Source organism: Papio anubis, chromosome 11, assembly GCF_008728515.1.
Source record: "Papio anubis isolate 15944 chromosome 11, Panubis1.0, whole genome shotgun sequence".
In the NCBI taxonomy this organism is placed as follows: Eukaryota; Metazoa; Chordata; class Mammalia; order Primates; family Cercopithecidae; genus Papio; species Papio anubis.
Genome location: NC_044986.1, coordinates 13,712,382 through 13,783,487, shown reverse-complemented (window position 1 = coordinate 13,783,487; position 71,106 = coordinate 13,712,382). Strand labels below are relative to the sequence as shown.

Here is a 71,106-nt window from a genome sequence, read left to right as displayed (position 1 = left end):
TTTCCATCATCCTTGCCTCCTTTGGACCCATAGAAGGGGGTTCTTGTTGGAAGGGGTGATCTATGAGCCAGGCGGTCTTTCAGATGAGCTACCAAGTTAGTTTGTGTACTTACTTTTTACATCTAAACCCCACATACCACAGAACCAGCACCTGCAATTTTTCCTAACACATCCTTTGAACTTGCTGCAAGTTAAACTGTAGAGGTTTCATTTCTCAGTTGTAATTCAGGCGCCTTCCCTCCGCCATTTGCTTCCAAGAAGCAACCCCTTCCTCTCTTCCTACCCCGACTCCCATCAACAACTGAAAAAAGGAGAAATCAGAACTTCAGCCTCAGCAGCCTTTCTTGGCTCTGTGTGAACACTGTGGAAAGAGTACAGCCCTTGACTCCCTGGTCCTCCTCCCTCTCACGTCTGAGCTGGGAACGCCGTAAACAGCCACAGTGCTGAGGCAGGCGGAGAGGCAGACGGGTACAGCCAGACGGGACAGATGTAATTAGCAGCATCATTTCTTTGTGTGTGCAGAATGGATAGCAGAATGCCGCCACCCACATTATGCTTTGGCAAATGTACTGTCGCTCATTTTCACAAACAATTCAATGGGTCTTTTAAAAGTGCCTACAACAAGCAAAGAAAGTCACAGAAAGAAACCAGAGTGACAACTCAGCCCGAGTTCCAAAGTTACTTGAGAGTTGCTCCGGGAACAGTGAAGCCAAACCAGCTCCAAGTTCAATCTGATCCAAGTTCAGATGGACAGAGCCTGGCATCCATGGGGCAGGCAGTGGCGCCCAATTCACTGTCAGATAAAGCGAGCCCAGATGCCACCGTGTTCCTGACGTAGCTGTCACATGATGCCTCTGAGTCGTACTTTTTCCGTCTGCTTAATGGGCACATTGATACTGGTGTGTCTATTTCTAGACTTGCTGTGAGGCTGGAGGGAGGCCACTTGGAAGGGGAAGTCTTTGTGATCTAAGGAGTGGGGTCATCGTTAAGGAAGAGCCTCAGGAATTGCAGCCACAAAGACAGTGCCATTCCTAAGGTAAATCAAGGGAATAAGAAGCCCCTTAACCCTACTGCAGCGAGCACTAACTCCTCCCTAGTGGCAGTTCCCCAGGCCTCTCTCCTCACGAAGCCCAAGGATCAATGAGGTAACCCTTCTACGCTCCAGCACCCACGTGGTTCAGTCTCAAGCAGTTGTGCAGCTGGAGAAGCACAGTCCAGTGTTTTTTTCTTCTGTTTTCCCAACACTCTGAGGGAGAGCTCAATACCAAGTTCTGATAATGTATTAACTTTTTTTAGTGCGTTTTTATTTTTATTTTATTATTATTTTTTTTTTAGAAGGAGTCACTCTGTTGCCTAGGCTGGAGTGCAGTGGTACAATCTCAGCTCACTACAACCCTGCCTCCTGGGTTCAAGCAATTCTCCTGTCTCAGCCTCCTGAGTAGCTAGGATTACAGGCGTGTGCCACCACGCCCAGCTAATTTTTGTATTTTAGTAGAGATGGGGTTTCACCATGTTGGCCAGGCTGGTTTCGAACTCCTGACCTCAAGTGATCCACCCACCTCAGCCTCCCAAAGTGCTGGGATTACAGGTGCAAGCCACTGGCTCAGCCTTTATTTTTATTTTTGAAAGACAGGCTCTCACTTTGTCACCCAGGCTGGAGTGCAGTGGTGCAATCATGGCTCACTGCAGCCTCAAACTCCCAGGCTCGGACAATCCTCCCACTTTAGCCTCCCAAGTAGCTGGGACCACAGGCATGTGCCTTCATGCCCGGCTAATTTTTTATTTTTTGTAGAGATGGGGGTCTCACATTGTTGCCCAGGCTGGTCTCAAGCTCTTGGGCTCAAACAATCCTCTCACCTCAGCCTCCCAAAGTGCTGGGATTCCAGGCGTGAGACACTGCGCCTGGTTTGGGAGTTTATTAAAATCCTCATTTCTCTCCTATCCATGCCCCTCACCCTGGCAGCCACCCTGGCACCCCCTTCACTTCTCCCTTCCCTCTTCTCCCCCTTCCTGTATCATGTAGTTTTATCTGGCCTTTCTTCTATGGGCGGGGATGATGTAAGCCAGCTGGCAAAGATGGGGTTTTCAAAGGCAGCTGGTAACAGAGGAAGGCTCGCAGCCTAATACTTATTACCCCACTGCCATTGTTTCATTTGATGGTGTCCTCAAAGCTCTCCTGGGTTCAAACTTAAAACCCTGTACAAGCATCAAAACAAATCGTGCCTTTTTGAGTATTTTTAAAAAAATCTCCTGGATCTCCCTTTCAAGCTCGTCTCCTATGTTCCCTCAGGGTGAAAATGAAGATTTGAGTTTCTTTTTTCTTTTTTATCTTTCTTTCTTTCTTTTTTTTTTTTTTTGAGACGGAGTTTTGCTGTCATTGCCCAGGCTGGAGTGCAGAGGTGCAACATTGGCTCACTGCAACCTCCGCCTCCTGGGTTCAAGCGATTCTCCTGCCTTAGCCTCCCGAGTAGCTGAGATTACAGGCGCCTACCACCTACCACCAGCTTGGCTAATTTTTGTATTTTTGGTAGAGACGGGGTTTCACCATGTTGGCTAGTCTGGCCTCGAGCTCCTGACCTCAGGTGATACACCTGCCTCGGCCTCCCAAAGTGCCGAGATTACAGGTGTGAGCCACCGCGCCTGGCCAAGTTCCTATCTTTCTTGAGAAGCATCTTCCAAAATGTAAATGCACAGCCTCTCAGAGCTGGAGGAAGCCTCAGGGTCCAGCTAGTCCAATCCCCGGTGATGTCTGAATTCCGCTTACAACATCCTGGCAGGTGACCACTCAGCCTTTGCTGGAATGCCTCTTGTGAGCGGGAACCCCCTTCCTACCCCCTGAGGCTGAGCAGACCATGTTTGACTTTTTTCCAAGAAAACCTTCCCCGAAGGGCACCTTAGCCTTCCCATCCCACAAACCCAACTCCCAGTGGTCAGTGGTGGTGTTGGGAGGTCAGAGGAGGTGGCACAGAAGTGTCCACACCATCCCTGGTGTACAGCAGGTGCCCAAAATGTTTAAGCGGATGAACTATCTCAAGGAAAATGATTTAAACTTGATCAGCGAGTTACTTTCAAGGGAGCTGGAAAGGCATGAGTATGGAGGCAACTGGGACACATGCTGCTCACCGGGCCTGCCAATAAAAACTGGGTGCAGGGTGTGGCTCTGCCAGCACCTCCCACCCAGAGACCTGAGCAACTCACTCGGCCTGTGACCCCACCTCTTCACCTCAACAGTGGGGCTAACGTTCCCTGCTCTGTGGGCCCACAGGCCATTTTCAGTTTTAGTGGAAACAATGGATGTGTGAACTAGAAAGGACTTGATAAACATAAGGGTTATTCTTATTATTCTTCCTATTATTAAGGAATAAAGATCATAGAATGGTCCCAATGTCTCCATTTATAATCTTATTTATTTATTTATTTATTTTTGGGACAAGGTCTTGCTCTGTTGACCAGGCTGGAGTACAGTGGCGTGCTCATGGCTCGCCGCAGCCTTGACCTCCTGGGCTCAAGCAATTCTCCTGCCTCAGTCTCCCAGGTAGCTGGGACCACAGGAGCATGCCACCACAACCAGCTAATTTTTGTAGAGATGGCGTCTTACTATACTGCCAGGACTGGTCCCAAATTCCTGGGCTCAAGCAATCCTCCTGCCTCGGCCTCCCAAAATGTTGGGATTACGGGTGTGAGCCACTGCACCTGGCCTCAATTTATAATTTTAATAATTATCCAAGAAGATATTGATTTTTCATAGAAAAAGAGCCCCAAACTCCTCCTACCTATCAAGACCTGGGGAAAATGGCCTCATTTGATGTGTGTGGGGTGGAGTAGGGAATACAAATTAGTGTTACCCCACATCCCTGAAAAACTGCAGTAACACCATTAAACTCACCCTGGCAGCAAGTCGTGCCCTGAAGATGTGTTACTTATTCCTCTCCCCTCTCAGCTGCTGGAGGAACTTGAGGGCAGGGCTGGGCTTGCTCCTCTCTGGGTCAGGCACAGCCTGGAGCTCAGTGACTGTCACATGAGATGTCCTCAGCCAGCAAGTATGGGCATTGGTGAGGGGCATTCAGTGGCCACTGAAATGAATCTCTCATTGGCGGTTGAGCCCTTCTTTTCCTGCTTTTTCCCATTGTCCTCCCTGAGAGTGGACTCTGTTGATATGCTTTGGCTCTGTGTGCCCACCCAAATGTCATCCCAAATTGCGGTCTCCACGTCTCAGGGGAGGGACCTGTAATCCTCACGTGTGGAGGGAGGGAGGTGATTGGATCATGGGGGTGGTTTCCCCCATGCTGTTCTCGGCATGGTGAGTCCTCACGAGATCTGATGGTTTTGTTAAGTGTTTGGCAGTTCCTCCTTCACATGCTCTTCTCTCTCCTGCCGCCATGTAAGACGTGCTTGCTTCCCTTATGGCCGTGATTGTACATTTCCTGAGGCCTTCCCAGCCAGGTAGTACTGGGAGTCAATTAAACACCTTTCCTTCATAAATTACCCAGTTTCAGGTATTTCTTTATAGTAGTGTTAAAACGGACTAATACATCTGTCAAAGAGGATTTGTCCTAACACATATGGGGACATTGAGGATGAGACATTTTACGGCTCATTTGTGTTTGCCCTAAAACTGCAATGGCCCCTCATTCCCCAACAAGATTTATCTGGGGTGTGCTTGAGGGAAAGGTACCAGGGCCTGAGGGTGGGGGCTCCTGACCAAGAAAGGGCTTTGAGGAGTACAGAGCACTGGACTGGGAGTCCAAAGACAGTCCTCATTCCATCCTGTTAGCTAGGATGGGCATCCCCATCCCTCCTCAGCCTGCTTCCCATCTATGCCAGGAGGGCTAGCCAGGGCTGCTCCCAAAGATCTCATCCACCTCTGCAGTCATTAAACTGATGGTGAAAATCCCTGAGGTGGCCTGAGGGTTAATAACCTGTAAAGTCAGACGTACATGGGTGGAACAGAGCAGGGATGGCCACGGCACTGGGAGGGTGTGAACAGCTCCAGGCACCCAAGCCAAGTCCGGCACTGGCAGAGAGTTTGGCCTCTATTTTCTAACAGCTAAGCTGGTGGCGGGGCGGGGGAGAGGGGGCGGGGAACAAAAGCAAAAAACTTGCTGAGTTATATATTTCCTGTGGAATGAAACATTCTCAAAGATTTACTTCCTGGATCTGTACTTGCCCACCTCTAACAGAGCCACGAATAAGGTCTCCGACCACTGGAGACATGAAAATGGCGCTTAGTCAGGTGGCCTATCTTTACTCAGACTGTTGGAAGGCTGGCCTCCAGGGCCCTTTATGTTCTTTTTTTTTTTTCGAGATAGAGTCTTGCTCTGTCGCCCAGGCCGGAGTGCAGTGGCGCAACCTTGGTTCACAGCAACCTCCGCCTCCTGGGTTCAAGTGATTCTTCTGTCTCAGCCTCCCAAGTAGCTGGGATTACAGGTGCCCACCACCACGCCTGGCTAATTTTTGTATTTTTAGTAGAGATAGGGTTTTGCCATGTTAGCCAGGCTGGTCTTGAACTCCTGACCTCAAGTGATCCACCTGCCTTGGCCTCCCAAAGTGTTAAGATTACAGGTGTGAACCACCATGCCTGGCCCCCTTTACATTCTGAGGACCTAACTGAATGCAGCCCTAGAGCCTGGGTGTCTATCAGGGTTTCCCAAAACATTGCTGTGCATGGCTTTGAACACAGAAAACATAGAGTGTTCAAACCCTGCACATTCCGTAGACTGGTCTGGCCCTTGACGGGCTCCGGGGAGATGACATCTAGGCCCTCAGAATATCCAGTCTAATCAGACTGTCTTTTCACGCTGAGGCCTGGGCCATGCCAGATAGTTTATGCAGGCAGTGTGGTTTATGGTTAGAGACATGGGCCATATGGTATCAGTTTGACCTCTGGAGGAGCTAGAGACTGAGTCACTAAGATCAGCCACATGGATGTTCCACACCTATGTGCATGATCCTCAATTAAAAAAAAAAAAAAAAAAAGCCGGGTGCAGTGGCTCACGCCTGTAATCCCAGCACTTTGGGACGCTGAGGTGGGTGGATCACTTGAGGTCAAGTTTGAGAACATCATGGCCAACATGGTGAAACCCCGTCTCCACTAAAAATACAAAAATTAGCCAAGGATGGTGGTATGTGCCTGTAGTCCCAGCTACTCAGGAGGCTGAGGCAGGAGAATCGCTTAAACCCGGGAGGCAGAGGTTGCAGTGAGCCAAGATCACGCCATTGCACTCCAACCTGGGTGACAGAGTGAGACTCTATCTCAAAAAAACAAAAACAAACAAAAAAACACTGCACCCCAGGCTGGGTGCGGCAGCTCATGCCTCTAATCCCAGCCTATTGGGAGGCCGAGGCGGCAGATCACTTGAGGTCAGGAGTTACTTGGGAGGCTAAGGCAGGAGAATCACTTGAACCTGGGAGGCGGAGGTTGCAGTGAGCCGATATTGTGCCATTGCACTCTAGTCTGGGCGACAGAATGAGACTCTGTCTCAAAAAAACCAAAAAACAACAACAAAAATACCCTGCAGCCCAGATGCTAGAAATATTCCATAGCTGAATGCAGTGGTAGTTACGAGTGTGTAGACAAATGGAGACATCCATGGAGCTGTCCACTTAAGATTTGTGTACTTTACTGAAATTAGATATGTCTTAGTTTAAAAAAAAAAAAAATTCCTTCCACCACAAAAAAAAAAAAAAAAAAAAAAGGAAGGAAAAAAATGCATCTCAGTGAGCTGGGGAGGAACGAGTGAAATTGTAGCCTCTTATCTGGGAAGCTTCAGAAACAAAACATTTTGGAACGACCACCCCGAGGTAGAAGACAAGGATTTGGAGATACAATTTTAAAATGAAGTGATTGGAGGCTGGGCATAGTGCCTCACGCCTGCAATCCCAGCACTTTGGGAGGCTGAGTTGGGCGGATCACCTAAGGTCAGGAGTTTGAGACCAGCCTAGCCAACATGGTGAAACCCCATCTCTACTAAAAATACAAAAATTAGCCAGGCATTGTGGTGTGCGCCTATAATCCCAGCTAATCGGGAGGCTGAGGCACGAGAACCCGGGAGGTGGAGGTTGCAGTGAGCCAAGATCATGCCACTGCACTCCAGCCTGGGTGACAGAGCAAGACTCTGATTCAAAAATAATAATAAAATAAAGTGGTGGGAAAGAGAGTTTAGTATCTCAGCCATATTAAACCTTTAAGCCTCTGCGCACATCGCCAGTCATTTCTTGATCTCTTTGTTAATACAACTTTAGTACCAGGCAGTTTGTTGCACAAAGCCCTGCAGTTCTTCAAGTAACAAACTCACATCAAAACACTGTTTCTAAGCATTAAAAAATGTATATATAGCATTGATTTAAAAAATGAATGAAATGAACAAAGGTCTCCCACTAATGGCCCTTGTGGGATATTTGAGAGGGTTTGGAGCCAGCAAAGGCCAAAGTAGAGAGTGGGGCGGGGTGGGTGCGGGGGTGGTAGTCGAAAACCAATGAAAGGAGGCAGAAGAAAACGTCAGTGCAAGCCCAGGAAGTACCTCAAAACCTCACCTTCCTGCCTGAACCGTGGGGGCCAGAAAGGATGGGAGCAGCTGCCCCACCTTCCTGCCCAGTCCCAGTCTCTAGGGAAGGGGTCTCCCCAGGGCACCCTTCTGGGAGAGAGAAGGAGAAAAGTTGGTGGGGGGAACGGTCTGACCAGATGGGTGCCCAGGGCCTTGGAGGGTCCTCGCGTGCTGCAGGGACCCGCGAGAAGCCCGGGAGCTCCCTCCCTCCACAGCTCACTAGCTCCCCCGTGAGCTCAAGCCAGGAATTTCAGGCAGGCTTTCGGGGTCCTCAGACTTCTTCTACTCCAAGGAGCCTGGGGAGCCCGGGACCCCGCAGAAAAGCATGTGGGCAGCTCTGCCCTGGGAAACCATGGTTCTTGTCAAGAAAAAGTCACCAAGGTCCAAGAGGCTCCTCCAAAGAGTGTCTACTGAATTCCCTTCCCCTTCCTGCGGACGCAAAATGTCTGGAGAGGCAACAACCTGGCTCCAGGTTGGAAATGGAGCCATATTACACTGCTGGGGCACCCACCACCCAGATCTCCCTCTCACTTCTCTGGCTTCCGCCTGCATGTCCCCTTCTGGGCCCTAACCCTCTCCTGAGAGCCCCCCGCCCACCCCTGGTTTCGAGTCTGCAATCATTTGAATGACAGTCAGGTCCAGCTGGCTGCCCATCCATCAGCGACCCGAACGCAGGGTAACATCGTGTGCATGTGTGTGCGGGGGACTGGGGAGGACAATGAAAGAGTCCCAGGCAAGGAGCCAGGAGTCACACCCAGCCGGGGATCTGCTACCCTTCCCTGCGCACCTTAGGCAGATCACACGACCTCTCCCTGGTTTTGTGGCCTCATAATAATCACCAAGGTTTATTAAGCTGCTGTGTGCAAGGCACTGTGCTGTGCGCATTGCATGTATTATCTCATTGGATTTTATGTAGTACCACCCCCCACCCCTGCCCCAAATTCACATGTTGAAACCTAATCTCCAGTGTGATGATATTAAGAGGCAGGGCTGGCTGGGGCATGGTGGCTTACACCTGTAATCCCAGCACTTTGGGAGGCCAAGGCGGGTGGATCACTTGAGGTCAGGAGTTCGAGACCACCCTGGCCAACATGGCAAAACCTCCTCTTTACCAAAAATACAAAAATTAGCCATGGGTGGTGGTGCATGCCTGTAATCCCAGCTACTCAGGAGGCTGAGGCAGGAGAATCGCTTGAACCCAGGAGGCAGAGGTTGCAGTGAGCGCATATCATGCCACTGCACTCCAGTCTGGGTGACAGAGCAAGACTCCACCAAGCAAGCAAGCAAGAAAGAAGGGAGGGAGGGAGGGAAGGAAGGAAGGAAGGAAGGAAGGGAAAGAAAGGGAAAGAAAGAAAGGGAAAGAAAGAAAGAAAAAGAAAGAAGGAGAGAAAAAGAAAGAAAAAGAAAGAAAGAAGGAAGGAAGGAAAGAAAGAAAGAGAAAGAAGGAAAGAAAGAAAAGAAAGAAAGAAAGAAAGAAAAGAAAAGAAAAGAAAAGAAAGAAAGAAAGAAGGAAGAAAAGAGGCAGGGCCTTTTGCGGGTGATTAGGTCATGAAGGCTCTGGGTCGACACCTGAATGAATGGGAATCGGTGCCCAGAGACCCTAGGGAACTTGCTTGTCCTTTCTAGCTGAGCATGTGCCCAGCATGTGAGGACATAAAAGTCACTACTGATGAGAAACAGGCTCTCACCAAACACCTCATCTGTCCGTGTCTTTAATCTTGGGCTTCCCAGCCTCCAGAACTGTGAGCAGTAAATATCTGTTGTTTATAAGTTACCCAGGTATTTTGTTACAGCAGCTGAAACAGACTAAAGCATAGGGACCAATATTATCCCATCTAATAAATGAGAAAACTTGAGCTTGAAAACATCCATGGTGGCTTATGCAAACTCACAGGGCTAACAAGCGAGGGAGGTGGGATAAAATATAGGCAGTTGAACTTCATGACATGAACATAACCACAATTCTCATGCTAACCAACAGTAAAATAATAATAATAAACAAACAATGAAGCTAGGCACAGTGGCTCATGTCTGTAATCCCAGCACTTTGAAAGGCTGAGGTGGGCGGATCACCTGAAGACCAGCCTGGCCAACATGGTGAAACCCCGTCTCTTCTAAAACTACAGAAATTGTCTGGGCATGGTAGTGCACACCTGTAATCCCAGCTACTCGGGAGGCTGAGGCAGGAGAATTGATTGAACCCAGAAGCAGAGGTTGCGGTGAGCCAAGATCGCACCACTGCACTCCAGTCTGGGTGGAGATAGAGCGTGACTCCGTCTCAAAAATAATGATGATGATAGTTGACAGAGGTTCTTTTAGTGCTAAGTTTCTAGGGAAACCTACAAATTTAGTAAAGGTGGACCCACATTTTCATGTTTTTAAGTCATGATGAGTGACCCCGCTCCCTTAAGAAAAAAGAAATTCTCCCTCTGGGAGGGACAGGGACAGCCTCCTGGGAGTTCAGAGTCTCGCCTCTGCCTCTGCAATCAGCCAGGATCTGTAGACAAAGATATTTATGAGGCAGCCTGCGGCGCTCTATTTCTTCCCCCATTCTTATGGGGGTGAGAGGGGCAGCAGGAGACCGAAAGCCACATACTTGCAAAGTCATCCTTCCTCTGGAGACCAAGAAGCAGCAGATTCTTTTCCTGGGAAAGAAGTCTAGCAGGCAGACATCTGTTACTCTTCGCGATCTGCATGCCATAACAGTTTAAAAAACAGAGTTTAAATGCTTAAAGAAGAAGAAAACAGTTTGCCTGTGTTGCAAAGCAGCGTATAAACGGTGCTGGAATTAGCACAAGGGAAACATTTATCTTTCCTAGATAATCTCAAAACAGGACTTTTTTTTTTTTTTTGGATTGTATATAATTATGTTTATTGGCGTGGAAAGATGCTCATGATATATTCCTAAAGGAAAAAACAAAAACAAAAACAAAAAGCAAAACTGGTTGCAAACACAAACCAGGCTTTTTAAAGAAGCATGGACTCTGTCTCCCTGACTGGGGCCGGGGCCCTCTGTGTATCCCATAGAAGAAAGGCTAGAAGGGGACGAGACTGGCCGGGTAGCAGCCTTCTCCCTGGGAGAACAGAGACACAGTCACATTTTCTAGCTGGAATGACCAAAGATTTTCCTGAGCTGGATGAGCCCAGCCTGGCGTAGTGATGGATAGTGGGCTGTGGGGATCCAAAAGACCTGGGTTCCGGTCCCAGCCCCACTAACTATGGGTCGTGCTGACCTAGTGCAGGTTCAATGCTGCTGGAGCTCAATTCTCCACTGACACAGTGGAAGTCACACCTCCTGCGCACAGGGGAGGTGCTCATGAAAGGGTGGGCTTCTCTCCCTTCAATCTGTTTTTATTTTTGTTTTTGTTTTGAGCCAAAGTCTCACTCTGTCACCCAGGCTGTAGTGCAGTAGCACAATCTTGGCTCACTGCAACCTCTGCCTCCCAGGTTCAAGCAATTCTCCTGCCTCAGCCTCTCGAGTGGCTGGGATGACAGACATCCACCACCACTCCCAGCTAATTTTTATACTTTTAGTAGAGACGGGGTTTCACCATGTTGACCAGGCTGGTCTAGAATTCCTGACCTCAAGTGATCTGCCCATCTCAGCCTCCCAAAGTGCTGGGATAACAGGAATGAGCCACTGCACCTGGCCTCCAATCTGTGTTTTTGTGACAATGACATGGATCAGCCATGACGAATGGGCAACCCTGGGGTGGCAGGCTGTGAATGAGGTTAACCAAAATTTTAGATCCTGACCCATGTGGTATTAATTTGCTCACTCCAGGAATATTTCTGGAGTGCCTGCTCGTGGCTACCCTGGGCCAGGCACCAGGCTGGCTGCTGGGAGCACAGGAAAGAGACCTGGTCCCTGTCCTTGTGGGGAGAGGCCCAAACTGCTAACAGTCAGACTTGGGTTCTGAAGGGGCTGTGCAGGAGCATGAGGGAGGAGGGGCTGCCTCGAGGGATTTGGTCCCCTCCTCAGGAGCTAACACACAGCCTGAGACCTGAAGGATGAGAAGGGGCCGGCCACACCAGGGTCAGGAGGAAGCCACTCTGTGCATTGGCCGTGGCCCAGGCAAAGGCTGCGGGAAGCAGTATCCTGTGTTGCTCCCGGTCGGCTTCAGGCCTGTGAGGCTGCGAAGGGCCAACTGCGGAGGATGGAGGGTGAGGTGGGGCTGAGCTACGTCTCCCAGGCCTTGGTTATGATCTGAATTTTTATGTTGAGAACAAGAAAAGGGCACAAAAGGGGCTTAAGCGGAGTGAGCAGTATGGCCAGGTTTGTTCTTTTAAAAGCTGGATACTATACCAGACGCAATGGCTCACATCTATAATCCCAGCACTTTAGGAGGCCAAGGCTGGAGGATCGCTTAGGGTGAGGAGTTCAAGACCAGCCTGGGCCACATAGGGAGACCCCATTATAAAAAACAAACAAACAAACAAACAAACATATATATATGTGTGTGTGTGTCTGTGTGTGTGTGTGCGCGCGTGTGTGTGTGTATATGTATAAAACAAATTAGCCAGGTGTGGTGGTGTGTGCCTATAGCACCAGCTACTTAGGAGGCTGAGGTGGGAGGATCACTGGAGCCCAGGGGTTTGAGGCTGCAGTGAGCTACGATCACACCACTGCCCTCCCCGCTGGGCAACAGACTGAGACCCTGTCTCTTAAAAAAAAAAAAAAAAAGGATACTAGATGAAGATGAGGAGCAGGGGTGTGGAGCGAGGCGGACAGACCAGCTAGGAGGAGGATCCTCCGGGCAAGAGATAAGGTGACCTGGTCAGGACCTGTGGCCATGGAGACCGGAGGCATGGACACGGTGAAGCTATATTTTGGAGAAGAATCTAGAGGACTTACTGATGATCAGATGTCAAACTGCAGGACAGAGGAGACTATCAGGCCACTTCCTGCTCCCCCTACCCAGTGGCCTTGTGGACATCAGGAAAAGGGCTCCTCTAGACAAGCGTGCGGCACAGGGCACTCGTGCAAGGCCCTCACCCTGAGGCCCTCACCTGCAAGTGCAAAGTTGCTCAAGCTCCTGATCCTCACTCAGAGACTTGGGCAACTTTGGACTTGCAAAGCTTGTAGTGTCTGTGGCAATCCAAGGGGAGCCCTGGGCTCTGCCCAAGGTTTAGGGACCATTTGAACACGGTGGTTCTACCCCTGGCTCCAGCTGTGCGTGAAGCTTCTTCCCTCCCTGCCCAGACACCAGGCTTTTTACAGTACTCACTGCATTGGACGCAACTAACCTTGTGAAGAAAACAGTTTTTAAAACCCTGGAAGCTAATGGTACAAGACCATTTAGCACTTAAATAAATGCAAGTTCTAGAACGTCTGCAGCCAAAATGAAAGTAAATAATGACAGAATGTGAGTCATGAGTAGTTTGCAAAGCTTGTAAACAAAGCATCCTCCCAAATTCAGAGCCATGGCCTGAGAGTTGGGTACCAATTAATCAGCCCTTAGCTCTATCACACACAAAAGGACACGTGTCCTCATTAGCAAGCCATGAGGGGAACTTAGCTAACTGATTGTCACTTTATTATCTGGAGTTCACTTAAAACTGAAATAAAAAGCTTATCCCCTGAAGAACAGAGCACTCATGCTCACATTGTTTGAAAGAATCACTTCACTGCCAGTGTCAACATGAAGCTTAACATCCTGACATTTATGGGAAAGGCAAAACAACCCCACTCGTAAACTGAAGAGATGAGCCCAACCAGCCAGGCATGTCCCATCGGTCCCTCTCCCGGGGGCTGGTCACTTTCTTTCTAATGGCAGTTGTTGATGCAGACCTCATGTCCTCTCCTGGCCAGTTGCTCTCCAAGAGCAGGGTTAATGCCTCATTCTTTCACCCCTACATTCCTGTGTCTAGTATTTGGCCTGGATATAGTAGGTGCACATTAAACATCTGTTGTGTGAGTGGATGAGCATCTTTCCCAAAAGGCCAATGTTCACCCCAGCCCTGGACTTCTCAGGGGCCCTGTCCAGGCAAAGGATGGACCAAAAAGGGAGCTGGGTAGGAGACAAGTTTGGCTCCTGTCACAGACTCTGCCACTCACAAGCATGTGCTCAGGTGAGTCATGTCATCATTTTGGTGCTCCCATCTCTAAAACAGGAGGAATAGCTGTCCCCCCACTTTTTAAGGGTTTGCGATGACATGATGGGAAAGAAGCACTTGGAAAAAGGTTCCACAAGTGTGATATGATTCCCCTCACACCTCAGAGGGGAGTTTTGCAATTGAGAAGGCGGGGCAGTGCAGGACCAAGGTTAGAAACAGTGTGCAACTTACTCTCAGAAAGCCAGCAGGTAAGCAGAGTGGATTTGGAGGTATAATGAATGACTGCAAAGGCCACCCAGGCTGTGCTCTCTGCACATGGGAACTAGAAATCAGAGTACAAACTATGGAGCCAGCAGATAACACAGATATGGGAGTGGTCTAAGGTAAGGCAATAGGGAGTGGTGGGACCTGCAGCCAACTAGAGATTACAATCACACGCTGCCTCAGGCATTTGCAAAAAGGTTTAAAACTTACACCCCATGAAACAGCAAAATGCATCTACGGCCTGCTGGCTGGGAGTCTGAGACCCCTGCAGATGGCTGTATTAAGCATGTCTCTCTTTTTTTTTTTTTCTCAGACGGAGTCTCGCTCTGTGGCCCAGGCTGGGGTGCAGTGCCATGATCTCAGCTCACTGCAACCTCTGCCTCACAGGTTCCAGTGATTCTCCTGCCTGAGGCTCCCTAGTAGCTGGGATTACAGGTGTGTGCCACCACACCAGCTAATTTTTGTATTTTTAGTAGAGACGGAGTTTCACCATGTTGGCCAGGCTGGTCTCAAACTCCTGACCTTAGGTGATCCGCCCGCCCTGACCTCCCAAAGTGCTGAGATTACAGACGTGAGCCACTGTGCCGGGCCTCTAGCATGCCTTTTTATTCCAATGCTCACTTGGGGCCTTGCTGACACTGGAGAGACTGCCCCTCCCAGGCAGGGCCCCCTAATTCCTAGAGATAGTAAACAGCTGAGTATGCCTTTAACGTGCAAAGCCATGAATCCAGAGATGTAACCCAGATGCCTCCTTGATCAGGCTGTCACACTGGAGGCCATTACCCATCTGCCTTAAGCACCCCAGAGTCTGGCCAGACAACTAGGGACAGTCCCTATACCCCAGAACCTGCTGAAATGACTCAAACCAGCCCATCTGAAGCCTGTTTACCCTGCTTGCCTTTTCCAGAGAAACCACAGTAAAGGCTCTTGCCCATGTTTTCCCCTTGGGCTGCCTCCTGACCCTGGTGCTTCCCCCACGTGGCCCTGCATGATTATCGCATGCCGCCTCTGCTTAGGAACTGTAACAAATTGTCTCTCCAATGGCAGTTGTCTCCTGACTTGCTGGCTTCATTAGGCCTGAACAGTAAGAAAACCTGTATTTTCATACATCTGTAAACCCCGCTGGAGCACAGCTCGCCACTGCTGCTTTATTGCCCTCTGAATCTTGGCACCTAGCACAGTCCCTGGCACATTGAAGACACAATTTCTTTTTTTTTTTTTTTTTTTGAGACAGAGTTTTGCTCTGTCACCCAGGCTGGAGTGCAGCTCACTGCAACCTTTGCCTCCCGATTCAGGTGATTCTCCTGCCTCTACCTCCTGAGTAGCTGGATTACTGGCATGTGCAGACATGCGTGGCTAGTATTAGTAGAGACAGAGTTTCACCATGTTGGCCAGGCTGGTCTCAAACTCCTGACCTCAGGTGATCCACCCACCTCGGCCTGCCAAAGTGCTGGGATTACAGGTGTGAGCCGCCACACCCAGCCAAAGACACAATTTCAACCCTAATCGATGAATGGATGGGCACAGGGATGAAAGCAAAGGGCTAGGTAGAAGCATTTGTTTGGCTATGTGGGTTCCCTACACTTCAGCTTCACGTTTGCAATTGCTTCAGGACACTAAATTCTGCATATGCCTCAGTGCTGCGACTGGCATAGATGTAGGCAATCAGGCAGGAGCAAGCCAGATGGAGTGGCGTGAGTTCACACTAGTAGGAGTAAGCAGTGATTAAACTCTGAGGCTCACCACCCCGCTGCCTTTCAGCTTTTCAGGCAACTCCTAAGTGGGGGCAGGGGGAAGAATATTCCTTTAATGGCTGATCTTCTGGTTAACTCTGGCTATTTGTTTTATTCAAACTCTTAGAAAGAGATGGCCATCTCAAAGGGTCTCTGCGCCCATTGGTAAAAGGGGAAAAGTCAGAGAGCGGCTTCCTAGCCCACCTTCAGTCTCTGAGACCTGCCCACGACAGGCTCTCCAAAGGCAGCCAGTCAGGTCACCCTGAAGACTCCCTACGTCTGCAGTGGTGCAGTGGGCTGCCTCTGTATCCCTGAATAACCGAACTGCATCCGGTTAATAAACTGAAAGCTGAGCTAGAGAACCTGTGTTGTTTTTAATTTTTACTCTTTAAAAATGCATCAATCTAGCCAGGCGCAGTGGCTCACACCTGTAATCCTAGCACTTTGGAAGGCTGACGGGGCAGAACACTTGAAGTCAGGAGTTCGAGACCAGCCTGGCCAACATGGTGAAAACCCAACTCCACTAAAAATGCAAAAATTAGCTGGCCATGGTGGTGGGTGCTGTAATCCCAGCTACTTGGGAGGCTGAGGCACAAGAATCGCTTGAACCTGGGAGGCGGAGGTTGCAGTGACCTGAGATCATGCCACTGAACTCCAGCCTGGGAGACAGAGTGACACTCCATCTCAAAAATTAAAAAATAGGCCTGGTGCGGTGGTTCATGCCTGTAATCCCAGCACTTTGGGAGGCTAAGGTGGGAGGATCATAAGGTCAGTTCAAGACCAGCCTGACCAACATGGTGAAACCCCGTCTCTACTAAAAATACAAAAATCAGCTGGGCATGGTGGTATGTGCCTGTAATCCCAGCTACTCAGGAGGCTGAGGCAGAAGAATCGCTTTAACCCATGAGGCAGAGATTGCAGTGAGCCAAGATCGTGCCACTGCACTCCAGCCTGGGTGACAGAGCAAGACTCTGTCTCAAAAATAAATAAATAAATAAATAAATAATGCGCCAATCTGCTCTGCTTGACAATGAACTGAATTTCTCTGATCACAGGGCCCTTGGGTATCATTCTCAGTATCACCGTCTCCTTCCTAGGTTCTGGAAATAGGCAGAGAGAAGACAGGTGCAGAGTAGGCCTGTCTGGGAAGTACCTGAGGAGGGTGGAGAAGCCTGTGTTTGCTGTTTCTGATGAATGTCCTTGGGTTATTTAGTGCTTGGCGGTGAACGGCTCCCTGAAGGCCATCCCTTTCCCAGGCCCTGGATGGAAGGGCAGGAAACATTTGACCACAGTGTCTAGACAGTGAGGCTAGGGAATCCGGGGGGCTGCCCAAGAGCTCATGTGGGGGACAGCCATCAGTAGGGTAACTGTGACCCAGAATAGAACCAGATTAGGGCTTATAATAGGCATTATCCCAGTCTAATTATTAAGCTCAACCCCTCTTCTCTCAGAAAAGTGTCCTAGTTTGATTGATAAATTATACAGCCACCTTCAACACTAGGGAATTTTGCAAAGAGGAAAGTCTGAGTTGGGAGGCTCACACGCAACAAGCTGTGTACAAGCTGGTCACTTTGTACAAACAGAAAGGGCTTAGCAAACATCCTGGAAAAGGCCTGGTGGCAGCACCCAACCCCCTACAAATAGCACGAACAATTCACCGAAGGGAACTGAGCCTGACCTTGGCCCTGGTGGGCTCTGCTCTAAAAGTGGAGTTCCTGGGCTGGCGGGGACAGCCTGGCTCAAGCGTGGCCCATTCGCAGCCTCCCCATCCAAGAAGAGCAGGCTGAAAGGCAGCATTTCTTTTTCCTGGTGAAGTCTCAAGCCAGAGTTAGTAAGTTCTGTGGGAGCAGAGAGGAAAGGATTATGATATGTCCGCGATGGGTACAGGAGAAAGGAAGAGCCCCACCAACTCCATCCTTGGCACGTACCTGTGCTACAATGCCATTCAACACCACCTTGACTCGCCAGGGGGACCCTGAACAATTTCCCACTTGTGTTTCTTTTCCTTCCTGGTTGAGATCTTGTTTCTGTCAAGATGAACTATTTATCTGCATTGCATGAAATGTCACAGGTTGTGGTCAAAACCAGGACCAACCCACACACAAGAAATAATAACCCTTTGATGACACTCACACACAAGTTTCCCAAATCTTTAGAGGCTGTCGGTGATTCATTTTCTTTTTCCAGCACTGAACGTGCTCTCGAGAAATATTTAACCCAAAAGGCGACTGGCAGACAATACCCCCAGTAGCCTGGGTTTGCCGGATCAACTCATGCTTGAGTTAATTTACTAAGTGACCTGTGGACCTGCATCCACTCACCAGAGAGGTAGAGCAAACACTTACAAGGTAAAAGGTAGTGATGTGTTTCACCCTGCGGCCTTATATGAGGCTTAATTAAGCTACAAAATGCTCGACGTGTCCAGTGTTGAAGGAATCTCTGTTTTGTGAACTAAAACTTCCAAGTTATTATTATTATTTTTTATGTTAGCTCAGCCATCATGCAAAATTTACTGGTGAAGCAGTTAATAAAACACACATATCCCATGGAAGGGTTTTGTACATTTCAGTCCTTACAAATAACAAAGCAATGATAAACCCTGCACGGTCCTGAGAGGAAGTTCCTTTGCTTCTTAAAGCTGCCAGTCCTGGCTCTTTGGGGGCTCATGTGTTATAAATTCTGGAAGCTCTTTTAGCTGCAGTTTGAGCATCAGGCGAATCTTCTTCCTCTTCCTCGGTTCGCTTGTGTTTTAAAAACAAGTCAGACTTTAAGAAGCGGCTGTAGCTGTCGTACTTCATGAGATTAAAGATCTAAGGAGGAAAAGAAAAAAGAGTCTGAAGGCTGAGGCTAATCCAGGCCATAAATCATCTCATCAGATCAGTATTGGATACCTACCATGTGCCAAAGAATACTAATACGTGCAAAGAACACACTAAGAAAGCTCAAATAAGCCATCTGCTAGACAAGGCAGATTTCCTGGAGATTTTTGGTCATTATGCAATAATCTCAATGGAATATATAGACAGTCACATGAACAAATATGCCTTTATTTTCCACGGAAACATAGATTCACACAGCACTAATTCAGACCCTTGTATCAAGAAGTCCTTCAAGACTCTCCCCTTTATTTGCCTAGATAACACAAGGATGTATTTCTCCAAGAGCTTGAGGCAGCCGGATAGAAACCATTTCTGCAGAGGCAGTGGTGTTAAAAAGATCACTGATATATCATATGATGCCAGTATTGTTAAGACTCCCAGTAAGTCTGGCATCCGAGATCTCAAACAAACCTATTATTGTGCCAAGAGTCAAAATGAGGCATGCTCACTGCAGGGCAGGACAGTCAAACTATGATCTTAGCAAGGGAACAGGCCCCAAATAAAGAACAGAGCAGCCAGCTGCAGCAGGCCAACATCTGTGCCATCAGACAGGCTGGGGAGCACATCCCCAGAATGAAACAACTCTAAGGTATGTCAGGTGAGCGAAGAAGACACCCGACAGAGCTGAAGTGCCCCAGATTAGAGGGCTGCCCCTGCCGGTACAGCAGACACTCAAAAGGCTGTACACAGGCACAGTAGCTTCCTTTGGCTGCCACTGAACCTCTTCTGGGCCATGGTCCTTGTGACCAGCATTCATCTTCCCCCACTCCTACCCAATCCTGTGCCATCTGCCCTCCTCCCTTGTCCCAGGAAAGGACCTCCCTTGTCCCTTTTCCAGCTGTTGAGAAGTATGATCTCTTTCCCACCCCTCATCTCTCTCTCTCTCTCTCTCTCTCTCTCTCTCTCTCCCCCCCCCCCCAGACCTTTCCACTTAACTTTCAGTATGCTCTGCAACTAAAAATCCACACAGTTCACCCTGGTACACGGAACAACCAAGTGGAAAGTTCCAGAGATGTCTAGAATGTCGCTGACTGCCAGACGGGGTTGTCAAGTGGATGGTAAAACCCTGACATATTTTAAGGCTGCCCTCTCCCAACACACATACACTATTTTATAAATGAAACATCTGAGGGGGCCGGGCACGGTGGCTCACACCTGTAATCTCAGCACTTTGGGAGGTAGAGGCAGGTGGATCACTTGAGGTCAGGAGTTCAAGACCAGCCTGGCCAACATGGTGAAACCCCCGTCTCTACTAAAAATACAAAAATTAGCCGAGCGTGGTGGTACATGCCTGTAACCCCAGCTACTTGGGAGGCTGAGGCATAAGAATCACTTGAACCTGGGAGGCAGAGGCTGCAGTGAGCTGAGATCACACCACTGCACTCCAGCCTGGGCAACACAGCGAGACTCTGTCTCAAAAAAATAAATAAATAAAATAAAATAAAAAATAAATAAACATCTGAGGGACTCAAAGGACTCAGAACATCTGCTTGGCAGATAGGAGGTGCTTCAGGAGGGAACTGGAACCCTCAAATTTTACACCTTCCTCTTCCCAAGATGGCTTCAACCACAGCAGAACCGCCTGAGTCACCGTACTAAAAACAGAGTCCACAACCCAGAGAAAGACCTGGGACTTCAGGTTTTCTTTAAACTGTTAAACTAGCGCCTGCCCATCCCCTGGTGCCCTTCTAGTCTTGCCCGAGTCCTCCAGCTGCTCAGCAAGGCCCTGCCTCCTTAAGGCTCTGTCCCATGCCATGCTAGAGCAATCATCTATCTTGTAGCCATCCTGGAATTCCAGGTGTGACTGTAATTTTCTGAGGTTTACAGAAAAAAAAAAAAAAAAATTTAATCCCAGAAAATACAAAAATCATAGCCGGGGGTGAGGTGGGGGATGAGAAACACCATTACTCCTTCAGGGTGTCCCACCAAGGTGCTAAGCAAGCGCCACCATCTGCCTTATTCAGCCCTTCCGAGCACAAGAGCCCCCAAGGGAAACTTTTCGAGGCTTACCTAGTTCAAAGTTTGCAATGAACGCTCAAATGTGACTAAAGAAACCAGTGGCACCAGGGTCCCGGCTGGCACCCAGCCTCAGTCCTGTGCCCACTCCCACCCCAGGTCCACGCAGACGGGACCCGCCACTCTGAGCAGGATGCGGTGCGACCCAGGCGTCTCGTGTGAAGTCTTTGCGCGTGGGAGAGGAACATCCTGTTTGCCTGTAGTGGCTCTGAGGCTCAGACTTCAAAGTAGAGAAGAAAAAAGGCTGGCGTTGGGGGCACCCAGGGCAGAGGAGGAGGGGGAGGGGAGGAGGCTGCTTCAGCTGGGAGGAAGCTCAGGGACTGCCCCGGGCTGGCAGGACTCGACCCTGAGATCCGGAGGCTGCCAGCAAGCTTGAGGGGAGGGGGCTGCAAACTATTTATTAAGAGCATAAGGGCCACTCCCTACTGGGGCAGGTGTGAAATGCCCTACAAGTACAGAAGTCCCTCAGGCAGAGGTTTCGTCCTCTGAGAGCCCTCGCCCATCTCCCACGCTGCTGCAGTGACGGGGAGGCAGCTGTGACCGCTGGACCCAGACAGCCTGGAGAAAGAGAGGATGTCACCCCCAAAGCCTTCATGTGCCTGGGCTGTGGGAAGCCCGATTGCTCTACATGGGGTGCGCAGGCAGACTTCTGACTGCCACTGGCCAAGGACCCCCTGGGCCTGGCTCAGGAGCACGCAGTAACAGGGTGCTCCTGGGACAGGGCTCAGCAAAGGTGACTTAGAGGATGGAGAATGCAACCAAGGCCCGGCGCGGTGGCTCATGCCTGAAACCCCAGTGCTCTGGGAGGGTGGGGGGGAGGGGATAGCTAAATCCTGTCTCTACTAAAACTATAAAAATTAGCAGGGCTTGGTGGCACCCACCTGCAGTCCCAGCTACTAAAGAGGCTGAGGTGGGATGATCACCTAAGCCTGGGGAGGTTGAGGCTGCATTGAGCTAGGATCACGCCACTGTACTCCATCCTGGGTGATAGAGTCAGACCTTGTCTCAAAAAAAAAAAAAAAAAAAGAAAGAAAAATGCACCTACAACTTTCTTCCAAGAAAGCGGCCAGAGATAGTGTGCCCAGGTACTGGCCAGAGCCTCATCTGTCATAAGGAAAAGAGCTGTAACTGGGGTCCAGTAAATGTTTACCACTGACTGAACAGAAACCGTTCGCTGCGCAGCAGCAGAGGCTGGGGAACTGAACCCAGCTAGCACCCAGCCGCTGTGCCCTCCAGCCCCGCGCTGGGCAGCGTGTGGGCATTCTTTCCTTCAGTCCTCCCTCCAGCGCTCTGAAGACCCTGATTTGACAGAGGAGGAAACGAGGGGCTTAGGGGTTCCTCACAGTTCCGGAGGCTAGAAGTCCGAGGTCAAGATGCCGTCAGGGTTGGTTTCTCCTGAGGCTGCTCTCCTTGGCTTGCAGACCACACCTTCTCCCTGCGTCTTCACGGGGTCTCCCTGGTGCATGTGTATCCTTCCCTCCTCTTCTTACAAGGACACCAGTCAGACTGGATTAGGGCCCACCTCAATGTCCTCGTTTAATGTTAATTACCCCTTTAAAGGTCTATCTCCAAATAAAGTCACATTCTGGGGATTAGGACTTCAACATATGAATTAGGGAGGGGAGCACAGGTCAGCTCATAACAATGAGCAAAAGAGACGGGCGGGAGGCCAGCCCGGGCAGGCTCTGGAGCCCCTACTCCCAACCATGAGGCCATCTGCCACTTGCATGGCAGGACAATAAAAACGAGGGCTGCAAAGAGAGCAACATGGAAAACTGCCCGTGAATGTTAAATGACTGATGCTAAATTTTAAAAACACACCCTGTCTAAAAACAATGATCCCAAATACGTTCTTTTTTGTTGTTGCTGTTTGTTTTTTTGAGATGGAGTCCCACTCTGTCACCCAGGCTGGAGTGCGGTGGCGCGATCTCGGCTCACTGCAACCTCCGCCTCCCGGGTTCAAGCGATTCTCCCACTTCTGCCTCCTGAGTAGCTGTGATTACAGGCGTGCGCCACCATACCCAGCTAAGTAGAGACAGGGTTTCACCATGTTGACCAGGCTGGTCTCAAACTCCTGACCTCAGGTGATCCACCCTCCTAGGCCTCCCAAAGTGCTGGGATTACAGGCGTGAGCCACCGCACCTGGCTCCAAATACATTCTTTAAGAGTGTATCCATGTGTCTAAGTGAGAAACAAATGTCCCTAAAGGTCAGTAGTGGGGTAAGTGGTGCTCCCCTAAACTTACGTTCACCTGGAATCTCAGAATTGACCTCATTTGAAAAGAGGGTTGGAAAAGGGTCTCAAAATGAAATCACACTGCATTTAGGGTAGGCCCTAAATCCAAGGACTGGGTGTCCTCATCAGAGGAGGAGGGGACACAGAGAGACACACCAAGGGAAGAAGGCATGTGAAGGCAGAGGCAGACATCGGTGATGCAGCCATGCGCCAAGCAGCGCTAAGGAGTGCCGGGAGCCACCAGCAGTCTGGAAGCTGAAGGGGCAAGGAAGTACCCCCAACACCCCCCCGCCACCGCCCACCAGAGCCTTTTGGAGAACAGGGCCCTGCCAACACTGTCATGTCAGATTTTCAATGTTTCTGCTGAGCGAATGCGTTTCTGCTGTTTGAAGCCACTTGGCCTGGGGTCATTGCTTACGACAGCCCAAGGAGGCTCATCGAGTCCTCTTTTTGATTTTACCTCACCCCTGCTCAAACACAGAAAATGAGATGGGCCTAGGGGTCCCAGACAGTTCCAACAAGCAGGGCTCCCTGAGGGGGAGAAATGACCTCACCAGGGCTGGACTGTGATGGGCACCTGAACAACATGGTCGGACTCCTTAAGTGTCCATAAGGAAGAGAAAGAAGAAAATGGAGCCATCTGGGCTAAGCGGGAGGCTGCAGGTGACTGGAAGACACGGCAGCAGAGCTGAGGCAGCCATCCGTCCAACGAGCGGCTGCTGGTGAAGCGGAAAACTCAAGTTGGCAGCTGAGCTGCATTCTGTATCTTTTTTTTTTCTTTTTTTGGCCAAGACAGCTGCGGCTTAGCAAGGTTTGGGGTTTTGGCAGCCCCACATCTGCGAGCTGCACGCCTGGACTGTAAACTGTTTAGCATCGTTGCCTTGGGATCCAATCCTACAGGCCGCTGGAAGTGAGATTCGGACAAAAACGAGGAGGGAGGCTTCCTGCAGATGTGCAGCTCTGTACAACCGTCCCGCAAAACCAGGTCTTTATATCGCCAAACCACCTCCTCTCCAGATCCCAGACGTGGCCATGACCAAGCAGGATTTGCCTTCCGGAAAGAAAAATATCCACGCAGTGCTCCAACTTCAGACTGTTCAAAACGTGCCGCTCCAGGAAAGGACGTCGCCCTGACGCACACTCAGCTGTGTAGAAACGAGGAGCTCAACCAGCCTTGGAGGCCCCTCTGTGAATGTTGCGTCTGTCTCCATTCATTGCATTTCAAGCCTAATAAATATTTTAACACTTCTCAGAAGACAAGTACAGAAGACCTAAACAAAACACGCATCCTCTCTTCTCTTCAAAACCCTCCGCCATGTTATTTCAGGCACGAGAAGAAAACATCATTCCTTAAGGCAATGCAAGTTTAGTTAGTGGGATATCATATTTGCTTTAAGAACTTGGTTTCGTTTTTACAGGAAAATGGCTGAAGAAAGGTGGAAGCACTGCCGTCTCTGAATTGCGGCTCTAGAAGGCGTCCTCTCTCCACGTACATGGACTACAGACGGGCTCGTGTACCCATGCGAGGAGACACAAAGGGAGAAAAAAGGAAGCTCCTGTCCCTCCAGCCCTCAGAAGTGGCTGGGCATTGACAAGGCTGTTGGGGCAAGGCGCAAACAGGCATGTACCCACCCCCTCAAGTAAAGACCACCTCCCTTTCAAGTGGGAACTTGCTGCACCCAGGAGGAGGTCTGAGGGCAGCTGGCAGAGAGCAGATGAGCAGACGAAGCAGCTCAAATCAGCCCTTGCCCCAGAGCGCCAGGACGGGCCACACAGAAGGTTCCATTGTCTTGCATGGTGCTCCAGCTTCATAGACAGACCAGCCAGAGATGACAGTGTGCCAGGGGTGGGACTGGAAATCCAGAAGGAGTCTGGACACAACACGATCAGAGAGACCTTGCTTGGATGAAATCCCCTCCCAAGCTCACGGGTTCAGTGCCGTCACACGTGTGGAGCCCATTGTTCGGATTGTTTTTTCTGCAGTCCATACGACTCAAATTCCAGGCCCAAATGACACGACTCACTTTCTGCTGGGGGTGAAGGCATTTTAATATTGCCTTTTGCCATCAGAAGGGGAGTTGAATGCCCCGCTGAGTGCCACTCTCCCCTCCTCTTCCCCCAAATACCTTTTTTTTTTTTTTTTTTTTCTGAGACGGAGTCTTACTCTGTCGCCAGGCTGGAGTGCAGTGGCGTGACCTCGGCTTACTGCAACTTCCGACTCCCTGATTCAAGCAACCCTCCTGCCTCAGCCCCCCAGGTAGCTGGGATTACAAGCATGTGCCACCACACCCAGTTAATTTTTGTATTTTTAGTAGAGATGGGGTTTCACCACGTTGGCCAGGATGGTCTCAATCTCCTGACCTCATCATCCTCCCACCTCAGCCACCCAAAGTGCTGGGATTACAAGCGTGAGCCACCGTGCCCAGCACCAAATACCATTTTAAAGTTGCAAGAAACATCTCAAAGTATCTCGAATACTGCCCTTCCCGCCGTGACCCTTGCGAGGCAGATGGCTATGGTGTACGCAGACAGCCAACCTCCCTTCCGTTTGAATAAAAAACCACACCTGCCTTTTCTGGCGGAGCATGCTGGAAAATACTCATTTCTGCCCTGCGTTTGATCTTTTGGAGCACATGTCACCTGGCACCCATAAGACTGACACATCCTAAGTCCCTTGCTCTGGCCACCACCACAGCCTCTGCCACCACCCAGGAGAGGGGACCAGGGTCATGCAGGGGCACTCAGGCCCAGGTCCCATGTGGAGAAATAATAGAGCCGGGTAGAGAATGGGCCCCCAAATGTCCACCACAGGCCGGACAGCCCCTCTCACCCTCCCAGGCCCTCAATAGCTGGTCCACCCCTCTTACTTATGTTGAAAAAGGAAGCATTTCTCACCTCTTACTTTCTGGGGAAACTCAAAAGAAACTGCATTGCTAAAAAGGGACCCCATTCATAGCTCCTTTCTCTGTCAAGGATGTGGCTGGGAGCACTGGCATCTCACCCAAGCCTTTTCCTTTTTTTTTTTTTTGAGACAGAGTTTCACTCTGTCGCCCAGGCTAGAGTGGAGTGGCGTGATCTCAGCTCACTGCAACCTCTGCCTTCTAGGTACAATCGATTCTCCTGCCCCACCCTCCCAAGTAGCTGGGATTATAGGCACATGCAACCGTGCGCAGCTAATTTTTGTATTTTTAGTGGAGACGGGGTTTCACCACATTGGCCAGGCTGGTCTCAAACTCCTGACCTCAGGTGATCCACCTACCTCAGCCTCCCAAAGTGCTGGTTTTCCATTTTTTTTGTAAGCACCAAAGGTTAAGGACTTCTTTTTGAGTGGAGAAGGCCACCTCATCTCAGCTTTTCCAGACTAGAGTTTAGCACCAGACCCAAAGCCCGGGGAAGGCATCCTAATAGACGCAAAATCTGCTTATTTATTTATTTATTTATTTATTTATTTATTTTGAGATGGAGTTTCACTCTTGTCACCCAGGCTGGAGTGCAATGGCATGGTCTCGGCTCACTGCAACCTCCGCCTCCTGGGTTCAAGCGATTCTCCTGCCTCAGCCTCCTGAGTAGCTGAGATTACAGGTGTGCGCCACCACGTCCAGCTAATTTTTTTGTATTATTCATAGAGACGAGGTTTCACCATATTGGCCAGGCTAGTCTCGAACTCCTGACCTCAGCTGATCCACCTGCCTCGGCCTCCCAAAGTGCTGGGATTATAGGCATGAGCCACTGCACCCGGCCCAAAATCTGCTTTTAAGTGTAGGCATGGAGACCCGTGATATTCACGGAAGAAGAATGAACACCCCACTCCCCCAAACCCATGCCCTTCTCTTCCATGGACTGAGAAAACCACGAAGCTGCCATGTGCAATGATCTGGACCTTTCTATCTTCATCAAGCTCATGGCTGTTCCAGACCATGCTGTGCTATAGAACTTAAACCAAAGGCTTCTGAGCAAGAAAGATGTGTAAACTGGGGCTAAGAAATGTGCCAGAGGAGAATTTTGTTTTAAATCTTTCATATGGAACAACTGTAAGTCACTGAGCAGACTTCAATGTGTTCCATTCTTCAATGTTTGAGTAGAGCCTGAAAGGACCAATGATGTCATCGATTTCCCGCTGGGGAGAGAGAGGGAGGGGCAGCACTGGGGGATCCTAACTTTTCACTTCATACCCTCCTGATTACATGAATTTTTTTTATCTTAACAATGAGCATGTACTAACTTAACAATTTAAGATAATTTTGGGCCAGACACTGTGATTCACGCCTGTAATCACAGCAGCACTTTAGGAGGCCAAGGCTGGAGGATTGCTTGAGCCCAGGAGTTCAAGACCGGCCTGGGCAACATAGTAAGACCCCACCCCTAGAAAAGTATATTTTAAAAATTAGCCAAGCGTGGTGGCACACGCCTATAGTCCCAGCTACTCGGCAGTCTGAGGTTAGAGGATGGCTTGAGCCTGGGAGGTCAAGGCTACAGTGAGCCATGATGGTGCCACTGTATTCCAGCCTGGATGACAGGGGGAGCCCCAGCATAAAAAAAAATTAAAATAGGCAGGGCACAGAGGTTCATGCCTGTAACCCCAGCACTTTGAGAGGCTGAGGTGGGCACATCACTTGAGGTCAGTTCATGAATACCCCCGCTTCACAAATGAGAAAAGCCAGGCACAGAGAGGGAGCAAGTCTTGCCCGCAATCTCACAGTAACTAAATTCTAAAGTGAAAGAAGGCTGGGCACAGTGGCTTATGCCTCCAATCCCAACACTTTGGGAGGCCAAGACGGGAGGATTGCTTGAGGCCAGGAGTTTGAGACCAGCCTGGGCAACATAGTGAGACCCCATCTTTACAAAAAATAAAAATAAAAAAATAGCCGAGCCTGGTGACACTCGCCTGCAGTATCAGCTACTTGGGAGGCTGAGGTGGGAGGATTACTTGAGTCCAGGAGGTCAAGGCTGCAGTGAGCCAAGATCACACCACTGTACTCCAGCCTGGGTGACAGAGTGAGACCCTGACTCAAAAAAAAATAAATAAATAAAGTCAAAGAAGTTGGGGTAGGGGCAGCAGGGAGAGTCAGATCTAAGGAAGTAAGATTGTGGTTATCAGAGAGTGACTTTTTAACACCAGGGCATTGAATGCTCATACGCTGCTTTGCAACACAGCTCAGAGAGGTAGCAGAGGATTTGCCCAAAGCCCCATGTTACAGATGAGGACTCGGAAGCCACAGTAAGAAACAGAACCCTCCTGGGGTCAGACAGAGGCAAGGCTGGGCTAGAAGCCCCCACTTCTGCCTCTGGTGCTCAGGGCCAAGCTCGTGCACTGTCATAATGGTGATGAATCTGGGAGCTCCATATCCAGGGAGTATTGGACAGGGGGAGAGAGGGAAGGGGAAAGTGGGGAGAGGCAGAGGTCAGGCCACTCCCACCCACCATACAAATGGTGAGCCAAGGTCAGGAGGTCAGGGTTTCACAGCTGACTTTCTAGTAACAGAGCTGTCTCTGCACTGAGCCATCCACCTTCTCTTGCCCAGCTGGTGTGACAGGCACAGCCCTGAGCTAGGGACCTGAGCCAAGGTGCTCAGGCTCTAAGAGGTCCAAGACTTACCAGCCCAACCAGCACATTCTATAAACAGCCACTGTTCACATCCCTGCAATTAAACTGTCTGCCACAGCCTTGGGGCCTGACCAGCCAGTCCCTCCCAACTGAGCTTCCACCACCCCCTCATTTGCTGCATTCCGATGACAACGCTGACCCCCAACACACCTGCTGCCCCTGCCTGGGGGCCTTTGCGCTTGCCTCTCCTTGGAAGGTCCGGGCTCCCAGGTCCTCTCATCCAGATCCTGCTTGCCATTCAGGTCCCAGTCGCCTCTCCAGGGAGCCCTCCTTGAGCACCGACCCTAGCAGGCCCCTCCCAGTCCCTCTCAGCCCATCCCCTGCTGCATTTCCTTCTTAGCATTGATCTTTCTCTGCCCTCCTTGGTGGGGCGGATGCTGATTTCCCTGTTGTACACACAGTTCCTAGCACAGTCCCTGGTACAGAGTAGGGCCTCAATTCATAATTGTAGCATAAAGGAATAAATAAAACAACAAATCCACAAACCAGCAGACCAACCAGGACTGAATCAAATCTCCCAGGAACAGATGTTTTTGTTTTTGTTTTTTTGAGACGGAGTCTCGCTCTGTCGCCCAGGCTGGAGTGCAGTGGCGCGATCTCGGTTCACTGCAAGCTCCGCCTCCCGGGTTCACGCCATTCTCCTGCCTCAGCCTCCCGAGTAGCTGGGACTACAGGTGCCCGCCACCACTCTGGCTAATTTTTTGTATTTTTAGTAGAGACGGGGTTTCACTGTGTTAGCCAGGATGGTCTGGATCTCCTGACCTCGTGATCTGCCCAACTCGGTCTCCCAAAGTGCTGGGATTACAGGCAGAAGCCACCGTGCCTGGCTGGAATATACGTTTTTAAAGAAGAAGAGACACTATAAGGAACTGCAATTCCCTGAAGAATTTTTTTGTAAGGTAGCCCCCTTCCTTCCTGCTTCCTCCAACCTAAATTCGTCCAACAGCAGCCTCTGACTCTAGGCTAACGTACTAGGGAAATACCCACAATACCACCTTGTGCCTCTCCTGGCTTTGCCACCAAAGGGCTGGGCACACCAAGCTTGCAGAACTGAATTAAATCAGAGAACCATCTTGCCGCTTACATGAATTTCCCAGGTAGCAGTTTTAAGCCCCTCAAGCTTCTCTTAAGATGCCTTTGGCTGGACACAGTAGCTCACACCTGTAATCTCAGTAGTTTGGGAGGCCGAGGCGGGTGGATCACTTGAGGCCAGGAGTTTGAGACCAACCTGGCCAACATGGTGAGATGCCATCTCTACTAAAAATACAAAAATTAGCCTAGCCTGGTGGCACACGCCTGTAATCCTAGCTACCAAGGAGGCTGAGGCAGGAGAATCACTTGAACCCCGGAGGCAGAGGCTGCAGTGAGCAGAGATGGCACCACTGTACTCCAGCCTGGGTGACAGAACGAGACTATGTCTCCAAAAAAAAAATGTTTGTGATGAAGTGCTCATTAAAATGAATAATGCATTCTTCACATAATACGCTAACCTCAATTTAACTTCTACTGGATGGTTTGGGGTCACCAGGCTCACTTATCATGTCACTGTCCAAAAGTGCAGGGATGCCCATGGTGTGGCGTGTGGCATTGGAGGTCCCCACGCCCAGGGGCTCAGGCCTCGATGCCGTGCTTGTGCTCAGTGTCATTTCTGTGTCCTCCCTAGCTGTCAGTGGTCACCTCTTGCTGCTCATCACTCCATAGTCTCTACCACAACTTCAAATCTGCTATGAACCGAAAAACCTGTTAGAACTGTGTGCAAAGCAAGAATAAACAGGACCTGACTGAAAACTCTTGAAGCTCTCCTTTAAACAGGGTGCATGGGAGTGGGCTCATCCAGCCTGGGGCTCAGGGAAGATTTTCCCGTCCTTCTAGGTTCCAGCTGTGCCCTACAAAGTCAGAGCTGCCCTCCTAGAAGCTCAGAGAGCAGCGGCGCCCGACATGCACGTGGTGATGAGGAGCTAAGTCCGGGGGCAGGGCGGTGGTGCTGAACACACGGAAAGCGGCTGCTCTGAGGCTCCACCATGAAGCCCAGCAGCGCTCAGCAAAGCCAAAGCCGCGGGAGAGGCTTTTGAAAGTTCCGTGAAATCCTGTGGCTCCAAACATGTTCCCCTCAGCTTCAATCTCCTTCACTTAGGAAAACAGAGCTCTCAAGGGAGCCTTTGCAAGAAACAAACCGGGGCTAGTGCTGAGCACGCATTTTGACAGTTACAGCAAGGACCCGGAGAGAGAGTTTTCAAAGCAAAATGGAACCCAGGGGCCCTTCACCTGGAGACTCACTGTGAAATCGGCTCTGATTCCAAATACCTTGTTTTCACCCAGTTATGCCTTAGGAGGAAAGGTCGTGGCTCTTTCTCTCTATCCAATTAAAACACTCTTTTGCTTTTTTTTTTTTTTGAGATGGAGTCTCACTCTGTTGCCCAGGCTGGAGTGCAGTGGCACTATCTCGGCTCAGTGCAGCCTCAGCCTCCCAGGCTCAAGCAATTCTCCTGCCTCAGCCTCCCGAGTAGATGGGATTACAGGCGCCCAACACCACGCCTGGCTAATTTTTGTATTTTTAGCAGAGAGGGGGTTTCACCATGTTGTCCAGGCTGGTCTGGAACTCCTGACTGTAGGTGATCACCCGCCTTGGCCTCCCAAAGTGCTGGGATTACAGGCATGAGCGACTGAGCCCAGCCTTCCAAGAAAAGGTTTTGAACACCAGAGTATAACAGTACTTGCTTTACATTCAACAGTTTGGACTGCACATCTGTTTGGTGTGCATAAACACATACATTATTATTACATTTATTAGGCCACATCTGTTAGGGGCATGTGCATACATTTATTTATAGAAAAAAGATGGAAAATCTACAGATCAAATGCTATTTGGTGATTATCTCCAAGTGTGCAATCATGCAATAAAGAAATGATTTCTTCTTTATATTTTTGTTTTCCAAGTTTTTTTTCTTGAGCATGCGTGATGCTTACAGTTGGATAATAAATTATTTTTTAAAATTTTTCTGAGGCTGGGCGTGGTGGCTCTTGCCCGTGATCCCAACACTTTGGGAGGCCGAGGCTGGAGAATCGCCTGAGCTCAGGAGTTCAAGAACAGCCTGGGCAATATAACGAGAGCTCATCTCTACAAAAAAAATACAAAAATTAGCTGGGAATGGTGGCGCACACCTGTGGTCCCAGCTACTTGGGAGGCTGAGGTGGGAGGATCACTTGAGCCTGGGAGGCCAAGGTTGCAGTGAGCCGTGTTCATGCCACTGTGCTCCAACTTGGGCAACAGAGGGACATCTTGTCTCAAAAATAAATAAATAAATAAATAAATAAATAAATAAATAAAATTCTTTGTCATTAAAAAAAGAAAAAAAAAAAAACAATCAGCCTCTGTCCCCTGTGTTTCTTCCTTTCTGTGCTGGCTAAGCCTCCCGCTGAATGAGTCGAAGGGGCATGCCTAGTCATAAGGTCCAGCTCCATTCTGAGCTGTTGGGCAGGCGAGCCGGATCTCAGAGCCTGCAGTGCTACCACATGGAGTCAGAACTCTCCCATTCCTCATCCTACCTTGGCTCCCGCAGTCCTGGGAAGTCAGATGACCTGCATTCACAAAGCCTTTCCAATCCCTCCGCTCCAGGGGCCTCTCCGAGCTTTGAGAGACATCAAGAGGCTGCCCAGGAGCCTGGCAGAGCAACACAGACCACGGGGGTCACAGGGGAGCATGGTCTTTGAAGGCAGATGGACTAGAAGGAATCTGGCTTCCAGCACTTTCTGCTCCCTGCATGACTTAATGGTAACAAACCACTTAATCTCCCTGAACCTTGCTTTTCTCATCAGCAAAATGAGAATAATAATACTCACTGGAGATAAAATGAGACAGTACACACCAAGTGTGGCATCAGGCTCAAATGGGCAATCCTAAATGGTAGTTAGGGCCAGGCGTGGTGGCTCACGCCTGTAATCCCAGCACTTTGGGAGGCCGAGGCGGGTGGATCACTTGAGGCCAGTTCAGGACCAGCCTAGTCAACACGGTGAAACCCCATCCCTACTAAAAATACAAAAAATTAGCCGGGCGTGGTGGTATAGGCCTATAATCCCAGCTGGTAGGGAGGTTGAGGCAGGAGAATCGCTTAAACTCAGGAGGCGGATGTGGCAGTGAGCTGAGATGGAGTCACTGCACTCCAGCCTGGGCCACAGAATGAGACTTCATCTCAAAAAAAAAAAAAAAAAAAAAACCCCAGAAAGTCCAGGTGCAGTGGCTCACACTGGTAATCCCAGTACTTTGGGAGGCTAAGGTGGGTGGATCACTTGAGGTCAGGATTTCGAGACCAGCCTGGCCAACATGGTGAAACCCTGTCTCTATTAAAAATATAAAAATTAGCCAGGCATGGTGGCGGGCACCTGTAATTCCAGCTACTCAGGAGGCTGAGGCAAGAGAATCGCCTGAACCTGGGAGGCGGAGATTGCAGTGAACCAAGGTCGAGCCATTGCACTCCATCCTGGGAGACAGAGTAAGACTCGGTCTAAAAAAAAAAAATGCCGGGCACGGTGGCTCACGCCTGTAATCCCAGCACTTTGGGAGGCCAAGGTGGGCGGATCATGAGGTCAGAAAATCGAGACCATCCTGACTAACACGGTGAAACCCTGTCTCTACTAAAAATACAAAAAGATTAGCTGGGTGTGGTGGCGGGCGCCTGTAGTCCCAGCTACTCGGGAGGCTGAGGCAGGAGAATGGCATGAATCTGGGAGGCGGAGCTTGCAGTGAGCGGAGATTGTGCCACTGCACTCCAGCCTGGACGACAGAGCGAGACTTTGTCTCCAAAAAAAAGGAACAAAAACAAAACCAAAAACGAAATGGTACTTAGTGCTGTCATTATTGAGAATACCGAGAGCACAGTGGTCTGTACAGGTTCTCAACCCTGGCTGCACTTTAGAGTGTCTTAGGGAGCTTTGAAAAGATTCTGAGGACCAGGCTGGGGTCGATATCCCCATATGGCTACAGTCATAAAAACTGCCTTTTCCCCATACATTCCACTCCTTTTGCCACCGCAAATCAACGCCCATGGAAATCCTTCCTACTGGTTCAAAGTCACCACTTCCAGGAGGCCCACTGCAAGTCTCCTTTAATAGCCAAATGTGAATCAGAATTCACATAGAATATGCTGCCCGATGCTAACCTTTTCATTATGACTCGGGCTACATGACGAACTATTAATAGCTTACGGTATGGGGCCACTAAAAGTATGTGGCGGTGTCTGGATATTTGCACAGAAACAGCCTGTTTCTCCTGCCACTTTGAGTTCTCCTGCTTGCTTTCTGGAGTTTTCCATCTATTCTTACCTTCAGCAATTATAGGTTGCTTTCTCAGTACAGGCTCCTCAAATAGCTCCAGCCCCCGCTCTAATCTGGATAGAGAAGGCAGATAAACCTGCCAGTCCAAACTGTGTGTAGACCAAGAGTAAACAGGCCTGGGGAGACTCCTGTGGGGCAAATCTCGAGCTTAGGATTCCAGTCCCCACTGTCCCCAACCATGGCCCCTCAGTGTACCTCGGTCTGCCCGGCTGGATGAGATGGTTTCCCGGGAGTCTAACATTGGGTGTTTCACTAAATTCTTCCAGGCCTGGAATTAATGTAGGTTTTCAAATCAAGGCGCAGGCAGAGAAGTCAGGTTACCTGGTCCTGGAGTTTCTGGAACATCAGAGGGTGCGGTTCTTCCAGGATCTTCTCGTTGAGCCGAGACTGCCCCTCCACGTTGACCTGTGATGAGGCCTTGCTGGACAGAAAGGTCATGTAGATCTCCTTTGCCTTTTCCTGCATCTGGAGGAGACAGATGGGGCCTGTGTGCTATCTGCACACACAGCCTTCCCAGCCTGAGCCCTGCTCTCCCCTCCAGCCAGGCCCACAGGAGCTGCTGTGGCAAGAGAAAGGCACCCCCCACAGCCCGGGGGCTCTCAGGCCACTCCAGAGAGAATTTCTATATGGGAGAACTTGCACTGCCAAGCCCCTACCCCGCAGCCACATCTCCTGGAACAAAATTGCTGCATTAACCATCCAGAAGCCATGACAGAAAGAATCCTGGCCCGCAGAGAGCACTCAGTACCATTTACAACCATCCTGTGGCCGGGCACAGTGGCTCACGCCTGTAATCCCAGCACTTTGGGAAGCCAAGGCAGGTGGATCACCTGGGGTCAGGAGTTCGAGACCAGCCTGGCTAACATGGTGAAACCCCATCTCTACTAAAAACACAAAAATTAGCCAGGCATGGTGGTGCATACCTGTAATCCCAGCTACTTGGGAGGCTGAGGCAGGAGAATAGCTTGAACCCAGGAGACAGAGGTTGCAGTGAGCTGAGATTGCACCACTGCACTCCAGCCTGGGCGACAGAGTGAGACTCCATCTCAAAAAAAAAAAAAAAAAAAAAAATCAAGTGAAAGTATGCACGCCTATCCCTACCAGTTATCCAGTGCCCACTAGGCCGCAGACACCTGCTTGGAGGCATCCCATTTCCTTAATCCCCTGGACATGCAGCAAAGGGCACTTTCCTGTTAGTGCCACTTTCCCCATGAGGACACAGAGGTCAGGAGAGGTGGCGTGGTTTATCCGAGAGCTTCTGGGAGCCTTAGGACTGTTTGGCTCCAAGGCCTCTGAATTCTGCTCAGTTCCACTTCTGCAAGACACATCGGCCCCTCCAGGTTGTGCGGTCTGCGGCCTTCCCAGGCAGGGTGATTTCCTTTTAGGTAACGAGATACTGAGCACAGGCAGTGGAGAAAACACTCGCTGCCCGCCCTCAAGTCCCGAGTGCAGTCCTGCTGGGAAGCAGGAGCCCCGATAGGTACCGGCTTCCTGTTCCACTCGAAACTAACCGAGGCGGGCTCAGGAGCACTCACGGATGGTAAGGAGATGACTGCACAGTAAGAACTGTGTCTTCAGGACAGCACGCCTCAGGGCGAGGCTGCAGGCGCAGGAGCCTTCTCCAGAACCTCCCCTGAGGGCTCGATTTTCTCTTAGAGAAAGGAGACTTCCTGTGCTCATACCTCGCCAACAGCAAAAACGGGGCTGTTTCTCTGAACGTTAGACTCTAAAGCATGACCTTACCCTACAGAGCGAGGCAGACAGCAAATGCCTCTAAAATGCAGTCACACAGCTACGACATATGTGTGCAGGGTCGCCTGGAAAACTGCCTTTCTCTCCAAGAGCCCACCTGGGGCTCCACATGTGCTGTGGCGCTTGGTTTGGGAAATCCCAAGCTCTGCAAACCTTCTGCCCTTAAGGAAACCACCAGAAGGTTTTGATAGCTGGTGCATGAAAGGAAGGAAGAGGATCCCTTTTCAGTTCAGGGCACTGAGGACAAAAGATCCTGAGAAGCCGTGGCCTGGCCATGTCCTGTTCTGCGAGAAAGCAAGCCTCGCCAGCACTTGCAGGGAGATGGCCCAGGCTGGGTGCACACCGAAAGCCATGCTGTCCACCCTGCCTTTACTGTCAATAGGAGCAATGAATTGATGCCAGACTCAGTGACACAGGAGTCTCTCCAGACAAGCGTGGCTATTTAAGGGACAGGTCTGGGAGCCATCCTCGAGACCCAAGGGGGTGGCACTTAGGAGCTGGCCCTGCTGTCCTCTCTAAGACCCACCAGCTCCATGAAGCCACAGCCTCCCTCCCACCACCCCCATTCCGTCAGGAAGCGACGCTTTTGGAAAACCACTTCCTGTGTTAAAGCCACTTCGTGAAAGGAGAATTTCAGCCAGGCAGATGAGCAAACTCCATGCAGAGGTCTGGGGGTAGAAATCACTTTAGACCTCCCCTCCGCTTGAACATTTATATGCACACACACACGCACACACGTGCACACACGCACACACATACACACATGAATCCAGAATATCTTGAGTGATTCTGAAATAGAAAAGTGCAATGAATGGCTTGAGTCTTTGAGGTGGGGCAGAAGGGGCCGGGGGAAAGAAAGTAGGTTCCGGTGACTGCAGGTAGATAAGCCTTGAGGATCTCAGCCCTGCCCTCTCCCACCAGCTGTCCCTCCCGAGCCTGTGTGAGAACAGTGTCGGGGTCCAGGCCCTGGCTGACCAGCTTCAGACCGTAAGCGGCTGCAGGGCTCAGCTTATCTCGGCAGAGCTAGGAAGTGTGACTGAAAAGGGAAACCCTGAGACGGCGACCACAAGCCAGTCACGGGAAGGCCTGGTGTCCAGACCGAGAACAGGAGCAGAAAAGAAGAACCAGTCTCTGGAGCTATTTTGGTAGATTTTTCCAGAGCTTTGTTAACCCTATTCTAGCTACTGTCAGGGCAGGCACAGAGCTGGTGGAGTTGATTCTGTATCTGTGGCCTGGAAGGGTGGCTGACTTCTCTTCCATGGCCCTGACACACGTGGCTGGCCACAGCCTGGACCAGAGAGCCCCTTTCTCCCTGGGGAGACCCGAAGTGTCCAGCATCTGAGGCTATCCTGGCAGGCACTGGAGAAGGGTCCCACCTGAGCCCATCCACTCGGGGACTGCCCATAAAGCACCTGCACCCCAGTGAGCACCTTCCAGGCACCCCACAAGGCTGGGGCCCTTCTTTGAGGCCTGGCAGTGCCTCAGCTGTGACAATGCTCAGCCAGACGCCAGCTCTCGAACCCCACTCCCATCCCATCTGCTGGCCTCCGGCTCCCCTCCACCCCGTCTTCTTCCAGAGATGGAATGTGGGAGATAATTCCTAGGAAAATGAAAGGATCAAGACACTAACTTTACTAATATCAATTTCAGAAAGAGAAAGAGGCAAAGAAAATATCCAATAAATGATACGAGAATATTTTCAAGAACTGGCTCAGGAAACGGGAAGCAGTCGGAGGAACAGCAGATGACTTGGCAGAGACTCAGAAGAATGAACTCAAGCCCCTGCACGGGTGAGGAGGGGGTGCCGACGAGAAGCGCGTCCAGACGGCAGGAGCTCAAGGGCATCGGGTAGCCCAATGGAATTGATGAGGGCGGCAGAAAGAAGCCATCAGACCTCCAGGTCCTCCACCCCCACCACCAACCCTGAGCAGTCAGGTGGCTCCCTCCCCACCTTCAACAGAAGAGTCGAGTTTTCTTTTCTAAAGAAACAGACCCAGGGAGGTTCCAGAACAGACGCACAGAGGATGGCAAGAATGAGATGCCCAACACAATAAAGGGATTCAGGGAAATTCCAAATATAGACCCGCCAGGAAACTTCTCCTGACACAGTTAATTAGAAATATGTTTAGTTTAGGAACACATCAGGCTTGTGGCCCCCTAGGAACAGACTAGAGGGCCCTTGTCTGGAGAAAACAAAAAAGCAGGAAAAACTCAATAGGAGGATCTGAAGATAAAGTCAAAATCTCCAAAAGCCAAAAAAAAAAAAAAAAAATTTTTTTAAATAGGAAGAATAAAACATGAAATTAAGGGCTCAATGCATCAGTGAAAGGTCATCACTGGAAAAGAGACCAGAGACAATGGAAGGAAAAAAAGTTACCAAAATGATGATAATAATAATAACAACATAAGACCATTTCCTAGAACTACAGATTTCCAGATTATAAGGCTCCACAAAGAATTCACACAATGAATGAACCCTGCCTCTGCCTCCAAAGCCCCTGACTGAAGAGTTTTAGAATACTAGTGATGAAAAGATCCTGACCAGGTGGAGTGGCTCACACCTGGAATCCCAGCACTTTGGGAGGCTGAGGAGAGAGGATTTCTTTTTTTAAAATTAATTAATTAATTAATTAATTTTTTTTTTTGAGACGGAGTCTCACTCTGTCACCCAGGCTGGAGTGCGGTGGCGTGATCTCGGCTCACTGCAAGCTCCACCTCCCGGGTTCACGCCATTCTCCTTCCTCAGCCTCCCAAGTAGCTGGGACTACAGGCACCCACCACCACGCCCGGCTAATTTTTTGTATTTTTAGTAGAAACGGGGTTTCACCGTGTTAGCCAGGATGGTCTCGATCTCCTGACCTCGTGATCCGCCCGCCTCGGCCTCCCAAAGTGCTGGGATTACAGGCGTGAGCCACCGCACCTGGCCGGAGAGAGGATTGCTTAGGAATGAAAATTTCTTTTCATTCCTAAGCAACATGGTGAGACTGCTTAAACCCAGGAGGTCCAGGCTGCAAAGAGCCATGACCTCACTATATTCCAACCTGGGTGACAGAGTGAGACCCTGTCTCAAAAAGAAAAGAAAATTGCTGGGCGTGGTAGTTCACACCTGTAATCCCAACACTTAGGAAGGCCAGGGCATGTGGATCACCTGAGGTCAGGAGTTTGAGATCAGCCTGACCAACATGGCGAAACCCCGTCTCTATTAAAAATACAAAATTAGCTGGGTGTGGTGGAGGGCGCCTGTAATCCCAGCTACTTGGGAGGCTGAGGCAGGAGAATCGCTTGAATCTGGAAGACAGAGGTTGCAGTGAGCTGAGATCATACCATTGCACTCCAGCCTGGGCAACAAGAGCAAAACTCCATCAAAAAAAGAAAGAAAGAGAGAGGGAGAGAAAGAGAGAGGGAGGGAGGGAGGGAGGGAGGGAAGGGGAAAAATAGAAAAGGAAAGAAAAGAAAATAGCTCCTGTACTACCCCGGAGAGGGAAAAAAAGAAAAAAAAACAGAACAGTTTACATATAAATTACTGATTCTCAACAAAAGTAGAAGACTAAGAGACGATGTCTTCAAACTTCTAAGTGTGTTTCACCCCAGAATTCTACGCTCTGTCAGATTATCAGTAAAGTAGGAGAGTAGGGGAAAAAATAACATTTCCACTCAACAAGGTCTTTACATATCTACCTGCCAGACCCCCTTCTCTGGAAGCTATTGCCGGCTGTGTTTTGGGCTCTTCTCTTGTGAGTCATTCTGGAGGGAAGAAGTCATTCTCGTGTGCTGTTCCCAAAATGAGGGAATGACTCAGGAGAGAAGAGGACTTGGATCCAGGAAATGGAATGCCTTCGTCCTACAAAGAGGAAGGACGTTCACCATGTGTCAGGCATGGGTCTAGACTCTCGGAGACAGTGGGGAAGAAGCGGCCCCCCACTCCCAGATCCCAGAAGACAAACCACACAGAAGATGGGCAAGTAAATGACATGGATACGCAAAGTTGGTGTTAAAACAACGGAGGCGAGAGTGGGATTTGTATCGACCCCTCAACTGCCTTAGTTGATGGAGAGAGAAAAATCCTCCCACGGTCTCCCTGCTGGAACAGATGTGATAAGTTTGACTGTGAAATCCAGTTAGGTTAAGTGCACAACAGAGGATTAAAAACAACTGGCCAGGCGCGGTGTCTCACGTCTGTAGTCCCAGCACTTCGAAAGGCCGAGGCGGGCGGATCATCTGAGGTCAGCAGTTTGAGACCAGCCTCGCCAACATGGTGAAACTCCGTCTCTACTAAAAATACAAAAATTAGCCAGGCGTGGTGGCACACGTCTGTAATCCCAGCTACTCGGTAGGCTAAGGCAGAAGAATCACTTGAACCCGGGAGGCAGAGTGTGCGGTGAGCAGAGATCGCGCCACTGCACTCCAGCCTGGGCGACAAGAGCAAAACTCCGTCTCAAAAACAAAAACAAAAACAAAAACAAGCAAAGAAGGAAATTCAGTTAGGCAACTTCTCCCGGTGCCTATGCTGCCCCACACTTTCTGTAGTAATTTAGAGCTTCCTGCCTGGTTTTACTTCCTAGGCAGTAGGACTCACTAGGGAACGCCTGGAGTCAGAAATGTGGCTCTGAATTCTTTTTTTGTTGTTGAGACAGGGTCTCATTTTGTCACCCAGGCGGGAGTTCAGTGGCACAATCATACCTCACTCCAGCCTTGACCTCCCCAGGCAACTACAGGCACAACCCATCATGTCTAGCTAACGCTTTTTTTTTTTTTTTTTTTGGTATTTTTTTGTAGAGACAAGGTCTCACCATGTTGCTCAGGCTGGTCTCGAACTTCTGGGCTCAAGTGATCTACCCACCTCGACCTCCCAAAGTGTTAGAATTACAGGCGTGAGCCACTGTGCCCAGCCTCGGGCGAGCTGCTGCTTAGCCACTCAGATCATATCCCTGCATCTTCGAATGGGAACAATGACTCACACTGGAGCCCAAACACTCCAGGCCAAACACCCCAGGTGTCACCAATGCCTCCACCCAATCTGCATTCTCAGGCAGTGACGGGAGGGTGGCATTCACTGCACCAAAGCAATTGCCGGGTGCATTCCAGGCTTAAGGACACAGACTTTCAAGAAGTCCTATGCTGGGCCGAGCGCAGTGGCTCACACCTGTAATCCTAGCTTTTTGGAAGGCCAAGACAGGCGGATCACTTGAGGTCAGAAGTTCGAGACCAGCCTGGCAAACATGGTGAAACCCTGTCTCTACTCAAAATACAAAAATTAGCCAAGCATGGTAGCACACGCTTGTAATCCCAGCTACTAGGGAGGCTGAGGCAGGAGAATCGCTTGAACCCAGGAGGAGGAGCTGCAGTGAGCCAAGATCGCACCACTGTACTCCCGCCTGGGCAACAGAGTCAGATCCTGTCTCAAAAAAAGAAAAGAAGTCCTGTGCTGGATGTCAGGGGTACAGGCAGGGAAAGGGACTGCCCGTTCTGGAAGCTCTCTCTTTAGGATGTGGACAGGGCAGAGCAACCCAACACTAGACCTGCCTGACCTGAAAGGCTGGAAGCGGCACATCGAAAGTTTGACCCCTCCTTCCAACCACTCCACTGAAGTCCTGCAGGGGCTTTCCCAGTCCCACTCACCTTGGCACCCAGGTCCCCAGGTGTGGCTGCCCTGTCAGCCTGAAGCACAGCACAGCGGCCTCCCCCTCAAACATGCCACTCATCCCTTGTGGTCTTCCCTCAGCTCTTCTCGCCAGCCCTGCCTGCCCACACACTGTCCCTGCTCCCGGGAACGCCCTCCCGATCTCAATGCCAAGTCTCAGCTAAACAGCCACTTCCCCTGGATCCCTCCCCATTGCCCCCGCCTTGCTCCCACGACACAAGCGCTCCCCATCTCTATACTCATCGCACTTGCACAGGCTTGCTCCGCTCGAGGCACCCTTTCCCCGGAGCCGCTCACCTGTCTGTCCCTGGGCTGCCTCCTGTTCAGTGCCAGGCACCAAGCAGGCACTTCACAAAGATTTGGGGAATTCAACTGAACGGAGGCACAGAGCAGCATGGTGGTGCAGAGAAAAACGGGTGACTTCAGGGAGCTGGTTCAAGTCCTAGCTCTGCCATGGTGCAGGGACCTCACTTCCTTGTCTACACAGCAGGGGCGGACCGGCCCACCCACAGGCCCCTCCTACCTCTAATACTCAAAAGAATAAGGCAGGGGAATAGACATCTGTTTGCTTGCTTGACTCTGAGCTAGGATTTTACGGTGAGGCGGGTCGCAGCAGTGGCACAGTCTAGCATTTATCGATGGTGGTCCCCGGGCCCTGTCCTCGGTGCTGGGGACAAAGGACAAAGACGAGGCTCTTGTGCTGAAGGCCCTCAGCCTGAATCCTAGCATTCCAAAGCATCTCCCACCACCTGCTTCTCACTTTCCCCTGAGACCCCTCTCCACCCAGGAGGCTCTGGCCAGCGTCATCCAGAGGAGACCGTGAGGAGAGAAGAAGTCAGAAAGCCAAACCCAAGGGCCACGCCCAGCAATGGCTTTCTAGGTGGGCCTGGGAAATTCAAGTCAAAGAGAATCCATCTTAGAATCCTCCCTTGCTACCTCCGGAGAGGAAGGTGGCAGAGAAAAGGCCGTGCTGTGCCATCTGGGGGGATGTGTGTCTGCGCCCTGAAAGGCCTGTGAATAAACCCATGATGTACATTTTCCAAGCAGTTGTCTGCAAACGCCTCACAGCTCCTGGCCCATGGATTCCAGCTTTTGGAGACGAAGGCTCAAAAACTGGAAACTCACAAGCCACATCTGCCCGTGGGTATGTTTTGTTTGGCAGGCAAGGTTTTAAATTTTTTTAAAATTAGTTCCAACATTTAAAAATCATCTGGTTTCACATAAGGATCCAAATGTCCAGCTTCTTTAGAAAAACAGGCAGCACTAGGTAGAATATAAGAGATGCCTTGGGAAGAAAGGCCCCAGGGCCCCAAGGCAAGCAAAGATCTAGGAGATCGCCATCAGTAAGTTGGCGGAGACAGAACCTGAAGCAAGGGAAGCCCAGACAGCCACAGGCCCTAAACCACCAGCCGCAGCCTGTGCAGGCAGACAGAATGTCCTTAGCTGGCCCCAGTCCCCAACACTCCCTCCAGCCTCACACCAGGAGCCTCCTTCATTCACATGACTTACTGGCTCCTGCAGGCATTTAGCCAGCAGCCTCTTAGAAAGATGCAGAGCCAGGCCTCATAAACCCACCCAGGGCACAGGCCTCCTTCCCCATAATCTCATCTACCCTCCCTCATATCCAACCAGCTGACACTGGGAATGAAGGCAAAGAGGACGCATCTACCCAGGAGAACAGTCAGAGACTTTCTCCACAGGATGCTCGCCAACTATGGGACGCTCAGTACGATATATTGAATAATTGACAATCCCTCTGATGCACCTTGTGCTTTTATCATTACGCATCTGTGTATCGTTTTACCATGTCCAAAAATGATAACATGTCAAAATCTGGGGGAAACACCCTCATAACTTCTGAAGAAAAAAATTCTATGCAATGAGGAACTCTAAATGACATAAATTGTTATTTTTATTTTAAATATTGTCCATTTGAACAGCTCCATTTAAAAATGGGTTAACTCGCCCTTTTAAAAAGATTAATATTTGATCAACACAAGATACCTAATCTGAAGCTTAAATCTTCCCCCAAAACTAATATGAATCGGGGATCTTTAGGCAACTTCAGAATCTATTGGACAGGCAGTTGTAACTTTGTAAGGAAAGGGAAAAAAATTATCAAGAAAGTGATTACAGAGTAGAGGAAATACCTGTGTCTTATCTTGCATTTTCTTAAAATCTTCACATGCTAGCCAAAACAAAACATTTTCTTCACTGAATTCTTTTTTTAAAAATTCCTGTGGATACAAAGAAAAAGAGTCACACAGTATTCTGCTTCTAAAAAAAATAATAAAACAAATGGCATTTCCCTTCAAAGACTGATTTGGCAAAATTCAACAGAGGAGCGTGGTCCAATTACCCATCGAAAACGCCGCTCTGAAAAGCAAATGAGTATGTTTAATGTTAAAGCTGTAATTTCATATGCATTTGACCTTAATGGTTTTGACGTTGTAAAGAAGAGTACAAATGAAGCAGGAATTTACTCATATTTCTAAGCTGACAATAAATTACCAAAAAGTAAATTAAAGTGGAAGATATATTGGTTCCCTCCAGAGAGTGCTTAAACAAAGTACATGCCTCTAAACTCAGGCTCTTTTTTTTTTTTTTAAACAAAAGAAAAGAAAACACATTAAGCATGTGTAAAGACACCATGACACAAACTATTTGAAGTTGGAATTATGTGTGTTTTCTTACAGCCGATCTTGGGCAGTCCATGGCACTGCCAGCTACTCTGCTGTGCAGAGACCTCCTGAGTTGCAAACACTGCCCACAGTGGCCTGGTGACCAGGAACTAGAAGCCTAGTACCACACGCCACTCCCTCCCTGGGAGCCCCAACAGGGACCAACTGCATGAGGACTCATCCTATTCCTGACCCAAGACTTAAAGACAGAAGTGACCAGGACTCATTCTTGAAATACACACGTGGTCTTCCATTTGGCACTGGGGGCTTCTGCTGGTCAGAAAAGTTATTTCTAGATGGCATCGACAGTTCCCCATCCATCAGCCCTGCTCTTGGAGGTCCCTTTGCCAAGTTCGCATTGCCAGTCTCTCTCGGTCTGTCAACAATGCATTCTGAGAATCCTCCAAGCACGAGAGAAAAAGCCTTCGCATCAGACAGACCCAGAGCTGGGAATTCCTCATACAGACTCCACCAGTGGGCATGGTACCTTCTCTCTCCTCCCACCCTGTACCCCTCCCACCTCACTACACAAAAACCAGAAACAGGCTGCCCATCTGTGACAGCGTTGCCAACACAGTCATGACAGATGAGAAAGTCTCACCCTCAAGCTGGGATTGACAGTACTAAACTCTTAAGCTGGCATAGAGAGTGCTAAGCTGATACACAATGCTGAACTGGCCTATTTCTCCCCTGCGTGCATCAGAACTTCCGCACAGACGGCATCCATCCCGATTAACAATGAAAAAGACAAACCCTAAATCTTTTCACGCCTTCCGGGTCTTCCAGTAGATTCTCCAGGGATGCCGCCCATTTGGCTGTGCTCTTGAGGCTCTGGTGGCTGCTGCTGGAGCTACCATCGCTGTCGTGGATGTCTGCAAAGCAAAGTTCAGATTGCATATGTGGCCAAAATACACTGTCATTTGAAGAAATCTGCATGCAATGGTCGGTACTGCCATCACCATCACGGCTGACATAAACCAAGTTAGTCTCAGGCTCTGTTCTAGGTGCTTAACATGATGGACTCATTCTTGTCACACAACCCTGTAAGGCAGGCACTACTATTTCCTCCATTTTACAGATGGGGTAAACTGAGGCTCAGAGGGATGAAGGGACCTGCCATTTCCCACCAAATCCTTCCCCTACTCTCGTGTCCACTGGCCAATTCGGAGGCAGCCCTCAAGTCGCCCTCAAACCCTCCTCCCAGAGAACCATGATTCAACAGCAACTGCTTCCCCATAGCGCTTTGTGCACAGACTTACAATTATGATGCTCTGTTGTGACTATTTACATGACTGACTCCCACTAGTCTGAAGGCTCCTATATGTCCTCATCTTGTACCTCTAGCACCTAGTTCATTACCTGGCATAGAGATTAAAAAACTCATTGCAGGATTGGACCCACATGATGGTGCAAAATGTCAGAGGGTTGCCAGAATACCCAGGCATCAAGATAAATGTCATTTCAGGCAATAGCTTTGTTTGTCTGTTTGTTTGTTTGTTTGTTTTTGACAGAGTCTTACTCTGTCACCCAGTCTGGAGTGCAGTGGCACAATCTCGGCTCACTGCAACCTCTGCCTCCCAGATTCAAGCAATTCTCCTGCCTCAGCCTCTCGAATAGCTGGGATTATAGGCGATTAGCAACACGCCCAACTAATTTTTGTACTCTTAATAGAGACAGGGTTTCACCATGTTGGCCAGGCTGGTCTCGAACTCTTGACCTCAGGTGATCCGCCCACCTCAGCATCCCAAAGTGCTGGGATTACAGGCATAAGCCACCGCGCCCGGTTCCTCAGGCAATACTTTTTTAAAAAATCAAAATTTGTGCTAAAAAAATCCAGATGAACAAAATACCCAAATTTTCCAAATTTTAAATAAAGACAGGATCAGTTATACTGATTTTTCCTTTTGCTTCAGGGTCCAATATGGCTCAGCATTACACTGTTATTTTTTCCTGACTTTATTTAAACTTCAGATATTTTGTTCATCACGGATGTTTTTGCATTCATTTTGATCTTTTAAAACACTGCATTAAATGTCATTTATAGGCTGGGTGCCCTGGCTCACACCTGTAATCCCAGCACTTCGGGAGGCCAAGGCAGGCAGATCACCAGAGGTCAGGAGTGAAATCTCATCTCTACTAAAAATACAAAAATTAGTTGGGTGTGGTGGCACGCGCCTGTAATCCCAGCTCCTTGGGAGGCTGAGGCAGGAGAAATGCTTGAACCCAGGAAGCGGAGGTTGCAGCGAGCCAAGATCACGCCACTGCACTCCAGCCTGGGCGACAGAGCAAGATTCCATCTAAAAATAATGATAATAAATACATAAATAAATATCATTTATCCTGATGCCTGAGGTTTTTGGCAACCCTCTTACATTTTGGTACACAGAGAAAATGGATGAAAACTCTTTGCATCTGCACATCTTCCACTGCACTCTCTGACTCAAGACACTGAGAAGTCTCCTGTAGGGGATGGGGAATCTCCAAATAACACACTTCAGCTGCTTCTCTGCCTGCGGGAGGAGGGAACAATGAAAGCATGCTTCATTCTATGGCATGTGATCCCTTCCTGGAGTCAAGGAAGAACCATGGAATGTCACTTCAGATGGGGCCAGGTTCAAAACCCAGTTTCCTGGCCAGGCACGGTGGCTGATGCCTGTAATCCCAGCACTTTAGGGGGCTGAGACGGGTGGATCACTTGAGGTCAGGAGTTCAAGACCAGCCTGGCCAACATGGTGAAACCCCGTCTCTACTAAAAATACAAAAATTAGCCGGGTGTGGTGGTGGGTGCCTATAGTCCCAGCTACTTGGGAGGCGAGGCAGGGGAATCACTTGAACCTGGGAGGCAGAGGTTGCACTGAGCCAAGGTCATGCCACTGCACTCCAGCCCGGGTGACAAGAGGGAAACTCCGACTCAAACGAAACAAAACAAAACAAAACCAGTTTCCCCGATTCAAAACTAGGATCTTGGGCAAAATTCTTGTGTATATTTGAAAATCATCCCCCATCTCTTGGGTTATCATAAGGATTCAAAAATGGAAGCACATTAGGCACCTAGCAGCACACCTGAGACACAGTAGACGCTCAACAAATGTGAGTTCCTTTCTCCCCATCCCTAAAATAACCATCTATCAAGCAAACTGCTTCCATAACTAACACTTTTTCCCCACTGACTTTTTTTTTAAACTAGAGACATATTTCTATAAAAAAAAAAAGTTCGAATCTAGGAGAAAATAAACTTCTAATTAAGAAATCAGCAAGGCCGGGTGTGGTGGCTCACTCCTATAATTCCAGCACTTTCAGAGGCCGAGGCAGGCAGATCACAAGGTCAAGAGGTCGAGACCATCATGGCCAAAATGGTGAAACACTGTCTCTACTAAAAATACAAAAATTAGCCAGGCATGGTGGTGGATGCCTGTAATCCCAGCTACTTGGGATGCTAAAGCAGGAGAATCGCTTGAACCCGGGAGGCGGAGGTTGCGGTGAGCTGAGATCGCGCCACTGCACTCCAGCCTGGTGACAGAGCAAGACTCTGTCTCAATACATAAATAAATAAATCAGCAAAGCAAGTAACTTCTACATGATATTTTTTTTTTAAAATAAAGTCTCCTAAATATTAATTGCTCTAACCCGGTGGAACCCTGTCTCTACTAAAAAATACAAAAAAATAGCCGGGCGCGGTGGCAGGCGCCTGTAGTCCCAGCTACTCGGGAGGCTGAGGCAGGAGAATGGCGTGGACCCGGGAGGCGGAGCTTGCAGTGAGCTGAGATCCGGCCACTGCACTCCAGCCTGGGAGACAGCGAGACTCCGTCTCAAAATAAAAAAAAAAAAAATAAATATATATATATATATATATATATATATATATAAATTGCTGCAAACAGCTAGGGGGCCACACAGCTAAAAATGGTTTTGGAGAAAATCTGTATCAGAGCACACTGGACTTACTTAACAGTGACAGCTCCTGTGATCTCTGATGTTCTATGGGGGGGTCAAAATACACGTTGATTTCTTGATCCCCTGGGACTCCGAATCCAAGCACTTGGGGAAACTACCAGGATTTCAGATATTCACCAGATGACATGAGCTAAATTAGAACCAGGCTGACTGGGCACAGTGGCTCACGCCTATAATCCAAACACCTTGGGAGGCTGAGACAGGAGGATGGCTTGATCTCAGGAGTTCAAGACCAGCCTGAGCAACATAGTGGGACCCCATCCCTATAAAATATTTAAAAACTAGGCTGGGCACGGTGGTTCACACCTATAACCCCAGCACTTCGGGAGGCCCAGGTGGGCAGATCACTCGAGCTCAGGTGTTCGAGACCAGCCTGGGCAACATAGAGAAATCCTGTGTGTACAAAAAATACAAAACTTAGCTGGGCATAGTGGCATGCGCCTTTAGTCCCAGCTATCTGACAGACTGAGGCGGGAGGATAGCTTGAGCCCAGGAGTTCAAGGCTGCAGTGATCCATGATTGGGCCACTGTACTTCAGCCTGGATGACAGACCCTGTCTTAATCAATCAATCAATCATCAATAAAGCAGAAACCCAGAAACCCGGCAGGGACCATGCTTCAATGCTCATTGGCAATAGAGTACATAAGAGAATTATTTGGGGCAAATCCTTTCCTCTAACCATGAAGCAAACTCACTTAAACACATCACCAAATGGAGCTGATGCTTTTCTAAAGTGACCCTCCAGTTCGTGGATATTAAATTAGTTCCCTGTTCTCTTTGTAAATGCCGCAGTGGCAAGCTCCTGAACACTGAGTTTCTTTCCAACAAAGTATAAATCCAATTAAAAGATCATTATTACAAGAAATTTCTGCAGCAGGGTTCATTCTGCCAAGCATTCCACTAATTTACTCTTCTGCTCTTTGCCCAGAGAATACAGTTTGACAATTTACTCCATTTCCCCAGCAGATCTTCTCTTAAGTAAATAAATCTAGAGACACAAGTTCACTGTTCCAGGAACAATCTAGGCAGCTGCAAATTTCTCTTGCCATGGCAGAACCACTTTGGCCATAAGTTTTCAACCTTGGTCTGAAAGGATTCCAAAACTCTGGACACTCCTTTCCATAATAAACCAGACCATGTTTGAGTTTTCACTGTCACACCGTCTTGCAAATAAATACACACAGTAGATTACCATTTAGCCAACAGAGTGTCTGAGAGTTAAGAGAGTTGACCTCACTGTTAGACAATCGCCAACCCCCACCCTTTATTTCATACTCTAATCATTTTTGCATATTAGGTTTGTGTGTCTGTTTTCATTTGAACAAAAAGTTTTACAACTCAAAGCACACTAATGTGGTCCAACCCCACCTCCCCCACCACCTCATTTTATAGACTGGGAAGCAAAAATCCAGAAGATAAAATGGCCTAGCCAAGGTGATGCAGCTAATGAATCACGGGATGGACCCAATACGGGGACCTATGTGGGACATCAGCTGTCCTCACCAGGGCCATGTCTGCAGAATCCCAGGGCTCCTGGGAACACAGTTAGAAAACCGATGGGCCCTTCCATTCCACTGTCTCCTGGGCTAACATCTCCCTTATATCACATGTCATGAAATACATTTACAATGGACACTATTACAGAAGAGCATGGAATTTTCAGGGGCAGGTCAGAAAGTACACCGAGATGGAGCTGCTCTTTATAGCCATGGGTATTGGTTTTCTGGCTTTGGTGCTCTAGATAAAGAGTAATTCCTTCTTGCTTTTGCCCACCTTCTGTCCCCATAAGTGGCATAGAAGATCCTTCTATCTGAGATACCCACTCTCTATCTGTCATAAGTTTTTATTTTCTCCAGAAATGTTGGTTTGAATTTTTCTAAGACTTCCTGATTGTCTTTCGAGTTGAAGGCTTTTGGCTATTGCACCCCACCCTTCTAAAATCCATCTTGACTGATATCAGTATAGACAGATCTTGATGAGACAGCATTTGCAAACTCCACTCGCCAAGTGGCATCTCTCTTTTCCAAGTCGCTATCCCCAGCCTCCAATATGACTGAGCAGACAGGGATAGCCCTTAGGCCGAGGGCACTTCTGCAACTCAGGGTCCCCTGCCCAGGGGACATACTAAGTAATAAATTCCTAAGCCATCTCAGCTCACTTTAAATGTTACAATCCGCCCGCCTCCGCCCACCGGCGGGGTGGCTCATGCCTGTAATACCAGCACTTTGGGAGGCCAAGGCAGGCTGATTGCTGGAGCTCAGGAGTTCAAGACCAGCCTGGGCAACATGGCAAACTCCCGTCTCCACAAAAAATACAAAAATAAGGCCAGGCATGGCGACTCACACCAGCACTTTGGGAGGAAGAGGTGGGCAGATCACGAAGTCAGGAGTTCGAGACCAGCCTGGCCAACATGGTGAAACCCTATCTCTACCAAAGATACAAAAAATTAGCCTGGCGTGGTGGTGCACACCTGTAATCCCAGCTACTTGGGAGGCTGAGGCAGGAGAATTGCTTGAACCCAGGAGGTGGAAATTGCAGTGAGCCGAGATGGCGCCATTGCACTGCAGCCTGGGTGACAGGGCAAGACTACGTCTCAAACAAAACAAAACAAAAACAAACAAACAAAAAACACAAAAATTAGGTGGGCATCGTGGTGTGGGCCTGTAGTCCTAGCTATTCAGGAGGCTGAGGTGGAAGGATCGCTCGAGCCCAGGAAGCAGAAACTACAGTGAGCTGATACTGCATCACTGCACTCCAGCCTGGGTGGCAGAGCCAGACGCTGTCTCAATAAAACAAAAAAACAAACAAAATCATAAAAAAAGAAAAGAGGCCCAGCGCAGTGGCTCATACCTATAATCCCAGCACTTCGGGAGACTGAGGCTGACAGATCACAAGGTCAGGAGTTCAAGACCTGCCTGGCCAACATGGAACACAAAAATTAGTTGGGCGTGGTGGCACGCACTGGTAATCCTAGCTACTCAGGAGGCTGAGGCAGGAGAATTGCTTGAACCCGGGAGGCGGAGGCTGCAGTGAGCTGAGATTGCACCACTGAACCCCAGCCTGGGTGACAGAGAGACTCCGTCTCAGGGAAAAAAAAAAAAAAAAGAGAAAAAAATGCTACAACCAAGGGGGAAGGGGAAGCAGGTTAAAGTAAGTAAGTAAATACATACATACATGCATACATACATACATACATACATAAATGTTACAACCAGTCTAGTAATATTAGAAGAAATAAATACTCTTTCTCAATAGCAAAACAGGTTTACTTCTGAACTTAAGAATAAAGCAAAACCAAGATTTCCCAGGTGCCCAACTACTGGTACCTGGATCCACAAAGTTCCAATATTCTTCTATCCCTTTTCATTGATAAAAGCTTCCAATTCAGAGAGATTACACAAGAAAGCAGGACTGATATGAATAGGTGGAAAAAATGTCAAGCATGTTCTCCAGCAGTTTTACGATCTCTCCAGCTAGGGAAGACCTGCCTGTGATATTTGTTTGTTTCAATTTTATCATGCTGTTTGATTTTTGTTGTCATTGTTTACTTCAGCTGTAAAACATTTTTGCAATAAAAGTTTTGAATAAAAGTTTTTGGTGTTTTGTTTTCTTAGCTTCTAGGCTCTTTAAATCATTTTAGACCTTCAAATTTTTTGCATGCAAAATGCATATTTTTCAGCAAATTTATTTTCAGACTAATCTGTCATTAGCTAATAATAATGGTTAATACTTCAAATGGGCCAGGCATGGTGGCTCACACCTGTAATCCCAGCACTTTGGGAGGCTGAGGTGGGTGGATCACTTGAGGCCAGGCATTCAAGACCAGCCTGGGCAATATGGCAAAATCATGTCTCTACAAAAAATACAAAAATTAGCCAGGTGTGGTGGTGCACTCCTGTAATCCCCAGCTACACGGGAGGCTAAGACAGGAGAATCACCTGAACCTGGAAGGCAGAGGTTGCAGTGAGCTGAGATTACACCACTGCACTCCAACCTGGGCAACAGAAAAAGAATCTATATTTAAAAAAAAAAAAAAAAAAAAAAAGGCTAGGCGCTGCGGCTCATGCCTGTAATCCCAGCACTTTGGGAGGCTGAGGCAGGCAGATCATGAGGTCAGGAGTTCAAGACCAGCCTGGCCAACACGGTGAAACCCCATCTCTACCAAAAATATAAAATTAGCCGGGTGTGGTGGTGGGTGCCTATAGTCCCAGCTACTTGGGAGGCTAAGGCAGAAGAATCGCTTGAAACCAGGAGGCAGAGGTTGCAGTGAGCCGAGATTGTGCTACTACACTCCAGCCTAGATGACAGAGCGAGACTGTCTCAAAAAAAAAAAAAAAAAAGTTGGCACAGTGGCTTATGCCTGTAATCCCAGCACTTTGAGAGGCCGGGCGGATCACGAGGTCAAGAGATCGAGACCATCCTGGCCAACATGATGAAACCCCATCTATACTAAAAATACAAAAAATTAGCCAGGTGTGGTGGTGCACGCCTGTAATTCCAGCTACTCGGGAGGCTGAAGCAGGAGGATTGCATGAACACGGGAGGCGGAGGTTGCAGTGAGCCAAGATCGTGCCACTGCACTCCAGCCTGGTGACAGAGCAAGACTCTGTCTCAAAAAAATAAAAAGAAAAAAGAAAAACTTGCAAATGATGTACAACGTGCTGGGTACTGTTCCAGGCTTTTACCTGAATTAAATAATTCAGTTCTCACAATAACCTACTGATGTGGTTATTTCCACTTTGCAGATGAAGAAACTGAGGCACAGTAACTCACAAGGGTCCCAGCTAGAAAATGGGAAATCATGGCCCAAACCCAGGTACTCCTGCTCCAGAGTACATGCTCTTTACCAAAGGCTCTACTGCCATTTTTAGTTTTTATATCTGCTGATCTTTGTACTCAAAGAGACCAGAACACAACAGCCTTTAAGAGACCAAGAACAATCACACTTTGGGGAAAAAAACAGAAAACTGGGTAAGAGTCCAATCCATGCAGGAAAAAAAAAGTCACATAAGACCAGGTGGAATCATCTAGCACACAAACACAATGTATATCCGTTTTCCATTTATGCTTATGCTGCCCTATGTGGCTTCTGGCGTCAGTAAAAGCCATTATTTCAAGGATGGGTGAAGCATCACAGTGCAGATGGCTGGGGCTGGTTGCTTGGAGCTTATTTTATGATGCATTATTTATAGATGCTATGATGTCATATCTAACAGAGACCTTCTCCAGACATTAATTCCTTGGAAATCCATACTCAAAAGGCATCTGTAACACTCATCAGAGATGAATGCTCACAGCATGGATTTCTGCTGTTAATCTGCAGGAAGGTCTGTGTAATTATCCTGCATAGACAATTTCTCCAAGTCAAATAACATTTTAGTAATATCTCACTATCCAGTTTCCTCAACAGCAGAGTCAACTTACATCCTCAGAAGGTTTGTCCTAAGTACTCCCTCAAACTCACAGGCTATTAAACATTCAAGTCCAGGAAAAGGCAGAGATATTAACCCTAAATTCCAAAGTGGTTTGGTACAACTCACATGCACAGGCGTGCACCTTTAAAATACCCTACTTTGTAATGAAGTTTCAAAGAAAGTACACACCCCACAAAACTTATTTAAAACCTCTTGTCACCTATGCCACATCAAGTATATTACATTTTTTACAACGTCCTCCTAATTTGGAATCAGAGAGTCATTTTGTTACAACTGGTGATCTGTGTAAGGCTCCCGAGAAACTGGGTCATGGAAACATCGTATCTAAATATTACTTAAGTGTTTATCGGCTCCAGTATCTAGCTGCTGAGAATAACTACCCCGCCTGCATGCAATTCCCCTGCTGGGGAGATTTGATTGAACAGCAGTTAGCAGGAAATAACATCAAAAGTGAAAAAAGTTTTTCAATAATCATAGTAATAGCCAGCATCCAAGTCAGGAGAAGGAAAGCAGGTGACGGAGGGTTGGCTCCACTCAGAAAGGGCATCGTGGCGTTTGCACACGAGGGCACAGGCCTCACAGAAAGCCAAGTGTTCCTTTTGGCCCTTCCAAAGTCACCTGTGCACCTCTGTGTCCTCACAGCACATTCTTCCCAGCCCCTGCCCCACCCAGGGCCAAGGCGACTGCCAACATGGAAAGGGGTGGGGGCCATTCCTTACGTTCCATGCTCTGGGGTCCACCTGAGAAGCTCCACGCAGACCAACAATCCACTGCCTTCCCAGAGACGCCTTGTGTGAGAAAGGCAGGGACTGGAGGGCTCCCCAGCACCCTTGGGTCCGAAGAAAAAACAAGCCTCAACATCCTCTTTTAAGTGGACTAAACAACAGATGGCCACTGGTTTCCAGTTTCTACCAGAGGGAAGGAAATAAGAACGCCGAACTGTTATTTGTAGCCTCCCTAGACTCTCCACTTTCTAGGCAAAAGCCAGAAAAAAGAAAACGGCCCAGCAGCCCTAGCCTAAAAACAAAGACCCTGTCATCGATTTTCTCCACTTCCAGAAGCCCCTGTGTGTCCTCTGGGGCCTCACATTTCTGCGTAAAGCTGCCCTCACTCTCCTACTCTGCTCAATCTGTCCTGCCCTCCCTGGAGGCAAAGTAAATGACTTTTTCCTCCAAGGTCAGTCAGGTGGATGGTGCATTTCTTGAAAGCAAGGGCTGCGTCTTCCTCAGGGTCAGCATGATGTCTGGTACTCAAGTATCTGTTTTATAGTGATAAATATTTGCTAAGGAATGAGCAAAGTCAGGCACCAGGCTAAGGGTAGAGGGCACAGAAAGGAGGATGGATAGCTATTAAAAATAGTTGAGGCCGGGCGTGGTGGCTCACGCCTGTAAACTCAGCACTTTGGGAGGCCGAGGGGGGCAGATCACCTGAGGTCAGGAGTTTGAGACCAGCCTGACCAGTGTGGAGAAACCTAAAAATACAAAATTAGCCGGCGTGGTGGTGCATGCCTGTAATCCCAGTTATTCAGGAGGCTCAGGCAGGAGAATGGCTTGAACCCAGGAGGTAGAAGTTACAGTGAGCTGAGATCATGCCATTGCACTCCAGCCTGGGCAAGGAGAGTGAAACTCCGTCTCAAAAAAAAAAAAAAAAAAAAAAGTTGACATTTACTGAGCACTTACTTACAAGTCTCATCGAAACTTTACAACAATCCTTGGAAGTTGGTTTCCTCATGGGCCCCATTTTATACATCAGGAAACTGAGACACAGAGAGATAAAAAATTTGCTACAAAGAAGCAAGCAAGGAAGTGGATGAGCTGGGATTCAACCCCAGGTTGTCTGGCGGGAGAGAAAAACACAGAGAAAGATGCCAGAAATGAAAGGTGGGGCCCATTTTCTCATGGAACTTAAAATGAATTGAGGAGAGGAGGCCAGAAGTTCCCAGGTGGTCGCCTGCCCACAGTGCCACAGGCTGGTCGGAAGTCTTCTTCACTAGTCCACGCATAAACGAGAAGGAAGACAAGGAAATATTTACCAAGTGAGCTGTGCTGGTAGAGTAAGGACAGTCTTGGGTTGCTTGTTTTGTTTTTGCTTTGAAAAAGATCACAGTTCAGGACATACAAAAGGGAGTGTGGTGTAATAGTCTTCCTCACACCTCTGTCCCTCAGGTGCCCAGTGTCTCTCCCCAGGAGCGACAACCTCTAGAAGATTCTAGAGGATCTAGAATCCTCTAGATTCTAGAGGATCAGGACAGCTCTTTACCTGAGATTATATCTTTCCTACGATTGGGGGTGTTAAAATGTCCTTTTCTATGTGAAATGATAAAGGTGTTTGATGATTGCTTTGTTTGTTTCTAACGTCCTGACTAGAGAAAAGAAGGATGGGAGGAAAGAAGCGAGGGAGGGAGGAAGGGACAGAGGCAGGGAAGGAAAGGAGAGAGGGATGGAGGAAGGGAGGAAAGTTGTCAGCTCCACATTCATTCTCTAAATATATTTTAGCAAAGTCGCTAAATGGTTGTTGTGTTTAGGTGGCCGTGGACTTGGGTCCAAGACTTGAGTTCTCTGCCCCTTCTGCAATGGGTGGCTCCGGACAAGTCCCTGCCCCTTAGTGGCCTCTGCAGCCCTCCAGGGAGAAATGAAATGGTTCCCTCCTGCTCAGACAAGCTGCTCTGTCAAGTGCCAAGGGTGGGAGGCAGCGAGGCCTAGAAGGGTGGGTCTGCTGGAGCAGGGAGACCCAGGCTTTGGGACAGGACAAAGGACACCTGGGGGAGCAAAGGCACAGAGGAGGTATTGTTCAGTCCCTCCAGGGGTAGACTAGGGAGCAAGAAAAATGGGGCTGGGAAGGACTCGGTCAGATAAGTGGCCCCCCACTGGGCAGTGGGGCAGCAAGGTGGACCTGAGGGTGCTTAGCTGGGCTCTAAACAGATGGGAACTTGCTTGGAAGGGAAATTTTGTCCCCACAAGTCTGCAAGGGACTGTCTCACTCCAGCGGATGCCGCCTGACAGCTCTTATCAAGGGGCCACTGCTTCTGCCTGCCAGGGCCTCCTCCGCTCCTGCTGCCACCCCCGGGCTGCTGCAGCAAAGAGCTATCTGGGGGAAGCAGAAGAAACTTGGGGGCATAAATTTAGTGCAGTTTAAGCAGCAGGTTCCCAGAGCCCAGCGTCCGGGGACTCACTCAACCCAGGGAGGGAAGTGACTCACTTCACCCAGGAAGCCCTAGGAAATGGCCATGCCAGGCAGCTACATTTTCTAACCATGAAGAAAGGCGGCATCACATCAAATACAAATCAGCCAACGCAGATAAAACACAGTGAGCACCTCACACCCACCAGGCTATGGGCTGCACTAGGTGGTGACCAGAGCAGGTCCCAGAGGCTCAGCTGGCTCATGGGCTTGACCATACCTGTAGAAAACAACACCCCTCAGCGGGCACCTCTTTCCCCGCAGGCCTGGGCCAGTGATGTTCTGCAGAGAAAGTTGCCCCAGCTGCCAAGGCTACCCTGCAGCCGCGTTGTTAAAACAAAGACATTAAACTGCTATGCAAACTGTCATCTTTACATAAAACAAGCCCAGCCATAAACTTAAAACTGTTCCCAAGGGTTTAATGGGATCCTGCATGACAGGCCCGAGGGGAAGGCCGATGCCTGCCTGGCAGGGTGGGAATTCCCCTGAGAGGTCACCCCTGGGTGCAGCTGCAGGGATAGGGAGTCGGGTGGCTTCAGCTTGGCATCTCAGATGGGCATCTTTCAGTTACCAACAATGCAAGGTTGATAACTGGGCAGGGTGAGTGGACAGAATCCTGTTGGGGGACCCTCACATTTCACTGGCCTGAGAATTCCCCCGGGGTGCTTGTCAAAGACGCACCCCACCCTCCCACCTACCTACCATCCCCAAGATTGAACCAGTGGGTCTGGGCGAGGCCCGAGAAGCTGGACTTTATCCAGGCCCTCCTGAACCCACAGGACGGGTGGAACACACTTTGAGAAACCTCAGGAAGAAGAATAAGGAAATCCCACTCTGAACCTTGGAAGGTGGGGTTAGGAGCTCCAAATCCTCCGCAGAAAGACAGTGTCTCCAGTGAGATTCTGCTGAAAGGTAGGAAGAGTGTAAAATAGAAAGTGCTGGGGGAGGCAGGACCACAACCAGGTCCAAATCAGGGGTCCTGCAGGAGCAGCTCCGGCTTTTGTAGAGCCTGAAGTTTATACAATTTGAGAATCCTCCTTAAGAAAAATAATTCAAAATTACAAAAAAAAAAATCAGTACATGGTCCCAAAAATCACTTGGCTGTCTTCTCAGTACCTCCGCCCCCAGGCCCAAACGACCCCTTTCTCACTAGGCTTCTTCTTTGCCCATGGCTTGGTGGTGATGACCAGTCAGGTAAGAACTTCTGTTATTTTCCATGATGGGGAAAGACCCTAGACCTACAATTCCAAAGAAAATCAGGCTATTGGAGTCGAGGCATCCAGTACCAATCCACGATGTTTAGTGGCTGATCTTTCTTCCTTCCTTCCTTCCTTCCTTCCTTCCTTCCTTCCTTCCTTCCTTCCTTTTCTTTGAGTCTCACTCTGTCACCCAGGTGAAGTGCAGTGGCACAATCTAAGCTGACCGCGGCCTTAACCTCCCAGGCTCAAGTCATCCTCTCATCTCAGCCGTCTAAGGAGCTGGGACTATAGGCATGCACCACCATGCCTGGCTAATTTTTTTATTTTTTATTTTTGTAGAGACGGGGTTTTGCCACGTTTCCCAGGCTTATCTGGAACTCCTGAGCTCAAGCAATTCTCCTGCCTCAGCCTCCCAAAGTACTAGGATCATAGGTGTGAGCCACTGCGCTCGGCCTGAGACTGCCTTTTTATCAATGATGTAACCACATTTCATGAGGCTTAAAATTTGTTGCCCTGAAACAATTTATTCCCTAAAACTGCATTCAGCCTTTTTGGAGTGCAACATGGCTACATGCAAAATCACCCCAAATCCATGTATCTCCCAGGATACAACGGTTGTATTTGTCAGTCTTCAACCCAAAAGTAATCTAAAGTAATAAGTAACGTGTACAGGGCTATTCATAGCAGCTCTATTTATAATAGGCAAAAGGGAGAAAAACTAATAATTATTACACATTTATTGAGTGCCACACATTGTACTAGGGGCTTCATATGGTTTTGAGTATTTAACCCCATGATCCCATGAAACCCACTTTGCAGATGGAGAAAGTGATTCAGAGGTGTGCTGGAAATCAGCTCTCCTGAGTCAAAATGAAGCCTTCATTTTTAGCTTTGTTGATTTTCATGATGTAAATATCCCATCATAACTACTTTCAAGCTACCTAAGGTTTAGCAACCAGTTCCCAAACTTTTTGAATATTTAGTAACTGGCTCTTGCAAGCCAGTTTGAGCCAGTTCCAGCACTTCATTGAAACGGAGGCACAGAAAGATTAGGTAATTTGCCCAGTGTTGCTGAATGACAGAGTCAAGGTTAGAACCAAGAGTTTAATTCGAGTCCAGGCTCTGAGCAGCTCTCCACAGGCCTGTGCCAACCACAGAGAATAGTTAACATTAACACCCACAAGGGAATTCTTTGACTCACATGCAACACAAAAAGGTTTACATGACCGCTAACGCTAATGGAGCACTTAGTACGTGCCGGGCAACAATGTAAGATCATTATAACAACCCTACGAAATCCTACATATTAAATACAATAATTTGCAAAACTTGATGGATGGGAGACAGGTTCCAATTAAGTGCTTAAAAAGGCGAGTAGCTACTGTTATTCCCATTTTGCAGACCCTTATTCTGCAGAGAGGTCCCACGGCTGGTGAATATGGCGAAGGTGAGATTCGGATCTAGCCAGTCTGGTCCCAGTCTCTAAACCACAATGTCCCTCATAAAGTATCAGGTAGCAGAAAGGAAATGCACCAACGTGTTCCGACTCTGAGCGCCAAGCAGAAGTGAATCTCGGCGTGGGAAGCCCGGCAAAGCCTCTGAACTCCAGAGTCAGGCGAACCTGAGTTTGAAAGCCTCCCCATCACCTGCTGGGTGTGACTGGGGCAAGTCACCTAACAGCGCCTGGCTTCGTTCCCTTCTCGCGCACCAGGTTGTCCTAGGGGTGAAGGGAGAGTTCACCCAACGCGGTGGACAAAGCCCTTGGCGCACCCGAAGGCCTGTACAGGTCGTAGCTATTGTGATGAGCCAAAGGGTAGAAGGACCAGAATCAAGGGCATGGCTCCACCTTCACCGTGGGGTCTTTGTCCTATCAAGTTGCCCCAGATGGTGGCTCAGGCTGGCCCAGAGTGACAGCCAAGGCGAATCCTTCGTAACGTCAGAACTTCGCTGGCACGCACCGCAGAGGTGCCCTTCTCCATCCTGGGGTTCCGCCACCCTCGCGACCGCACCTTTCGGCTCCTTGCGGCAGAAGCGAAGGCCCCGGCGCCCCAGGCCCAGGCGCCCAGTCGGATGCCCGGGTCCAGCCGTGCTCCCCCGGGCGCTCGGCACCCTTCCACCCACGCCCGCAGCGGAGGCGGAGAGGGCCACTGAGGGAGAAGCCCGCGCGCCGTTCTGCTTTCGGAATCTGGAGCCCCATGTCACCTCCAAAGTTTGGGGAATTTGGGCGCTCCTTTTTCTCCCAGACCATCACTAAAAAGAAAACTGCGGCTGTTCCTCTTTCAGCCAAACTTCCTCCCCGGGGCGCCCGGAGGAGCTCTGCGCTCCCGTCGCAGCTGGGATAGCGAAGGTGCGGGACCCAGCGTGGAGAAGTGGTGCGGTCGGCCCGGGCTCCAGTCTAGGAGGTACCGCCGAGCCGCGCCAGAGCACAGGAGGGAGGGCAGGAGGCCGGGTGGGCGAAGCGGCGCCCCGACCCCCAGCCCGCGGGCCCCTGGAGCCGCTTACCTGACGGTGGCCGCTTCCTGCTCAGCCGGCTCACGGCGCGGTTGAACATCGCCGCGGGCGCCCGGGGAGGAAGCAGGAGCAACCCGGCGGCGCGGCGGCTGAGCCGGAGGAAGGCGAGGAGGAGGAGGAGGGCGAGGAGGAGGAGGAGGGCAAGGAGGAGGAGCGGGCTCAGCACCGCCCCGGAGCGCTAAGTCCCCGCCCGCCGCCCTCCTCCTAGCCAGGCGCCGCGTGGCGCGCTCCGTGCGCCCTGCCCGCCCCCGCCGGTGGGGGCTCGCGGTTCCGCTCCGGGGTGCCTGGGCGGGGCAGGGCAGCCCCGGGTGACCCCCGATTGCCGGGAGTCTGTCCTGCGCCTGGGATGGGGTGCGCCGGCCCAGAGGGAGCCCGCGTCGCCGGGAACTTAGTAGCCCAGCAGAGGCGGTTAGCGCGTCCCGGGATCCCTGGCCCTCGCCCGAGATGCCGTTCCGGCCGGCCCCGCCCAGCTTTAAGCTCCCGCGCCCATCGCGGTCTCCCGCCTTCTCCCTGCAGCCCCGGAGAAACGGGCACGGCGCCGCGGGCGCACCGCGCTTCGGGGCTCCCAGCGAGCCTTCGCGGGTGGCAGGCGGGGTCCCCTCCTGGGTCACAGGCCGGGAAGCCGAGGCCTCGCTGTTCTGCAGAGTTCAGGCGCGACCCAGCCCGTGGCCTTTGCCTCCTCGTCACCAGGATCCCCGCCTGCCGGGGCCTGGCTGCTCCCCGACTTCGTGGGCGCTGCGCCTTCCCGCCCCGCGAATGCGTGTGGGGCGTCCCCAAGGCCGGTGCGCTGAGCTAGCCGAGCCGCCGCGGGTGGGCGCCCTCTCCCCTGGCTGTGCCGCGCGGGCGCCAGGACTCGGGGAGACCTGAGAGAATTCCGCAGGAACCCCCCGCTTCCAGCGCCGGGCGGTGCTCTGTCCGGCAAACCGCGCTCTCGGGACACTTCTTGAACTTTGGGGACACGTGGGCACAGCCTCTGGCAGGGCCTTCAGGCTCCACGACCGGGACCACTCAGGCCCCCACGGCGTCACCTGCTGGGCGCTGCGCGCTCCACGGTCTCCTATTATTTCATTTCTTCTACAGAGCAGCCCCAGAGGGGATGTCATTAGCCCCCATTTTCTTGAACATTTGGTTTGCAAGAAATTGTCTTTCTGGCGAGTTTTATTTTTCTCCTTGTGTATCTGGCTTTGTCTCTAAATTGGTCTTTATTTTTAGCTGTACTAATTGCTGTTTTTCTAAACTGTTCCCCAGTCGCCCTCCCCCCCATTCCCCCCCCGTCCTTTTGCAGTTTTTTTCACTACTTGGCACTTTCTTTTGTATCTTCTATTCTGAGCTTCCAGTTCTGCTCACTTTCCCTCTCCGTCTACCCACCCCACAGCCCCAGTTGCACCCCAAGTGTGTCCGGTGGTTGCTTCTTGTTTTGCTCCCCGCTATTCCCCCTTAAAAGTCGTTTTCCTCAGGGCATTTCCAAGCACTCTCCCACTTCTGCCACAAGAGGATTTCCAGGCTCCTGAAGCGAACGCGGTGACCAAGAACAAGGTTAGACCCAGCGAGGGGCGTTCTGCTTTTAAAACTGCTGTTGTTGGCCTGCTCCGGGCGCAGACAAACTTCCATCTCATTGTAATGGGATCAAGCTGTGATACTTAACTATAGGCAAGGTTTCACCTTTCGTAAGAGCAGGATTTTAAATGCTGGCAGAGTCCTGGATCCAAGTGAGGTCACTGCATTCTTGTAACAATAACAAGGGAATTGGTGCAACGCACCCACCCAGAAAACTTCCCCGAGACGAAATTACAAGTAATCCTAACACAGGAAATAAGCACACTGGCACACAGGGGTAAAAGTTAGGCACAGCAGCTCAATGTTATGCTAGTTGCCAAGTCCACCCTAGCGTGTCCTGAAAAACACTGGTGTGGCTTAAGACATGCTATGAATCCCTCCTGAGCTGAGAACTCCAGGCATCTCTTAAATAAAGGGAAAATATAGCAGCCTTCAATCACTTTTACTGTCCTGTTAGCACATCAGACAGTAAGTACAAAAATTAAGATGCATAGTTAGGGCCCGACGCTGTGGCTGACATCTGTAATCCCAGCACTTTGGGAGGTGGAGGCGGGCGGATTACCTGAGGTCAGGAGTTCAAGACCAGCCTGGCTAACATGGTGAAGCCCCATCTCTACTAAAAATACAAAAATTAGCCAGGCCTGGTGGCAGGCACCTGTAATCCCAGCTACTTAGGAGGCTGAGGCAGAAGAATCACTTGAGCCCCAGAGGAGGAGGTTGCAGTAAGCCAAGATCTGGAGGAGGAAGTTGCAGTGAGCCGAGATCTCACCACTGCACTCCAGCCTGGGTGACAGAGCAAGACTCTGTCTCCAAAAAAAGGGGAAAAAGGCTGGGCGCCGTGGCTCATGCCTGTAATCCTAGCACTTTGGGAGGCCAAGGCAGGCCGATCACCTGAGGTCAGGAGTTCGAGACCAGCCTGACCAACATGGTGAAACCTCATCTCTGCTAAAAATACAAAATTAGCTGGGTGTAGTGGCAGGTGTCCATAATCCCAGCTACTCGGGAGGCTGAGGCAGGAGAATTGCTTGAACCCAGGAGGCAGAGGTTGCAGTGAACTGAGCTCGAGCCATTGCACTCCAGCCTGGGCGACTGAGCAAGACTCCATCTCAAAAAAAAAAAAAAAAAAATGCATGGTTAATGTTTAATGTACACAGTTTAAAATTTTTGCCTGGGACATTGAAAGATTGTCCTCATGAAATTGCTGTAAATAACTGTTTTAAGTTTCTAAAGGTTCAAAAGCCAGTTTTCGAAGTGCACTGTGCAAAAAAAACACGTATAAAAGTATAAAGCCTCCTAACTCCTAAAACTTGCCAAATGCGCACATACACACACACACAGGCACACACACACACGATTAAGTTCCAACCATGATTTGCATTGGATTGAAGGTGCTCACCATCCAAATGGCATTTTTCCTGTAAGTCCAGCATGCACTTTCTGAAGCCTTTTTTTTTTTTTTTTTTTTTTTTTGTAGACACAAGGGTCTCACTACGTTGTCCAGGCTGATTTCTGACTTCTGGGCTCTCAAGTGATCTTCCCTCCTTAGCCTCCTAAGTCAAGTCTTCACAAACAAACTGTGGTAGCCAGTGTGCGGAAGAAGAGGATGAGCAGTTTAGCCCCTTTTCTGCCCCTGCTGGTCTCACTTTTGGTTCAAGGGCGTTCACATCAGGCAAGAAGCAAGAGACCCAGATGTCTTCTGGTAACACAAGATTTCAGAGGGATTACTGGCTTTGGAGTTCAATATTTTCATTCTACCCAGAAACTAAAAAATTGGTAAGCCGTGAATACATTTTAGAGCCTCTCATCACCAGAGTTTATATAACAAGACTATTCTAGGCCAGTTGAGGCAGACAAGCTATAGTAAAATGATTAAGTGGCCAACTTAAAGTCAAGAGACCTGGGTACTAATCCTGAGCAAACAGCAACCAGCTGTGTGGACACACCAGCTGTGTCCTCAAACACATCGCAGCCTCAAGGGACAGGGCAAGGAGAGGTGCCACCTACACTCCAAGCAAGTGGTGTTTGATAGCAATAAACAAAAAAGCATCTGGCATAGTGCCCAGCACATGTAGGCACACAAAAAAATTACTGGAATTTTAATTACTCTTACTCCCCCTACAGTGATGTTTTAATAAATGATAAACTTTATCATACAGCCAGTCAAAAGTGGATTTCTTTTCAGTTATAGGAAATTGGCAGGGTTAGTAACACTGTGGTGTTCACATTGTTACTATGCTGTGAAAGAGGGAAAGTAAATTGTTGCAACTCTCTAGAAGGAAGAGAAGCAGATGTGTTAAGATATGTATTTGACAACATATGTAAGAGTCTTCAAAATGTTTATACCTCTTGGACTAGTGAATAATTCTATAACTGGTAATTTGTGCCAAAAGAAAAACAAATGATGCAAACATTTAGGTGTACAATTAAACAACGTAACACTTCTTTTTATCAGCGTTATTTACAGTAGCTAAAAATGCCCACTAAGAGAATGACTAAGGTATAACATATTCTTGTGATAGAATATTTAACAGTTGTAAAAAACTGTGAAAAATCTTTGGAACTTGGTGGAAAAAACTGGTGCAAAGAGAAAAATGAAAGAATCTTAGACGAAGCTCTCGTTGAAAAATCAGGATACAAATATACAGAAAATTTTCAGTGTTGAGGAAGAGGAGAATATGGTATGTTTATGCATAGCAAGCTAGCAGTTAATTACACCTAAATATTACTAGACTATATCTCTAGATGATAGGATAATGAGTTATTTTACTTTTCATCATTACATTTTCCTGTTTTGCAAACTTCTGCAGTGTATGTGCTTTTAAATCGGAGAAAAATCACTAATTAGAGACTAGTTGAAATCTCTGCTGGGTTTAATGCCACAAAAATATATAAGGCTTCATTTCTGTTGTGGTTTTGTGTTTTGTTTTTCAGAGACAGGGACTTGTTCTGTCGCCCAGGCTGGAGTGTCGTGCTGTGATCATGGCTCACTGCAGCCTTGAATTCCTGAGCTCAAGCAATCCTCCTACCTCAGCTTCCTGAGTAACTAGGGCTACAGGAGTGCACCACCATACCCTGCTACTTATGTATATATGTATGTATGTATGCATTTATTCATTCTTTTTTTATTTTAAATTTTATTTATTTATTTATTTATTGGAAATGGAGTCTCGCTCTGTTGCCCAGGCTGGAGTGCAGTGGCGCAATCTCGGCTCATGGTAACCTCTGCCTCCCAGGTTCAAGTGGTTCTCCTACCTTAGCCTCCTGAGTAGCTGGGATTACAGGCACGTGCCACCATGCCCGGCTAATTTTTGTATTTTTAGTAGAGATAGGGTTTCACCATGTTGGTCAGGCTGGTCTTGAAATCCTGACCTCGTGATCCACCCCTCAGCCTCCCAAAGTGCTGGCATTACAGGTGTCATTCATTTATTTTTTTTTTCATTTATTCATTTATTCATTTATTTTTGTAGAGATGGGGTCTTGCTATGCTGCCCAGGATGGTCACAAACTCCTGACCTCCTACCTCGGCCTCCCAAAGTGCTGGGATTACAGGTGTGAGCTAGAGCATCTGGTCCCCGACCTCCTCCCCCAACTCCAACTTTTTTTAAGAGTCAGAGTCTCACTGGGCGAGGTGTCTCACGCTGTAATCCCAGCACTTTGGGAGGCCGACGGGGGCAGATCATGAGGTCAGGAGATTGAGACCATCCTGGCCAACATGGTGAATCTCTGTCTCTACTAAAAATATAAAAATTAGCTGGACGTGGTGGCATGTGCCTGTAATCCCAGCTACTCGGGAGGCTGAGACAGGACAGTCGCTTGAACCAGGGAGTTGGAGGTTGCAGTGAGCTGAGATCACGTCACTGCACTCCAGCCTGGTGACAGAGTGAGACTCCGTCTCAAAAAACAAAAATAAAAACAAAGAGTCAGGGTCTCCATCTGTCATCCAGGCTAGAGTGCAGTGGTACAATCATAGCTCACTGCTACCCACTCCTGGGTAAACCTTCATTTTTACATTAGTTTTGCTTTCTTAAAACTCTTAATTTCCCATGGAAGGAGCAAGCAGACACTGGCTGCCTTTCCCACCTTCGATCTCTCTTGCACTTCAAGTCCCACATTCCTGGCATATCACAGCTGGAGGATCCTTGGGGATCAGCATATTATGCTGCAGATCAGGAAACTGAGACTCAGACAGCAGCTGAACTTGTGTTTAGCTATGATGTGATACTAGGTTTCCCGACTCCTGGTCAGGCAGTTTTCCTGGTACAGCACTCTTTATCTGGTTTGTTTGTTTGAGACGGAGTCTCGTAATGTCACCCAGGCTGGAATGCAGTGGTGCAATCACGGCTCACTGCAGCCTCCACCTCCCAGGCTCAAGCAATCCTCTCCTCCCACCTCAGCTCTCTTCAGTAGCTGGGACCACAGGTGAACACTACCACGCCTAGCTCTAATTTTTATTTATTTATTTATTTATTGCAGAGATGGGGGTCTGTCTCCCTTTGTTGCCAGGCTCATCTGGAATTTCTAGGTTCAAGCGATCCTCCTTTCTTAGCCTCCTAAGTAGCTGGGACTACAGGCACATGCCACCATGAATGGCTAATTTTTTTTTATTTTTTATTTATTTTTTTTTTGAGACAGTGTTTCACTCTTGTTGCCCCGGCTGGAGTACTGCAATGGCGCGATCTCGGCTCACTGCAACCTCCGCCTCCCGGGTTCAAGCAATTCCCCTGCCTCAGCCTCCCGAGTAGCTGGGATTACAGGCATGCGGCACCACACCCGGCTAATTTTGTACTTTTTAGTAAAGACAGGATTTCTCCATGTTGGTCAGGCTGGTCTCAAACTCCCGACCTCAGGTGATCCATCCGCCTAGGCCTCCTAAAGTGTTGGGATTACAGGCGTGAGCCACCGTGCCCAGCAGGCTGGATTTTTATAATACCATGTTTTTTAAAGTAAATTTTATTATATTATTATTTTATTTTTATTTTTATTTTTATTTTTTTTGAGACCCAGTCTCGCTCTGTCACCAGGCTGGAATGCAGTGGCACAATCTCGGCTCACTGCAACCTCTGCCTCTCGGGTTCAAGCAATTCTCCTGCCTCAGCCTCCCAAGTAGCTGGGATTACAGGTGTGCACCACCACACCTGGCTAAATTTTTGTATTTTAGTAGAGACGGGATTTCACCATGTTGGCCAGGCTGGTCTCCATCTCCTGATCTCGTGATCCGCCCACCTTGGCTTCCCAGAGTGCTGGGATTAAGTGAGCCACCGTGCCTGGCAAAAGTAAATTTTATTTTTAGAGCAATTTTAGGTTCACAGGAAAACTGAACAGGCAGTAGAATTCCACGTGCCTCCTGCCCCAAACACGCATAGCCTCTCATAGCATATGACCTCCCACACCAGAGAGGTACATTTGGACAATCAAGGAACCTACACTGATACATTGTTATCATCCAAAGTTCGTATCAAATACCCTTTTCACATCTCAGGACTCCCACCTTTTTTGGGGGGCGGGGAGCTAAGGAGCGGAAAGTTTAATAGGCAGGAGAAAGAGAAGGGAGAACAGTTCTCTCTCTAGGGAGGGAAAGGGGCTTCCGAAAGGAAAGACTGGCCGGGGGGGGGGTTCTCCCCAGATTTTATAGGCAGGCTTGAGAAGGCGGTGTCTGATTTACGTAGGGCCCACAGACTGGTTTCATCAGATGTGACGTTTACATAGCGCGCAGGGAAGGCTGGCCACCCCACCCTAATGCTATTACACAAATGAGTTTTCCACTTGACTGGTGACATCCTGTCTGCTCCTTATATACATGTGGCTGGCAAAGACAAGGGAAGATGGAGCCGCCATTTTGAACATGCCTAGTCCCAGGTAGCTTTCTTCCTGCCGGCAATCACCCATGCCAGCATCCAGCTTGCTTGTCTATGTCTGCAGTTTGATTTTACAGGCTGCTCTTTGTTAGGAAGTGATTTTAGGGTTGCTTTCTTAAAAAGGAAAACCTCACTGAGGACTCCCATACCCTCACTATCTGAGTAATTTCTTCTTAACTCCTGTATCATTCCCCCCTCGGAAGTGGTAACCCTAACTGCTGTTAGGGAGTGTTGGATGATGACTCTTTCTGGCTACTTCCTGCTGAAAAGGGGCAGGACTCCCACCTTTCTATCTCCAACCTGATATCTCCTCTTGGACGTCTGATAGGACACCTGAAAAGGAATACATCCAAACAGAACAACTCTTCCACCTCCATTAAAAGCAACTTCAACCTTCCAGTTGCTCAGATAATTGTCTTGGGATCGTTTCTCATGTCTTTTGACTAGTGATCAAGGAATCCTTCGAAATACACGCAGAATCCCTCACTTCCCACTGTCTCCATCTCCACTGCAGTCACCCTTGCCGAAGCCACCATCTCCTGCCTGGAGTACCACAGGTGCCTCCTAAGGGCGACCTTGCCAGCACCTATTCCAAACCCAGCAACCAGAGTGATCCTTTCAAAACCAGGGACATCTCACCACGTCAACCCTCTGCTCAAAATTCTGTAGCCGCTCCCCACGTTGCCCAGAGAGGTTGCCCATGGTCATGCAGAGACCTGCAAGGTCCCACATGGTTGGGTCTCCAATCCTTCCACTCCTGGCCTTCCCACTTACTCCTTCACCCCTGCCACAGGGCTCCTCCTCATCCCTGAAACTCCTCCATGCATTCCCTCCTCATGACCCACTTAAGTCCCTTCTGTCTGGGACACTCCTCCCTGGCACATGCATAGCATCGTCCTCCAGTTTCTCCAGGTCTTTATCCAAATGTCACCTTCTCAGTGAGGTCTCTCATCCATCCATCCTGTTTAAAATAGCAGCCCCTCCCCCTGCACTTTCACACCTTTTATTTCCATTCCTGCCACGTTTCTCCAAAGCATGCATGGCCCTCTAACAGACTATGATCCACTTAGTATGTCCACTGCTTGCCTCTCCCTGCAGCCCACATCCGCTACATTACATGCTCCCTTGCATGTGGGCTCAGTGGAGGCAGAGAATTGTCACTGTTTTTTTCCCTGCTGTCCTAGCACCTAGGAGAGTGTCTGTCACAGAGTAAACACTCAACAAAAATATGCTGATGAATCAAGAGAAGGAATACTTATCTCCTCTCTCCCCAAAGTCCACTAAGATGATAGAAAAGGCATTAAGGCCAGGCATGGTGGCTCATGCCTGTTATCTCAGCACTTTGGGAGGCCGAGGTGGGCAGATCACATGAGGTCAGAAGTTCGAGAACAGCCTGGCCAACATGGTGAAACCCCGTCTCTACTAAAAATACAAAAAAATACAAAAATTAGCCAGGTGTGGTGGTGTGTGCCTATAATCCCAGCTACTCAGGAGGCTGAGGCACAAGAATCACTTGAACCCAGGAGGCAGAGGTTGCAGTGAGCCAAGATCATTCCACTGTACTCCAGCCCTGGACACAGAGTGAAACTCCATCTCAAATAATAATAATAATAATAATAATAATAATAATAATAATAATGAAAAAATAAGGTAGAGGCTAGGCACGGATCACACCTGTAATCCCAACAATTTGGGAGGTCCAGGCAGGAGGATCACTGAGCTCAGGAGTTTGAGACTAGCCTGGGTAACATAGTGAGACCTTGCCTCTACAAAAATAAAACAAGGTATAAACCCACCTGGGCAAGGTGTATGTAAAAGGAGACAACATGGCCAGGCGCGGTGGCTCATGCCTGTAATCCCAGTACTTGGGAGGCCAAGACGGGCACATCACCTGAGGTTGGGAGTTCAAGACCAGCCTGACCAACATGGAGAAGCCCCATCTCTACTAAAAATACAAGATTAACTGGGCATGGTGGTGCGTGCCTGTAATCCCAGCTACTCGGGAGGCGTAATCCCAGCTACTCGGGAGGCTGAGGCAGGAGAATCGCTTGATCCTGGGAGGTGGAGGTTGCAGTGAGCCAAGATTGCGCCGTTACACTCCGGCCTGGGCAACAAGAGCGAAACTCCATAAAAAAAAAAAAAAAAGAAAAAGAAAAAAAGAAAGAAAAGAAAAGAAAAAGGAGACAATAATGGGAGAGAGATTTCAGCCAATTGGAAAGGAGATGGCAGAGCAGAAACACTTAACAAGAGGAAGGAGTTACAACCTAAATGCAGGCAGGGTGTGCCAGTGAGAATAAGCCAGTTCACTCTGCAGAGCCTCAGAGGAGCTCCTGACCCGAAGGCACAGACCCCAGAGAAGAGGACAGGCAAGGACTGAAAAGGGGGAATTGATAGAAGTCTATATAAGGAGACTTCAGTTCCCCTGCCACCTACCTTAGGAAATCATTATCTTGGGAAATAGTGAGGCACAGAAGCTCTGGACTTATGAACCACTGGCTGAGCTAAGGGTGCAGATGAGCTGTGGGGGTCAAAGAGAGCATTAAGCCTAGGTCTGCACAAAGGATTGGGAGCCCCTTCTTCCTCAGCCCCTTCCCCAGCAGCCAGATGTACTAGAACAAATTTAATCTCTCCAAAAATAAAAATAAAAAGCAAAACAAAAACACAATGGAAATTAACATTTAACATTCTCCAGAGTTAGCACTGGTCAACTACAGAGGGATACACAATCCACATGCCTCTTTCACACACACAGTTCCAAAGAGCTTTGGACACCTCCTTCTCAAGGGTGAGGACTACGCAAAGACCACAGATATTTAAGGAATGTCTCTAATGAGAGAGACAGAGAGAAACAGAAAATAGGAATTCAGATGAAAGACAAGAGAGAGTAGGCATGAATCTTTTAAAATACTCTAACTAGCTCAGAGAAGGGGAGAGAGAAGCTATTTCATCCATTCATAAAAGAAGAAAGATTGGAATATAAAAATGAAGTAGAAACAGAACATTTCAATACAGGAGTTTGAAGATAAAGGTGAAGAAATCTCCTGAAAATTAGAGCAGATGAAGAAATGTACAAAAGGAGAGAAAGGAAGAAAGATTGGAGAATCCATTCAAGTAATAGGAGTTCCAGAAAGACATTACAGAGAAAATGTTAAAGAGAAAATTAAAGATATAATTCAAGAAAATTGCCCAGACTGAGATGGGCATGGTGGTGTGAACTGTAGTACCAGCTACTCAGAAGGCTGGGGCAGCAGGACTGCTTAAGCTCAGGAGTTTGAGGCTGTAGTGTGCTATGATCTCACCTATGAAATAGTCACAGCACTCCAGGCTGGGCAACATAGCAAGACTCCATCTGAAAGAAAAGAAAAGAAGAGAGGAGAGGAGAGGAGAGAAAGAATTTCCCAGACTGAAGAAAATTCATCTCCAAATGGAAAAAGCCCATAATGGGCACAATATCAGACCTACAACAAGGTGCACCTGCATGACATTTCAAAACAAAGATAATTTCCAAAAAAAGCTTAGAAAGAGCACATTGGTGGTGGGAATACTAAATGGTGCAGCCACTCTCAAAGGTGGCTTAGAAGTTTCTTAAAAAGTGAAATGTATACCTATCATATCATCCAAACATTCCACTCTTAGGTATTTCACGCAAGAAAAGTGAAAACATGTGTCCATACAA

At 49.1% G+C, this 71,106-nt stretch overlaps 1 protein-coding gene across 2 annotated transcripts; it reads right to left on the bottom strand.

Annotated features, from left to right (window-relative positions):
- Positions 1-18,040: 18,040 nt before the first annotated feature.
- Positions 18,041-60,143, bottom strand: RGS10 (regulator of G protein signaling 10). Of its 2 annotated transcripts, none has more exons than XM_003904328.4 (5): positions 60,010-60,143; positions 44,492-44,610; positions 43,208-43,294; positions 33,986-34,129; positions 18,041-18,408 (listed from the first exon to the last, which is right to left on the bottom strand). In XM_003904328.4, exons 1-5 carry the CDS (start codon positions 60,056-60,058, stop codon positions 18,262-18,264), a joined length of 546 nt encoding a protein of 181 aa, XP_003904377.1. In that variant the 5' UTR covers positions 60,059-60,143; the 3' UTR covers positions 18,041-18,261. The 2 variants fall into 2 exon arrangements, with proteins under 2 accessions (XP_003904377.1, XP_003904378.2); XM_003904329.5 differs by lacking the exon at positions 60,010-60,143 and adding an exon at positions 53,848-54,501.
- Positions 60,144-71,106: the final 10,963 nt, after the last annotated feature.

Bases quoted from the DNA above. Each gene is read 5' to 3' on its own strand.
- RGS10 (XM_003904329.5), bottom strand. From the start codon at position 53,989: ATGTTGAGGCTTGTTTTTTCTTCGGACCCAAGGGTGCTGGGGAGCCCT. The intron at 43,295-44,491 runs GTTTGTCTTTTT...TTGTATCCACAG, and splicing joins AAGGCGTGAAAAGATTTAGG to GAATTTTTAAAAAAAGAATT. The intron at 18,409-33,985 runs GTAACCTGACTT...TTTCCTCCTTAG, and splicing joins TCCAGAAACTCCAGGACCAG to ATCTTTAATCTCATGAAGTA.